This window comes from Staurois parvus, unplaced genomic scaffold (genome assembly GCF_062004578.1).
Source record: "Staurois parvus isolate SC_StPar_1 unplaced genomic scaffold, SC_StPar_1.0 ptg001214l, whole genome shotgun sequence".
Lineage (NCBI taxonomy): Eukaryota > Metazoa > Chordata > Amphibia > Anura > Ranidae > Staurois > Staurois parvus.
The window spans coordinates 262,447-332,500 of record NW_028319010.1 but is presented as its reverse complement, the minus strand read 5'-3'; the positions used below and the strand labels follow the sequence as shown (position 1 = coordinate 332,500).

Genomic DNA, 70,054 nt, shown 5'->3' with positions numbered 1-70,054 from the left:
AAGGGGGGGGGGGGAAAACGACAGACACCACAGATCCTCCAAGGGGGGGGGGGAATGACAGACACCACAGATCCTCCAAGGGGGGGGGAGAACGACAGACACCACAGATCCTCCAAGGGGGGGGGGGGAGAACGACAGACACCCCGGATCCTCCAAGGGGGGGGGGGGAACGACAGACACCCCGGATCCTCCAAGGGGGGGGGGGGGAACGACAGACACCCCAGATCCTCCAAGGGGGGGGGGGGGGGAACGACAGACACCCCAGATCCTCCAAGGGGGGGGGGGGGGGAACGACAGACACCCCAGATCCTCCAAGGGGGGGGGGGGGAACGACAGACACCCCAGATCCTCCAAGGGGGGGGGGGAACGACAGACACCCCAGATCCTCCAAGGGTAGGGGAACGACACCCCAGATCCTCCAAGGGGACGACGACAACGACAGAAACCCCAGATCCTCCAAGGGGGGGGGGGGGGGGGGGGAACGACAGAAACCCCAGATCCTCCAAGGGGCGGATGACGACAGAAACCCCAGATCCTCCAAGGGGGGGGACGGACGACAGAAACCCCAGATCCTCCAAGGGGGGGGACGGACGACAGAAACCCCAGATCCTCCAAGGGGGGGGGGGGACAGAAACCCCAGATCCTCCAAGGGGGGGGGGGGCAGACACCCAAGATCTTTCAAGTCGGGGGGGCAGACACCCCAGATCCTCCAAGGGGGGGACAGAAACCCCAGATCCTCCAAGGGGGGGGGCAGACACCCCAGATCCTCCAAGGGGGGGGGGCAGACACCCCAGATCCTCCAAGGGGGGGGGCAGACACCCCAGATCCTCCAAGGGGGGGGGCAGACACCCCAGATCCTCCAAGGGGGGGGGCAGACACCCCAGATCCTCCAAGGGGGGGGCAGACACCCCAGATCCTCCAAGGGGGGGGCAGACACCCCAGATCCTCCAAGGGGGGGGGGCAGACACCCCAGATCCTCCAAGACAGGGCAACAACATTCCTAATACTCCAGGGAGGGGGAGAACACCCCAGAACTCACCTTAAAAAAGATGTAAAGTCCAAAAAGTGTACAACTGGCGATGATGGGAAAGCGAGCCGCGTCCCGACTGGTGATGGTCTCCGGCATGTCTGAGGAATTCTGGGGGGGAAAAGCAGTGCAGGGTTATAAAGGAGAACTCCAACCAAAACTGACCTTACATTACTATACATGTGATATGGAGACATGTACGGGGAGATCATACATGACATATGCAGAGGGATAACACGTGATACATTGTACAGAGGGGTGATCAGAGCCCCCCTCCCCCTCACCTTCCCCCGGGCACAGCTGACACTCCTCATAGCCCCGAAGAAGATGGGGAGCAGAGCCATCCCCAGCAGGCTGCCATAGGCCAGCGCGGTGCCCTCCGGGGAACTCAGCAGTTTGGCCGTGCCGTTCCCGGGCACCTCAGCGCTGTCATTGTGTAGAGCGGAGGGTTCCAGCTCCGCCATGTCCCGTTCTTCTATGTGCTGATCGCGGTTCGCCGGTTAGGACACGTTACCAATAGATACCGGAACTGACGTCAGATATGCGCGACTGGCTCCGCTCCGCTCTCTTCCCTGGCAACCGGCTCCGGCGTCATTAAAGGGGCGGGTCCGGGTCCCTAGCAACGGGAAGCTGAGCGGGTACCAGAGAGCTGTCAGAGTGCAGAGGGGCTTAACTCCACCCCCATCATCGCTCCGATCTCTTCCCCCATCATCGCTCCGATCTCTCAATCTCTTCCCCCATCATCGCTCCGATCTCTCCGTCTCTTCCCCCCTCATCTGGTACCCGTCTCTTCGTCTCTTCCCCCATCATCTCTCCGATCTCTCCGTCTCTTGCCCCTCATCGCTCTGATGTCTCCATCTCTTCCCTCCTCATCGCTCCGATCTCTCCATCTCTTCCCTCCTCATCGCTCCGATCTCTCCATCTCTTCCTCCCTCATCGCTCCGATCTCTCCATTTCTTCGCTCCGATCTCTCATCTCTTCCCTTCTCATCTCTCCTATCTCTCCATCTCTTCCCCCATCATCGCTCCGATCTCTCCCTCTCTTCCCTCCTCATCTCTCCGATCTCTTCCCTCCTCATCTCTCCGATCTCTCCATCTCTTCCCTCCTCATCTCTCCGATCTCTTCCCTCCTCATCTCTCCGATCTCTCCATCTCTTCCCCCATCATCGCTCCGATCTCTCCCTCTCTTCCCTCCTCATCTCTCCATCTCTTCTTCCTCATTCGCTCCGATCTCTCCATCTCTTCCCTTTTCATCCCTCCTCATCTCTCCGATCTCTTCCCTCCTCATCTCTCCGATCTCTCCATCTCTTCCCCCCTCATCGCTCCGATCTCTCCATCTCTTCCCTCCTCATCTCTCCGATCTCTCCATCTCTTCCCCCCTCATCGCTCCGATCTCTCCATCTCTTCCCTTCTCATCCCTCCGATCTCTCCCCTCCTCATCTTCCGATCTCTCCATCTCTTCCCCCCTCAACGCTCCGATCTCTCCATCTCTTCCCCCCTCATGCTCCGTTCTCTCCATTTCTTCCCTCCTCATCTCTCCGATCTCTTCCCTCCTCATCTCTCCGATCTCTTCCTCCTCATCGCTCCGATCTCTCCATCTCTACCCTTTTCATCCCTCCTCATTTCTCTGATCTCTTCCCCCCTCAACGCTCCGATCTCTCCATCTCTTCCCTTCTCATCCCTCCGATCTCTCCCCTCCTCAACGCTCCGATCTCTCCATCTCTTCCCTCCTCATCGCTCCGTTCTCTCCATATCTTCCTCCTCATGGCTCCAATAATCTCCATCTCTTCCCTCCTCGTCTCTCCATTTCTTCCTCCTCATCGCTCGATCTCTTCATCTCTTCCCTTCTCATCCCTCTGATCCCTCCATCTCTTCTCTCTTCTTCGCTCCAATAATCTCCATCTCTTCCCTCCTCATCGCTCCGATCTCTCCATCTCTTCCCTCCTCATCGCTCCGATCTCTCCATCTCTTCCCTCCTCATCGCTCCAATAATCTCCATCTCTTCCCTTCTCATCGCTCTGATCTCTCCATCTCTACCCTCCTCATCTCTTCGATCTCTCCATCTCTACCCTCCTCATCGCTCTGATCTCTCCATCTCTACCCTCCTCATCTCTTCGATCTTTCCATCTCCTTCCTCCTCATCGCTCCGATCTCTCCATCTCTTCCGTCCTCATCGCTCTGATCTCTACCCTCCTCATCTCTTCGATCTTTCCATCTCTTCCCTCCTCATCACTCCGATCTCTCCATCTCCTTCCTCCTAATCGCTCCGATCTCTCCATCTCTTTCCCCCTCATCGCTCCGATCTCTCCATCTCTTTCCTCCTCATCGCTCTGATGTCTCCATCTCTTCCCTCCTCATCGCTCTGATGTCTCCATCTCTTTCCTCCTCATCGCTCTGATGTCTCCATCTCTTCCCTCCTCATCGCTCTGATGTCTCCATCTCTTCCCTCCTAATTGTTCCAATCTCTCCATCTCTTCCTCCTCATCGCTCCGATGTCTCCATCTCTTCCCTCCTCATCGCTCTGATCTCTCCATCTCTTCCCTCCTCATCGCTCCGATCTCTCCATCTCTTCCCTCCTCATTGCTCTGATCTCTCCATCTCTTCCTCCTCATCACTCCGATCTCTTCTCTCCTCATCATTCCAGTCTCTCCATCTCTTTCCTCCTCATCGCTCTGATCTCTCCATCTCTTTCTCCTCATCACTCCGATCTCTCCATATCTTTGGTGTGTGTCTCCATATCTTTCATGTGGGGTACCATTTGGTATTGTTGTTTATCTTCTTTTGAGGGCTGTGACTTGTGCTAATGATATTTCTTTATTCATTTCTTGGACAGAGGAGGTCCAGGAGGTGGTCTCAGTGATGAAGCAGCATACAGAGACCTTGAAGATCAGCTGAAGAACCTGGAAAAGAGTAACATTTTCTGAATGGGTGAGGGAGGAAATGGGTTTGACCTTCTGGACAGCTTCCCAGAGCCCCAGAAGAAAATTAAAATCTTGGGCATCAAGTTTGGCCCTGATGAATTTGGTCATGCAAATTTAAAGAGCAGGCTACAAGATGCCGGTGCAAAGGTTGCAAGCTGGATGGGTTGGCAATTGTCCTCGAGGGAACAGGCTGGCCTGAATAAAACTTACCTGCTCCGGGTTTTCTTGTATGCCAGTTATGTTTGTATTTTGTGAAGGTTTATAGTTGTTTTTTCCAGCGGTGGATGGGTGGTTTAGGTATGGGTAACTGAGCAGCTATCTTTTCTTTGATGTTCTTGAGACAAAAACTTGGTAACCTGCTTTTGCAGAGGAATCACTTGGCTGGATTGGCATTCAGTCCTGGTTTAAGCTTTTTCTGTGGGGCTGGGAAAGTGGTGGGCCAGAGAAACGTTTGAGGCTACAACATGGTAAGCTCCTGACTTATGCTGCCCATGCCTTAAAATGTTTTAGCAGTGGTGAGTGACGTTGGAGGAAATTAGGTCCTGTCCTAGGAAAGCCCTGGAGAAGAGAATTGTGGATTTTAGTGAGCCAACAGCCTTGAAAGATTGGCCAAGCCCTGTTATGAAGGAGGCCTTATGTTTGACCAATTTGGAGACAATCCTTTTGAATTTTCAAGATTTGGCTTGGCTCTCATTCCATTGCAGACTCCATGTGAGGGTCGACTTGAAGACCTGAAACATTTGTGAAAGAATGGGTTGTTCTCAGGAGCTCAGTGATTCCAAGCGTGGTACTGTGATAGGTGGTCACCTGTGCAATAAGTCCATCCGTGACATTTCCTGGCTATTAAATTTTCCAAGGTTAACTGTTAGTGGTATTATAAAAAAGTTGAAGACACTGAGAACAACAACAACTCAGCCACAAAGTGGTAGGCCACGTAAAATGATAGAGCGGGGTCAGCGCATGCTGAAGCGCACAGTGCGCAGAAGTTGCCAACTGTCTGTAGAGTCAATAGCTAAAGACCTCCAAACTTGTTGTGTCCTTCAGATTAGCACAACAACAGTGTGTAGAGAGCTTCCAGCAGGTCGCCACTGGACTCTAGAGCAGTGGAGACGTGTTCTCTGGAGTGACCAATCACGCTTCTCTGTCTGGCAATTCGATGGACGTGTCTGGGCTTGGCGGTTGCCAGAACAACGGTACTTGCCTGACTGCACTGTGCCAAGTGTAAAGTTTGGTGTAGGGGGGATTATGGTGTGGGGTTGTTTCTCAAGGGTTGGGCTTGGCCCTCTAGTTCCAGTGAAGGGAACTCTTAAGGCGTCAGTATACCAATACGTTTTTGACAATTTCATGCTTCCAACTTTGTGGGAAGAGTTTGGGGATGACCCCTTCCTGTTCCAACATGACTGCGCACCAGTGCACAAAGCAAGGTCCATAAAGACATGGAAAAGCCAGTTTGGGGTGGAGGAACTTGACTGGCGTGGAGTCCTGACCTCAACCCGATAGAACACCTTTGGGATGAATTAGAGCAGAGACTGCGAGCCAGGCCTCCTCCCCCGACATCAGTGCCTGACCTGACAAATGTGCTTCTGGAAGAATGGTCCAACCTTCCCATAGACACCCTCCTAAACCTTGTGGATGGCCTTCCCAGAAGAGTTGAAGCTGTTATAGCTCAAAGGGCGGGGCCAACTCAATATTGAACCCTACGGACTAAGACTGGGATGCACATGGAAAGGCAGGCGCCCCAATACCTTTGGCAATATAGTGTATTTTTCTTTGCATGTATAATAAAGATAATAATATTAAGTTAGGCTTCTGTATAAATCTTCCCCCTTTCTGTACTCCAGGCTGTCCATATCTCCCTCCTTCATTACTATGGGTTATCCATCTCTTCCATCGTTACCACTCCACGCTTTCCATCTCTTCCCCCTCTCATCACTATGGGTTCTTTATCTCTTCCAACCTCAAAACTACAGGCTCTCCATGTATTCCCCCCTCATCACTATGGGTTCTCCATCTCTTTTCCCCTCACCACTCCAGGCTCTCGATGTCTTTCTCCTCTCATCACTTTGGGTTCTCCATCTCTTCCACCCTCATCACTATGAGTTCTCCATGTCTTCCCCCTCTCATCACTATGCGTTCTCCATCTAGATTCTTCTCATCACTGTGGGTTCTCCATTTCTTTCCTCTTCTCCATTCCAAGTTCTCTATCTCTTTTCCCCTCACTACTCCGGACTCTCCATCTCTTCTCCCTCATCACTATAGAATCCCCATCCCTCTCCCTCTTATCACTCTGGGTTCTCCATCTCTACCCTCTCATCACCATGGGTTCTCCATCTCTCCCCCTTTTATCACTGTGGGTTCTCCATCTCTTCCCCCTCTCATCACTATGGGTTCTCCATCTCTCTCCCTCTCATCACTATGGGTTCTCCATCTCTTTCCCCTCTCATCACTCGGGGTTCTCCATCTCTTTCCCTCTACTACTCCGGACTCTCCATCTCGTCCCCCTCATCACTATGGAATCTCTGTCTCTCCCTCTCTCATCTCTATGGCTTCTCCATCTCTCCCCCCTCTCATCACTATGGGTTCTCCATCACTCCCCCTCTCATCATTATGGGTTCTCCATCTCTTTCCCTCTCATCACTATGGGTTCTCCATCTCTCCCCCCCTCATCATTATGGGTTCTCCATCTCTTTCCCTCTCATCACTATGGGTTCTCCATCTCTCCCCTTCTCATCACTATGGGTTCTTCATCTCTCCCCCTCTCATCATCATGTATTCTCCATCTCTCCCCCCCTCATCATTATGGGTTCTCCATCTCTTTCCCTCTCATCACTATGGGTTCTCCATCTCTCCCCCTCTCATCACTATGGGTTCTCCATCTCTCCCCCCCTCATCACTATGGGTTCTTCATCTCTCCCCCTCTCATCATCATGTATTCTCCATCTCTCCCCCCCTCATCATTATGGGTTCTCCATCTCTTTCCCTCTCATCACTATGGGTTCTCCATCTCTCCCCCTCTCATCACTATGGGTTCTCCATCTCTCCTCTTCTCATCACTATGGGTTCTTCATCTCTCCCCCTCTCATCATCATGTATTCTCCATCTCTCCCCCCCTCATCACTATGGGTTCTCCATGTCTGCCCACTTTCATCACTGTGGGTTCTCCATCTCTTACCTCCTCACCACTCTGGACTCTTCATTTCTCTCACCCCTCTTTCATTATCTCTCTTTCTTTTGAATAGAGCAGTAAAGGGTCAGAGCCTCTGTCAGGTCTCTTATGAAGATTTCCCCTCTCAGAACACATTTCTGTTGATGTTTTTAATTGCTGCCTTTTCTATCCACATCTCCAACAGGAGATACAGGGACATCGAATGAGGGGAAAACTGTTTTTTTTTTTATCTCTTCTCCATTCTATCCAATTACTACATAAACAAAATATCTAAAGTTGATGTTGGGTGGTGTTGGATCTCCCACAGGATTGATGACATCATCCTCATCGTCAGATGGTATTTTTCAAGCAATTAGGTGCTCAAGCTGGAACACTACTTCTTGGGTGGAGGCCACATGCTTCTCGATACCAAGAAGCATCTGGTATTTGCTAAGGTCACTTTCAAGGAAGAAGCAAACGGTAAAGTGAACTTTAGTAGGTTGGTGGGGGGGGTTAGGCTACATTCAGATCCCTCAACAAGAAAAATGTCTTGACCCGCTATACTCATCTACTCATCTGATGGTGTCCTCTGAAGACTCACCAGCTGGCCGATCCAGTGTTACTCCTCTTCCCGGTTTAATGATGCCCATCATTATACAATCCACTCCATGGGATCCTGGGGCATCTAAGTTCCTCCTTGCCCCTGATTCACAGGAGGGCATTGCAGATAGTGGCACCACATCCTTACATGCCGCTACCTACTACAGAATTTAGGATCTGCCCACTGCGTCAACTGGAGGTCTATTTATAAAATATTTTTGTATGGACGTCAGAAGCATTCGCGAAAGTTGAACAAAACGTTCCGTATTTTTTTTTTATAAGAGGTGAACGCCTGTATCATCAGTTCCATCCAGCGGCCAATACGCTGTGTAGTTTTCTGCAGCAAGAAAGAAAAATATACTGCATTTTAGCCACTAGATGGAACCGATGATGCAGGAATTCATCTATTATGGGTAGCACAGTGGCTAAATGGTTAGCACTTCCACCTGGCAGTACTTAGGTCGTTGGTTCGAATCCCAACCACAGCATCACCTGCCTGGAGTTTGCATGTTCTCCCTGTGGCTGCGTGGGTTTCCTCCGGGTACTCTGGTTTCCTCCTACACTCCAAAGAGTTGCTGGTAGGTGAATTGGATCCTGTCTAAATTGGCCCCAGTATGTGTATGTAAGTTAGGGACCTTAGATTGTACACCCCCTTGAGGGTTAGGGACCTTAGATTATACACTCCTTGAGGGTTAGGGACCTTAGATTGTACGCCCCTTGAAGGTTAGGGACCTTAGATTGTACGCCCCTTGAGGGTTAGGGACCTTAGATTGTATGCCCCTTGAGGGTTAGGGACCTTGGATTGTACGCCCCTTGAGGGTTAGGGACTGATGTGAATGTACAATATATATGTAAAGCACTGCGTAAATTGATGGCACTATACAAGTACCTGTAATAATAATCTATTAGAAAAAATACAGGACATTTTGTTCAACTTGCACGAATGCTTCTGACATTCGCGCAACAAATGTTTTATAACTAGACCTCTCCGAGTAGGCCTTTCCTAAGAGAAAAGTGAGGAATGTCAAGGCAGGGGCATATTTACCATAAGGCAAACAAGGCACTTGCCTAGGGCAGCATTTTTCAAGGGGGGCGGCACCTTCCACCAGAAGAAGGGATGAAAGAAGGGGATTCATCTGATTCACTAGGTACTACAGCCCCAAATTCGAAACTACTGAACCCGGGTTGTATTTACCACAAGGCATTTGCCTAGGGCAGCATTTTTCAGGGGGGCAGCAGCATTTTTCAGGGGGGAAAGAAAGAAGGGACACAGCACGGGGACCAGGTGGGATCCAAGAGAGGCTGTGGGCTGCTTGATGTGTATGTAGAGGGGGGTGTTGGTCAGTGTCGCCGGGGGGCAAACGATTTTTGTGTTGCCTAGGGCAGCACAAAACCTATATACACCACACTATGTCAAGGGTCAGCACAACAGCCTGGCGGCTAGCATTTTCAGATAGTTTCAAGCAAGCATTAATCTGCCTCTTCTTGCATCCTTGCATGCTACATTGTTGTACAACCCGTCCTATGGGTTTACAGGGAGTGTAGCAGCGAGCAACAACCCCCCCACACAGTACCAACATGGGGAGGTACAGATAGGGGCCTCGGGCTCCGAGTCTCCTTGCTGTGTCCCGAGGAATCAATAACAGGCCGTGTCTGACAGTCCGCGCTGCACGCCGTGTTTATTAGATGTGTGCCAGGTCATTAAACACATTGCAGGATTCCAGGCACACGGCACCCAGACATCGCAGCGCTGCACCGCTTCTTCCCCTCCGCAGTATATTTTCCATAGCCCCCTCCCTGTGTTTGTAACATACGGCAAGTTTTTCTTGGAAAACACAGGACTGGCGGCTTGACATTTCCTAACTCGGCACTTCTCACGCGCTGCAATATTTATACACCGTGTTAACATATCACAAAATACTCTATAAACACCCAGCGACACTGATTTATATAGAAAATGTAGGTTAAAGACGCAGTACACGTACGCCGACTCTTAGCTTGGCAACTTGCAGCAGAACCCCAGCCAAAAATAACAAGATAAAAACAAAAAACCCATTAAAAGATAACGGGCAACGGTCCACGTCAATCCAGTGGTAATGGTTGGTGCCGCTAGATGTCCCCAGACTGATGGCCAGTGCCTGATGCCAGGCGGTCGTGGACCTGCCACCAGCCGGTGAATGGACAGTGAAAGGAGAAGCAGCACACGTACGCAGACTATTAGCTTGGAAATTTGGAGCAGAACCCCAGCCAAAAATAACAAGATAAAAACGAAAAACCCATTAAAAGATAACGGGCAACTGTCAACGTCAATCCAGTGGTAATGGTTGGTGCCGCTAGATGTCCCCAGACTGATGGCCAGTGCCTGATCCCAGGCGGTCGTGGGCCTGCCACCAGCCGGTGAATGGACAGTGAAAGGAGAAGCAGCACATCTTCCTGTCGCTCTGCCCTCTTGTCAGCTCATGAACTGATGGGCTGCTTGTGCTGCTTCTTCCTTTCATACTTCAGCTGTACAGTGAGCTGGTGGTGTCAGGGTAGATTCAGGTTCTTACACACTTTGCATTAAAAAAAATACATTTAATTGTATTTTCAGCAGTTGGTGTCAGAGAGGAGGACAGAACTCCTCTGCTAGATCCTGCATTTTTTCCAAACAGCTATGGGCAGGTTCATCTTTGCTTCCCAGTCTCAGCAGTTGGTGGCAGAGAGGAGGACAGAACTCCTCTGCCAGATCCTACATTTTTTTTTCCAAACAGCTGCCCTCACCTTGTCTCAGCAGTTAGTATCAGAGAGGAGGACAGAACTCCTCTGCCAGATCCTGCATTTTTTCCAAACAGCTATGGACAGGTTCGTCTCTCCTTCCCGGTCTCAGCAGTTGGTGGCAGAGAGGAGGACAGAACTCCTCTGCCAGATCCTACATTTTTTCCAAACAGCTGCCCTCACCTTGTCTCAGCAGTTAGTATCAGAGAGGAGGACAGAACTCCTCTGCCAGATCCTGCATTTTTTTCAAACAGCTATGGACAGGTTTGTCTCTCCTTCCTGGTCTCAGCAGTCGGTGGCAGAGAGGAGGACAGAACTCCTCTGCCAGATCCTACATTTTTTCCAAACAGCTGCCCTCACCTTGTCTCAACAGTTAGTATCAGAGAGGAGGACAGAACTCCTCTGCCAGATCCTGCATTTTTTCCAAATAGCTATGGACAGGTTCGTCTCTCCTTCCCGGTCTCAGCAGTTGGTGGCAGAGAGGAGGACAGAACTCCTCTGCCAGATCCTACATATTTTTTTCCAAACAGCTGCCCTCACCTTGTCTCAGCAGTTAGTATCAGAGAGGAGGACAGAACTCCTCTGCCAGATCCTGCATTTTTTCCAAACAGCTATGGACAGGTTTGTCTCTCCTTCCTGGTCTCAGCAGTTGGTGGCAGAGAGGAGGACAGAACTCCTCTGCTAGATCCTGCATTTTTTCCAAACAGCTGTGGACAGGTTCGTCTCTGCTTCGTGGTCTCAGAAGTTGGTGGCAGAGAGGAGGACAGAACTCCTCCTACAGATCCTGTGCAGCTGCAGCGCCCCCTTGTCTTTTATTTTTTTTAATCAAAAGTATAGTGTCCTTTAGGCACCATTCACACTTGTGCGATTTCCATTGCGACTTTACATTGCAACTTCGCTGCAACTTTGGATGGGTAACACTTAGATGCGACTTTGGCTGTTGACTTTGGCTTTGACTGTTTCACTGCTGTCGCATTGATAACATTGATACTGTATATATATATATATATATATATATATATATATATATATATATATATATATATATGTATTGTATCTTGAAATGTATTTTTATTACAAAATATATGAAAAATATTTTTAAAAATACATTTTCAAATATACTGTATGCCTTAAAAAATGCAAATCTACATTTTTGGAATGCATTTACAGATATATGTTAAAATAACTTTTTTGTATGTTAAAAAAAATCTGAAGAATATATTTTAAAAGATATATTTTAAAAAACAGTTTTCATATTTTTTTTAATATATGAAAAATGCATTTCAACATGCAGTATATATATTAGTATTGTAAATATAAGTCAATATATTTGGGAAGGATATTTCTAAAATATATTTCAAATATATTTTCCTTCCAGATGGGTGGAGCCTAACTTTATGTCATAGTATACCCTGATAATGGTGGTTTATTTTAAAAAAGTAAACAAGAAAAGTGGTGCTGCTGACATCAACGTCAAATGTTTAACTAAGTTCCTCCAGAAACATGGTGGAATTTAGTTGCCATGGAAACCATAACTATTTTTAAACAAGCACTGGCGTGTTAAATTACTTTTTTTTTTTTTTTTTAGTATCCCTTTTCCTTTTTGGCTAATGTTGAGCATCATAGGTGCCCTTAGCAGATTCAAGTATAACTAGAGGCAAAACTTTTTTTTAGTTTTGGATAGAGTGGTGAGGGACTAGAACCCCTGTCAGCTTTTATTCCTGTCTGTCTACCCATTGGGGAGATTCGCCCTCTCTATTTGTCCTGTTTACTGTTACCAACAATTAATGAAAATCCCACATTTTCAGAACATAAATAGAGAGGAATACTTACAATGGGGACTCTACTTCTGGGGATTCCAGGGATTCCCTCACTTTGGAGGAATTTCTTCTCACTCCCTGTTCTGGTTATGAGACGGGAAGTAAAGTCTTCCCAATGGGACACAGGTGGCAAAAAAAATAATTTTTCTAATTATATCCAAAGTAAAATTACATATACACCCAGTGAAGTGACTGGCCTCAGGTGATACACAGAGATTAAACAGATTTTATACAGGATCTCAAAGCTCTGAAAAGCAGGGGGTGGGGAGCTGAAGTTACACTCAGTGAGGAGAGCTCTGAGCCACGGTGCTGAGGAAGAGGCAAGACCTCGAAATGTGTCAGCCAGTTGAACCTTCTTAGGTTCTCCACCAGATGACATCCCCCGTGAGTTCGAACTTGCGGTTATATCTCATAAGAGGCAAGACCTCGAAACGCGTCAGCCACTTGGACCTTCTTAGGTTCACCCTCAGGTGACATCCCACGTGAGTTGGAACTTGCGGTTATATCTCATAAGAGGCAAGACCTCGAAACGCGTCAGCCACTTGGACCTTCTTAGGTTCACCATCAGGTGACATCCCACGTGAGTTGGAACTTGCGGTTATATCTCATAAGAGTCAAGATCTCAAAAAGCATCAGCCAGCTGGACCTTCTTAGGTTCACCACCAAGTGACATCCCCCATAAGTTGGAACTTGCGGTTATATCTCATAAGAGGCAAGACCTCGAAACGCATCAGCCACTTGGACCTTCTTAGGTTCACCATCAGGTGACATCCCACGTGAGTTGGAACTTGCGGTTATATCTCATAAGAGGCAAGATCTCAAAAAGCGTCAGCCAGTTGGACCTTCTTAGGTTCACCACCAGGTGACATTCCCTGTGAGTTGGAACTTGTGGTTATATATCATAGGTTGTGGCTCCTTTCTGTGTTTCTGTGAATAAAGGGAATCAGTCGCTTTGCCCATTATGGCAAGTTGAAAGGTTCTCATGAAAGTGTACTCACTGATACTTACCTATGCAGTGTTTCCCTGACTCTCTCGCTGGCGGAGCTCTGGGTCTAATAGTGCCCTTTTCCCCACATACCACTGTTTGTGCCTGGTGATTGGTTGCACAGGCCTGAGCACTGCATTCTGGAAAGAAGAGGAGAAGGTCACAGGTCCCCCAACAATTGAGGGCACCTGGTATTTCCAAGGCCTCGACGGATGGAGTGGTGGGATAGTGCTAAAAATGTGAGTATCAGCTGGGAAAGGTAGGATTTTAAGAGAACCTATCATATTGCCATGACCGCCATTGTGCCAAATTACCTTCAAATCGGCCATGGTAATTAATACAGCATTAGCGTATATGTTTAGAATCACATGATGCACCATAAATGCTGGCGTAAAACTGGCCAGACCATGGTGTCCTGAGGTCCTAGTGAGCACGCTGTAGCTCCATTCAACAAACCTTGCCTGCTCTGGTGTGCAATAAGTGGAGTGAGGGGTCCAAACTCCAATATATTTTCTAGTCCTCAATTTACTTGAAACTTGACACCCTTTAAAAGTTGGCCACAAAACTTCCAGAAGAGTAAGAATTTTAGAAAGTGATTATTTTTGTAAGCTGAAATCTAATTTTACATTTTCCGCTGCTCACGCAGGAAGTCTTTTTTTTTTACCTTTCTGTTTTTTTCTGTATGCAATGGTCTAAAAATAAGTGTCTGTTTCTGGACTGGCTACACCCAGTTTGGAAGCAATATCCTCTACTCAGTGCTTATAAAAGTAAATGAAAGGAAAACTTTAATTTACAAAATGATCAGCAAGTTCATATACCATCAAGTTAAAGGGTTCAAAAATGTTTTGGGCTAAATCTAGGTTTGTAATGTTGGCATACCTGGTAAAAGAGTTATAAATTACCCACATACTCTTGTGACCTCCCACCTCTTTGGTGCGGTATGGAGAGTATAGGATGGGTAATAAAACTTTAGAGCTGCCTTTCTCAACCTTTTTACCGCAGAGGAACATCTAAACATTGTTAGGTCTTGAGGAACTCTTACGAAAACCAATTCATCAGGAGTCAATGTAAAAAAAAGACCCCTTACATTGATGATACGTAGAAAGAATGCAACCTTTAGTGGTGGTCAGAGTGCCATCCTTACAGACACATAAAAGATAATTGGGTCAATCTGCTGGTTTTGCCAAGTAGTGTAGATCCTAGATCTATGCAGGCATCATCAGATGGGAGGTCAATCAGCCACAGCTTGAGATACCTCTTGAGGAACCCTAGGGTTCCACAGAGCCTTGGTTGGGAATGGCTGCTTTAGAGCATGTGGTTTTAAAGATTAAGTGCCACTGTCCCTTCTCCTGCCTGTTCCTTGGACTAGGAACACCTAAAAATTGTTAGGTCTTGAGGAACTCTTACTAAAACCAATTCATCAGGAGTTAATGAAAAACAAAGGCCCCTTACATTGGTGATAAGTAGAAAGAATGCAACCTTTAGTGGTGGTCAGAGTGCCAGCCTTGCAGACAGATAAAAGATAATTGGGTCAATCTGCTGGTTTTGCCAAGTAGTGTAGACCCTGGATCTATGCAGGCACCATCAGATGCGAGGCCAATCAGCCACAGCTTGAGATACCTCTTGAGGAACCCTAGGGTTCCACGGAGCCTTGGTTGGGAATGGCTGCTTTAGAGCATGTGGTTTTAAAGATTAAGTGCCACTGTCCCTTCTCCTGCCTGTTCCTTGGACTTGGAACACCTAAAAATTGTTAGGTCTTGAGGAACTCTTACTAAAACCAATTCATCAGGAGTCAGTGTGGAAAATGCCCCTTACATTGGTGATAAGCAGAAAGAATGCAGCCTTTAGTGGTGGTCGGAGTGCCATCCTTACAGACAGATAAAAGATAATTGGGTCAATCTGCTGGTTTTGCCAAGTAGTGTAGACCCTGGATCTATGCAGGCATCATCATATGGGAGGTCAATCAGCCACAGCTTGAGATACCTCTTGAGGAACCCTAGGGTTCCACGGAGCCTTGGTTGGGAATGGCTGCTTTAGAGCATGTGGTTTTAAAGATTAAGTGCCACTGCCCTTTCTCCTGCCTGTTCCTTGGACTTGGAACACCTAAAAATTGTTAGGTCTTGAGGAACTCTTACTAAAACCAATTCATCAGGAGTCAGTGTGGAAAATGCCCCTTACATTGGTGATAAGTAGAAAGAATGCAACCTTTAGTGGTGGTCAGAGTGCCATCCTTACAGACAGATAAAAGATAATTGGGTCATTCTGCTGGTTTTGCCAAGTAGTGTAGACCCTGGATCTATGTAGGCATCATCAGATGGGAGGTCAATCAGCCACAGCTTGAGATACCTTTTGAGGAACCCTAGGGTTCCACAGAGCCTTGGTTGGGAATGGCTGCTTTAGAGCATGTGGTTTTAAAGATTAAGTGCCACTGCCCTTTCTCCTGCCTGTTCCTTGGACTGCCACCATCAACAGAAGTACAATGCCCACCCTGAGAGCATTCCACACTAGATCGAGCCAAATTAAGTTGCTCTCCCTCCAACCCACTAGCTTACAGAACGGACACTACCACTGTAAGACCAATTTGAGATTGAAGCTAATGTATGGCAACCCAGCCTGAACCGAAAAATATTTTTATGATCTTTGAGGAAGGATGCACTGCTTTATTTGTGGTATTAGAAGAGAGTGAGGTGTTGATTGAAGAATCTAAAGTCAAATAATAAACTACAAGGGGAGTTCAAGTCAAACTGGGACTTTTGAGTTTGTATAATAAAAGAATAAAATTTCAAGGAGTGGAAACTGCATTTATTTTTCAACATACTCCCTTGCTACATTTATTCACTTATCCCAGCATTTAACCAATGCCAGGAAAGCTTCAGCATAGAAAGATTTGTCAGTATGCCTCAACCATCGTAGGACAGCCGGCTTCACATCGTCATGAGGGTGTTCACCGTTCCCACAGAAAGATTTGTCTCTTGTGCAATTTTACTACAGGTTATGTGTCGATTATCCAGGTTCAGTTCCATGTGCTGAATGTTCCCAGGAATGACTGTTGTGGGCTGGGAACCACCACGGCCGGGATGGTCACTGAGGGATGTACTGCCATCTTTGAAACGTTTACACCATACAAATGTCTTACTGCGGCTGAGCTTCTCATCAACATACCGTGCTTGAAGTCTTCTGTAGATATCCATGAGTTTTACGCCTTCGTTCACAAGAAACCTCATCACCACACGCTGTCCCATACACGCACTAACATTGTTGTCTGCCATTTTTATTAATGGTCTCTGGACAGACCCGCGACAAGTGTGTCAGTCGCGGGTCTGTAATGATCACATTTGCCACTATTGCATGTAGTAACGCCACGCTAGCATCCCCTTTAGTACCTGTATAATTAAAAGTCCCAGTTTGATTGGAAATCTCCTTGTAGTTTAGTAGGAGTGATTTCTCCTTGAAGAGGGGGTCCATCACCTTTGGACACTAGCAACTCACTTATTCAGGGATGCCTACCCCACCTTCACCTAAGAACTATACTTGAATCACCTCCACCAGATCATCCCCCGCAGCTATCACCTTTTGTATCCCCTCCTCCTTCCTTTAGATTGTAAGCTCCACGAGCCGGGCCCTCCTATTCCTTCTGTACTGACATGTATTGTAATTGTACTATCTCCTTTTATATTGTAAAGCGCTGCGCAAATTATTGGCGCCATATAAATCCTGTACAATGAGGGTTTTACACTGCTTTGATCCTTCTCAGGTTAGAACCCCAATCTCGAGGTTTCCTCCCTTCCACCTCCATTGAGAAGGTTAAACGGAGCACCAGAACAAGCAGCCTGAAATTTTCCACCCCGGCTCGTCCAACAAGAAAATATAGCAAACGCAGGAAAGGAATTGCCGCCTTTTCGGCACAGAAAACGCACGTTCTTGACAGTCGTTTAAAAACGACATTCTAAATGAGTCTGGTGAAGCCCTGTGTGTGAGTCCAGCTCTTGCGAATGGATCTAATGTATACAACGTACCACCATGCGGATGGAAAATGTAATCGTTTTTATAAAAACAATGAGCGGCACGGCCGGGGGGAGCAGAGACCACACTGCCTGAAAAGATAAGCATGAAAAAAAAACAAGAACAAAACCATTTTTTTTTTTTAGGACCGCTTTAGTGCTCCTCCCATCACACAAACACCTGATTCACTGGGTACTACAGCCCCATTTGGAAACTTGGGCACTACCCGAGAGCCCGGAGTCAGTAGGGGGCCCCATAAGATGCCCCTGGTACCTTTTTCATAGGTTTTTTTGAGTTTGGGCAAGGACACAGGGGCCCCATGATCCCCTATTGCCCGGAGGCCCCATGAGTTGTCAGTCCGCCCCTGTACAGCCCCAAATTCGAAACTACTGACCCAGGGGTGTATTTACCACAAGGCATTTGCATAGGGCGGCATTTTTCAGGGGGGACAGCAGCATTTTTCAGAGGGGCAGCACCGTCCCCCCGAAAGAAGATAAAAAAGAAGAGACACACGCAACACGGGGACCAGGTGGGATCTGAGAGAGGCTGAGGGCTGCTTGATGATGTATGCAGACCCTTGTTCCTGGGGATGTCCAGAGCTGTGAAGATGAGTGTCTTATGTCTTGCTGGGGTGCGGGGTTGCCAGTGTATGGGGGGCGTTGGTAGTGGAAGGCTCTCTCCGGTGGGGAGGGGGATGTTGGTCGGTGTCAGGGTCTCTTCGTGGGGGAGGGGGATGTTGGTCAGTGTCAGGGTCTCTACGTGGGGAGGGGAGCCAATTTTTGTGTTGCCTAGGGCAGCACGAAACCTAGATACACCACTGTACTGACCCCCAATATTTTCCAAAAATGAAACCAGATCATTAAAATCTGGTACAAGTTTAACCCCTTGGCGCCGGCGCCTCCCGGCCCTTTAAGAGTTTCAGAAGCTGGGATGCGGGGTTTACGGTCATGTGACTGCCGTGACACGCCGTCACATGATCAGGAAAGGTCCCAATCGAAAGAGGAGATCGGGACCTTTCCGTGAGTAGCGGACATGTGTGCTGGGAGTGCGCACGACACCTGCTCTCAGCACATATGTTTTTAGTAATTGCACGCAAATATGCGGCCGCTCGGCATTGAGCCCCAGATGCATATTTGCGTTCGGCCGGCGCCAAGAGGTTAAGGTTGCCTAACCCTGCTCTACAGTGCGTTCTTGCCTCAGTGTCATTTCTGTCTGCTTTCTTATTCCTCTGCTATCAGCATGAGTGATTTCTACAGAGTTTTCCTGACACCAAAAGAAAAAAGGTGACAAGGGAGGGCATAGCCTGTGATTGACAGCCTCAGCTCCGTTATCTGCGTACAGCCGGCGCCAAGAGGTTAAAAATGTTCATGTCATTTCGAAAACAGTTTTAAAGCACAGCTCCACTTTTTGCTGAGAAAAAAAAAAGAAACATTCCCCTCTGGGTGACCTGTATACATTGCAAGAGTGTTAACGACCTTTGTTGCAGATTCTTACCGTTTGTTATTGTGAAGAAAGAGATGTTTGTTTGTCTGTGTCCATGCGCAAAATGAATGTGATGGGAGTGATTTTTATGATCAATCAGCTGCTGCACTTTCAGGGCTCTCATGAGGAAAGTAGCAGGGTCTGCATCCCTTTAGACATGATTATCTTTACGGTGTATCTCACCAAATATGACATTTTTGTTGCAGGGGATGCTCAAAATCTGTCTTAGTGCAGATTTCTGGGAAAATCAGTAAGCCAATCACACAATGAGATTTCTAGGGGGGGGGACACTCTGTACACCATCTGTGTACAGAACCCCTCCAGGTGGCCATATTGCATTGCATTTTACAGAGAATTACAGAGCTGCAGATTGAAACGGAACGGTCATTTTTAATAACATTCATTTACAATTTGACTCCTGTAACAATTGTACACTCTATATTATTATTTTTTTTTATTTTCTATATTTTTCCCACAAAAGTGGAGTTACCCTTTAGAGCAGAAAATAATAAAAAAATGAAAAGCCTATTAAACCATAAAATAACAAAATTAGCTTTTGCTGCAGTATTTAGCTTCACTCCACAGATTTCCCCAACAATGCTCTTTTTCTGCCACTAGATGTCCTCCGTCTAATGGCCAGCATTATTTAGCACACTTCCTCGGAGCCCAGGTCATTCTGGACCCATCCTCAACCTAGGACTGGACAGTGAAAGGAGAAGCAGCAAAGTGGGGAGATCGAAGGAGAAGCAGCAAAGTGGGGAGATCGTCTCTCTGTCACTTTGCTCTCTTCCTATCAGGGTGCTTCTTGTCAGCATATAAACTGATTGGCTCCTTGTGCTGCTTCTTCCCACACTCCAGCCCTGCTGTACTACAAGAAGCTGATACCAGCTTAGATTCAGGTACCTACACAATAAATGGAAGGATGTAGTTTTGATTACAGAGCTGGTTTGAGGACAAGCGGATGTCCAAGCACCCATCCCTCGAGGCAAGACTTCTGCTTGCTGAGGCTTATGCAGGCCATAGACCGGTCAAAAATCGGCTGAAAAAAAAATCGACCGATTTTCACACCGTTAGTGGGTTAATTGGTCGGCTGTTTTTCAGGATTTTGGCACATTTTTTTATCGGTGAAGTTGGAAAAAAATCGGCCGATTTTCACGGCAATGATGGGCAAATCGGCCGATCTTTTTACTGATAAAAAATCTGCGCATGAGCTGTGACCTGCAAGAAGAAGAAAAAGAAAAAGAAGAAAAAAAAGAAGAATTCCAGTCCGCTATTATAGTTGACATGAAAAAGTCTTGCGGTTGCAACAATGTATCTATTTGTATCTGAATAAAAACATCTGTATCCAAAATGGATACAAATTGATACATTGTTGCAACCGCAAGACTTTTTCATGTCAAATATAATAGTGGAGTTCTTTGCAAGGGACAGAAGTAATTAAATGCCGGCCGTAGATGGGACGAAAATCATCCGGTTTTTTTTATTGTTGGTGGTAAAGTCGGCCTATTGAACGACCGATTTTTCGTTTTGTTTTTTAAAAAAATGGCTGGTCTTCGACCCGTCTATGGCCTGCATTAGAGGTTGTCTCCTAGCTCACTCAGTCCAGTCGACGCCAGGGGCGGACTGACCATTTGGAAACTCGGGAACTGCCCGAGGGCCTGGGGTCAGTAGGGGGCCCCATGAGATGCCCCTGGTACCTTTTTCATAGGCTTTTTTGAGTTTGGACAAGGACACAGGGGCCCCATGATCCCCTATTGCCTGGGGGCCCCATGAGTTGTCAGTCCGCCCCTGGTCGATGCTCACAAATACGGCACCGCAGCAAGAGCAACCCTCCTCCACCAGAACATTCACTGTCCATCCCGTCTCCACAACCCTCTGCTTTACATAATTATATATATATATACTGTGTGTGTACTTAGTTCAGCTCCCTCCTCCCCTCTCTTCACCGTCTAACCCCCCAACTGTTTCTCCCAGCCTCTCTCCATAAACACTGAGCTCAATTTTTCCACTGTTTGGTCAGCCCTGGATTAGACGAAGCTGGGCAAAATTCCATGAGGTCCCACAGAGAGAGAGGGGAGGGAGACAGAGGGAGAAGAGGACAGGATTTTTCTGCGCTTCTGAAAGGAAAACACCAGTCTTGTTATAAAGAAGGAGGCAGCACAGTGGCTTAGGCACTGAGGTGGTTTAGCCCTTTCTGCCTTGTAGCACTGGGGTCTTTAAATTATGTCCCGGCCAGGACATTACCTGCATGGAGTTTGCATGTTCTACCTGTGTGCTTGCATGGGTTTCCTACCACACTCCATGTTGGTAGGTTGATTGGCTTCTGTCTAAACTGGCCCTAGTATATTGGATTAGGACCTTAGAGAAGGGATTCTCAACTAGGGTTCCTCCAGAGGTTGCCAGGGGTCCCTTGGGTAATGAGCAATTTTTGCCTCTCAGATAAGTTCCCACTGACACCATTGGTCTTTTTTAGCTGTCCGTAAGGGGGTACTTGTTCCCACTGACCACAAATGTAAGGAGCATTCTTCCCACTGACCATCACACTAATGTATCATGAATTGTAGATAAGGTCATTTTAGTGGGCAGCACAGTGGCTAAGTGGTTAGCACTTCCGCCTGGCAGTACTTGGGTTGTTGGTTCGAATCCCAACCATGGCACCACCTGCCTGGAGATTGCATGTTCTCCCTGTGCCTGTGTAGGTTTCCTCCGGGTACTCCGGTTTCCTCCCACACTCCAAAAACATGCTGGTAGGTGAATTCTCTTCTGTCTAAATTGTCCCTACTATGTGTATGTATGAATGTGAATTAGGGACCTTAGATTGTACGCCCCTTGAGGGTTAGGGACCTTAGATCGTACGCCCCTTGAGGGTTAGGGACCTTAGATTGTACCCCCCTTGAGGGTTAGGGACCTTAGATCGTACACCCCTTGAGGGTTAGGGACCTTAGATCGTACGCCCCTTGAGGGTTAGGGACCTTAGATCGTCCACCCCTTGAGGGTTAGGGACCTTAGATTGTACACCCCCTTGAGGGTTAGGGACCTTAGATCGTACGCCCCTTGAGGGTTAGGGACCTTAGATTGTACGCCCCTCGAGGGTTAGGGACCTTAGATTGTACGCCCCTCGAGGGTTAGGGACCTTAGATTGTACGCCCCTCGAGGGTTAGGGACCTTAGATTGTACGCCCCTCGAGGGTTAGGGACCTTAGATTGTACGCCCCTCGAGGGTTAGGGACCTTAGATTGTACGCCCCTCGAGGGTTAGGGACCTTAGATTGTACGCCCCTCGAGGGTTAGGGACCTTAGATTGTACGCCCCTCGAGGGTTAGGGACCTTAGATTGTACGCCCCTCGAGGGTTAGGGACCTTAGATCGTACGCCCCTCGAGGGTTAGGGACCTTAGATCGTACGCCCCTCGAGGGTTAGGGACCTTAGATCGTACGCCCCTCGAGGGTTAGGAACCTTAGATTGTACGCCCCTCGAGGGTTAGGGACCTTAGATTGTACGCCCCTCGAGGGTTAGGTTGTATGCTGCTTGAGGGTTAGGGACTGATGTGAATGAATGTATATGTAAAGCGCTGCGTAAATTGACAGCGCTATATAAGTACCTGAAATAATAATAATAGCAGGGATTCCCTGAGACTGGAAAGTCATGTCAAGGGTTCCTCTGCACTGAAAAGGTTGAGAAAGGCTGCCTTAGAGTGTAAGCTCCTCAGGGCAGGGACTGACGTGAATGAACATTAGGTAAAAGCGCTGTGTAAATTTGCGGCGCTATATAAATGCCGGTAATAAATAAAAAAAAAAACAAGGTGCAGTTCAAATGAAACAAAATCAGTTAACGTTTGTTCTTTTCAGTTGGCGCATGGTCAGCTAAGATGCAAAGGATCACTTGCTGGTACCAGCCACCCTCACAGGCCATGCGCCTAAACCCTCTAACTACATGATGCTAATGAACATCAACTTCACATTGGGCAGAAAAGAAAACTATCCATCACGCCATGGCAGATTCAATTTTTCTTTGCTTCCGCCCATATCTACCCGGCTACAACATCCTGAGCACACAGAGGAACAAAAATGTAAGAATCTGGGAGTTGGAGGCACAAAGAACATTTTTTCCTTCATATATAGAAAGGTTATAGAAATTCTAAAAAAGGTAAAAAAAAAAATGTAGCCAGTTGAAATACATTTGGTGCTCAGTGGAATTAAAGTCACGAAAGATCCTCCGAGGCGACTGATGTACAATTCTGAAGAGTACAAAATATGGTTTGCAGTCTACGGTGAGTGTTCCTACTTAGAACAGTGCAAAAAAAGAAAGTGAAATGCGTCGCCAAAAAAAGAGTCGGAGAAATAACTTCCCATCCTTTTACCTGTTCATCTGTATTATATTTGCCCCATTCGGTGATGGCCAATCAAATTCTTCCTTCTGGCCATCCACTTCTTCTCTAGGTGCCTTAACTGTAACTAGACGTGCGCTGAAGTGTTCAGTTTTGTGTGGTCCTTGGCCATGGGGCATCATCAATGCTCATGCGCAAAGTGTAAAGACTTCCCAGTGTAAGCCGGCAAACCAATCAGAGCACAGACAGGTCATGGCACGAGCGCGAATGTACCTTGAGGACAGTCTTGCTGTTGCGGGTGACAAGCCGGTCTAGAAACCTTCGCGCACGCTTGCTGAGGCTCTGTTTGCGTTGGCTTCGGAGTCGGCAGCTCTCAGCCGCGTCGGGCCCGTCTCTCCGTAAACGGATTTGGCGGACCATACCCTCGAATAGCTCCTGGACGTTGTGCTGCAGGACGGCGGAGGTCTCGATGAACTTGCAGTCGAATACCACGGCGCACGCGCGACCCTCTGCAAAGGGAGGAAGATTTAGTGGTGGAATGTGGGATGACATTCAGGCTTAGTTATTATTTATTTACAGGATTTATATGGCGCCAACAGTTTGCTTTTACGATATACGGCTAGGTTCACATCTGTGCAGGTGGTGCCGCTGCGGATCCGCACGAAAATCACCCGCACAGAGAATTGCGGACCCGAGGGCGGGTGACATTAGTTCTAATGGCACGCCGCCCGCACTGGAAAACGCAACCGTACTGGGAACCTCAGCTGCGTTTTCAGAAGAAGTGCAGCGACTTCTTCACTGAGTGTCACGGGGCATGGGAGTCCATTCAAATGAATGGGCTCTCATGCCCACGCAAAACGCAGCCCGCATATATGTGAACCGGGGTAAAGGGGGACAACAGATCAATACAAGAGGGTAAGGAGGGTTTGTTAAAGGACAACTATACCTTCAGATTTTTATCCTTTAAAAACACATGAATTTCTAACGCCAAAACTTTTCAGGCTCCATGCACACGGGGCATTTTAGTCACATTAAAAAAGTAATTTTTTTTTTAGCATTTTTTGGTGTTTTTGCATCAGCGTCTAGCAGCAGATGTACATATTTTTCCGTGTTTGCGTTTTTTAGTTTTTTTTAGCGTTTTTTCACACAAACAAAATTTTTCTCAAAAAACATCCAAAAACGCCAGGTTGCCGCATTTTACTGCATTTTTCAGTGTAAGTCCTCACGCGCACGGGACATTTTTGGCTTTTGACATTTTTTTCTACAGCCAGTAAACTCCCCAGCATGTTATCCTATCTCAGAGACCTTTAGTGGGTTTCTAGAGGAGTTTTTTAGCTGTAAAAGCTGAAAAATGCGGCAAAACACTGCACACCGACGTTTTTGGACTATTTTTGGTAACAAAAACCGCTAAAAAACACAAATGTGGAAAAACGCAGTTAAATGCTAAATGCAAAAATGCTAAAAAAAACCCTGAAAAACTCATGATTTTAACGTGACTTTACACAGCTAATGTTATCAAAACATCCCGTGTGCATGAGGGACATTTTTACAGCGGCTGTTTTTGGCTTCTGGCATTTTTTTCTACAGCCAGTAAAACCCCCACCAACAAAAAGTAAACAAAAATGTTGCCAGTTTAACAGTTTCCTGCTCTATCCAAACGACTAAGTCCTCAAGCACACGGGGCGATTTTACAGCTGTTTTTGGCTTTTGGTGTTTTTTTCTACAGCCAGAAACCCCCCCAGCATGTTATCCTATGTGTCCATGCACACGTAGGCTGTAATCAGCATTTTTTGGCTGGGCACGTTTTCTGGATAGAAAAACCCCCCCAGAACTAGTGGGTTTCAAGAGGATTTTTTTTTTTTTTGCTGTAAAAATGCTCTAACGCTGATAAAAGCAGAAAAAAAGGTGAAAAAAAGTTGAAAAACGACAATAAAAGCTGAAAAACACTAAAAAACGTGGCTATCCGGCATTTATGGGCGTTTTTGAGCCTAAAGATTTTATGGGAGTATAATGAAGGCCATAGATAGGTCGAAAACTGGCCGTTTTTTAAAAAAAAAATGAAAAATCGATCGTTCAATCAGCCGACGTTACCACCGTTGGTAAAAAAAAATCGGCTGTTTTTCGTCACATCTACGGCCGGCAAATTTCCATTTAGGGTACAGATGTTTCTATTCGGATACAAATAGATACAATGTTGCAACCGCAATACTTTTAAATGTCAAATATAATAGTGGAGTGTCCCTGCAGAGAGCTCCACTATTATATTTGACATTTAAAAGTATAGCAAAGTTGCAACATTGTATCTATTTGTATCCATTTCAGATACAGATGTTTCTATTCGGATACAAATAGATACAATGTTGCAACCGCTATACTTTTAAATGTCAAATATAATAGTGGAGCTCTCTGCAGGGACACTCTGCTATTCTATTTGACATTTAAAAGTCTTGAGGTTGCAACATTGTATCTATTTGTATCCGAATAGAAACATCTGTATCCGAAATGGATACAAATAGATACAGATGTTCTTCTTTTTCTTTGTCTTCTTCTGTTTCTTTTTTTCTTCTTTTTGCAGGTCACGGCTCATGCGCATTTTTTTAATCTGTAAAAAGATCAGCCGATTTGCCCATCATTGCCGTGAAAATCGGCAGATCGACAAAATCGGACGTTTTTTTTCCAACATAACCGATTAAAAAAATCTGTAAAAATCACGAAAAACGAACGACAAATTCATCCACTAATGACCCGAAAATTGGCCGATTATTCTTTCGGACGCATTTTCGACTGATTTTCGACCCATCTATGGCCTGCATAACTCTGCTAAAAAATGCAAACACTAAAAGCACTGAAAAAAGCTAATGCAAAAACACAAAAAAAAAAAAAAGTGAAAAAAACTCACGTTTTTATTGCAGCATTCTACAGCTAACGCTACTCGCATTTTTTATAACGTCCAGTTTGCGTGAGGCTTTTTACAGCTAAAAAAAATTCCTCTAGAAACCCTCTAGTTCTGGGGGTTTTTCTAGACAAAAAGCGCTGATTAAAGCCTACGTGTGTATGGACACATAGGATAACATGCTGGGGGGTTTTCTGGCTGTAGAAAAAAACACCAAAAGCCAAAAACAGCTGTAAAATCGCCCCGTGTGCTTGAGGACTTAGGCGTTTGGATAGAGCAGGAAACTGTTAAACTGGCAACATTTTTGATTACTTTTTGTCCTGTATATACATCATGAAGCAAGAGGAAATCTCTCCTACATTGTCACGGGGCTAGAGTTACCTATTGGAAGATTTCCCCCCTATTTCTGTTCTGGGCAACTAGACAAAAGGACATATAGACAGAATAAGGCTCCATGCACACGGGGCATTTTAATAACTCACATTAAGTAAGTTTTTTAGTGTTTTTTTATTAGCATTTCTTTACAGCCAAACAAGGCATTTGCCTAGGGCAGCATTTTTCAGGGGGGTCAGCACTGCCCCATGGAAAAAGGGACACACGCGGCATGGGGAACTGGTGGGTTCCAGAGAGGCTGCGGGTTTCATGTCGGTGTATGCACAGCCCGACTCTTGTTCCCGGTGATGTCCGAAGCTGTGAAGGTGAGTGTCCTTATCTCTCTCGCCATGGGGGATGGTGGCTGGTGTATGGGGGGCAGTGGTAGTGGAAGGCTCTCTTGGGTGGGAGGCAGGGGTGTTGTTGGTCAATGTCAGGCTCTCTCTGCGGGGGGCGCTGATTTTTGTGTTGCCTAGGGCAGCAAAAAACCTAAATACACCACTGGTGATAGGTGGAGTTTGGCTATGGCTGAATACTGTTGAGCAGCCATCTTTGGTCTGCTGCCATTTCTCCAGCAGGTTTCCCTCCCACGTCATCGCTCACCTTCTACAGACACTTCCCGGCTGCGGACGAGGTCTGTCTTATTCCCCACTAGGATGATTGGAATGTTTTCGTACTGACGCGTCCGTCTAAGCTGGATCCGTAACTCTGAGGCGCTCTCGAAGCTGGAGCGGTCAGTGACCGAATAGACGATGATGTAAGCGTGACCCACGTGCATAGCAGCGCTGTTGCATCCACCATCGGGTTTCTGAAAAGCAGGAGGAAACCAGAAAATGTAACAAAGGCCAATGAGCTGCTTCATGATCTGCAACAACAGACTCAAACCAGCGGCTTGCGGGTCACAAATGACTTTAGGTTACCCGTGAAGTGAAGCCTTGCAATAGGTGCGGAGTACCGGTCTGTGAGAACATTGGCTGAATCATGTAATGCTCATGACCATGAAGATAAACCACAGTTCTCCCCCCAATCAGAGATGCTCGGCAATCACTGGGCGCCGGGCGAAAAAACACTGGCCTGGGACCCGGTGATTGACAGCCGAGGCCGCGAATGGCAGCGCCCCCTATCCGGAAATGCAAAATCACGTATAGATACGTGATTTTGCGCACCCGTGCCACCCTGGTAAGTACTTCTGTTATGCTCTATATAAGGTGCACCTGCTGATCTGTGTTGTGAAGGGGTGATGTGATGCAGGGCTAGCGCCAGCTTAAGGCAACTCCCTTAGGGTGTCGAGACGGGGGATCGGTAAAATCCAAATCCCCAGCCACTTGCTGGGGATTCGGATTTTTAGTCATGCTGGAGAAGTGTGTGTGTTATCACACTCCGGGCTGCTGTACCGGCTGGGAGTGTGTTTACTTTCATGAAGACGACTGTTGGCTTTCAATGTGGAAGTGAAACAAGCGGCTGTGAAGGGGATCATTTCCACAACTGCCATGATATGTCACCCCCCCCCCCTATGTTTACCGGGCTTCACTGTCCCACCTGCGTGCCAACTGCTGAACCCCCCCCAGAAAAAAAAAAGATCTACAGCCCTGCACAGGACACACACATTCCTGCAATAAACCACTGCGCTCAGGGCAGCCGTACCTTCTGCCACCCCCTTGTCCCTGCCCTGCCTGGATGATGCCTGAACAAAAATGGATCCATCCTTCTGGAGAGGAAAGCAAACAAATGCATTGTCAGGGGAAGTACTGTGATCTTTGCCTATATTACTATTATTACAGGTACTTATATAGCGCCGTCAATTTACGCTGAGCTTTACATATATATTGTACATTCACATCAGTCCCTAACCCTCGGGAGTCACCCAGTATTCAGATTGAAAGTAATGAATGTTGGGGATTAGAGGCTCGAGCATAATATGTTTAGAGGTACATTCACATCAGTCCCTAACCCTCAAGGGGCGTACAGTCTAAGGTCCCTAACTTGCATTCATACATATTCTACTAGGGCCAATTTAGACAGGAGCCAAGTCACCTACCAGCATGTCTTTGGAGTGTGGGAGGAAACTGGAGTACCCAGAGGAAATCCACGCAGGCACAGGGAGAACATGCAAACTCCAGGCAGGTGGTGCCGTGGTTGGGATTCAAACCAACTACCTTAATACTGCCAGGCGGAAGTGCTAAAGATTTAGCCACTGTGCTGTCCAATGTTCTACTTTAAACTCTTGGCGCCGGCCACACGCAAATGTGTGGCCTCCCGGCATCTGGGCCTTGACGCCAAGCGGCAGCACATTTGCGTGCAATTAAGAAAAACATATGTGCTGAGACCGCGCGCCCTTCGCACTCCCAGTACACATGTCCAGTACTCACGGAAAGGACCCGATCTCCTCTTTCGATCAGGACCTTTCCCGATCATGTGACCGCCATGACTGCGAATCATGGCGGTCACGTGACCCTAAAACCCCCGCCCCCCGGCTTCTGAAACCCTTAAAGTGCCGGGAGGCGCCAGCGCCAAGGGGTTAAAGAAACAGTGAACCAAACAATGTTTGGTAGATTGGTTAGGAATTTGTTTTATGCTATATGCATGTACCTGCCTTTCAAATAAAATGTTATTGACTGATGCACTGAATGAGACAGTGAGCACCCAGCAAGGAATACAATGGCAGACCAGGGGCGGACTGACAACTCATGGGGCCCCCGGGCAATAGGGGATCATGGGGCCCCTGTGCCCTTGCCCAAACTCAAAAAAGCCTATGAAAAAGGTACCAGGGGCATCTCATGGGGTCCCCTACTGACCCCGGGCCCTCGGGCAGTGCCCGAGTCTCCAAATGGTCAGTCCGCCCCTGTGGCAGACTGATCAAATTAAAGGTTTACGGATGTGATGAAGCTGGTTGGGTGGCAGAAGAGGAGAGGAAGATCTCTACCATTCAAAACTCACTATGTGATTCTGCCCAGAGCCTCCTCTACTGAGCCTTACAGACGTTGTCTAATGTATATCTTGCAAATGTATGAAAGAGACATAAAGCAGTAAGGTACCAAGTGAGTTTGCCAAACCTTGAGATTTACATCAAATCCAGAGCGGCTTACCTGAACTTCACAGATGTCCATCAGGAGAAGGCTGGTGTCCTCGCCATCCACGCCCAGCGTGCACTTGTAGAATTCTGAGTGAAAGAGCTGTATGTTACCGAACAGGCAGCAAGCAACATGGTACTACAGGCCATAAAAGATAAAAACCTTACATACTGTAGTTACATAGTTAGTCTGGCTGAAAAAAGACAAAAGTTCAACCATTAAAAAAAAAGTTATAATCCTACACCCACAGTTGATCCAGAGGAAGACAAAGAAACCCAGCAAAGCATGATGCAATTTGCTCCTGCAAGGAAAAAAAATCCCTCCTTGATCCCCTGAGAGGCAATCCAATATTACCTGGATTAACTTTCCCTATAAATGTTATATCCAGTTATATTCTGTGTATCCAAGAAAGAATCCAGGACTTTACTACAGCAATCCACTGAGCTGGCCACAACCAACTCTTGAGGGAGTCTATTCCTCATTTTCACAGCTCTTACTGTGAAGAAACCTTTCCGTTTTTGAAGATTAAATTTCTTTTCCCCCAGCTGTAATGAGCGCCCCCTTGTCATCTGTGATGACCTCAGGGGGAATAACTCTACACTGAGTTCACTATATGGACCACTTATGTATTATACACGGAGATCATATCCCCCCTTATGTATTATACATGGAGATCATATCCCCCCTTATGTATTATACATGGAGATCATATCCCCCCTTATGTATTATACATGGAGATCATATCCACCCTTATGTATTATACATGGAGCTCATATCCCCCCTATGTATTATACATGTTGATCATATCCCCCCTTATGTATTATACATGGAGATCATATCCCCCCTTATGTATTATACATGGTGATCATATCCCCCCTTATGTATTATACATGGAGATCATATCCCCCCTTATGTATTATACATGGAGATCATATCCCCCCTTATGTATTATACATGGAGATCATATCCCCCTTATGTATTATACATGGAGATCATATCCCCCCTTATGTATTATACATGGAGATCATATCCCCCCTTATGTATTATACATGGAGATCATATCCCCCCTTATGTATTATACATGGTGATCATATCCCCCCTTATGTATTATACATGGTGATCATATCCCCCCTTATGTATTATACATGGAGATCATATCCCCCCTTATGTATTATACATGGTGATAATATCCCCCCTTATGTATTATACATGGAGATCATATCCCCCTTATGTATTATACATGGTGATCATATCCCCCCTTATGTATTATACATGGTGATTATATCCCCACTTATGTATTTATACATGTTGATCATTCTGTGTGCTGCTCCCCCCCAGCCCCCCTAATACTTACCTAGCCCGACCTCGATCCAGCGCTGTGCACTAGAGCAGCGGCCCTCCCAGCTCTCTCCCTCCTCATTGTCTCAGAGACAGCACACACAGAGCGAGGCTCGGGGGCAAGCACACTTGAGTGCCCCCATAGCAAGTGGCTCGCTATAGGGACACTCAGCAGGTGGGAGGAGTCAGGAGCACGAGCGAGGGACCTGAGAAGAGGAGGTTTGGGGCTGCTCTGTGCAAAACCATTGCACAGAGCAGGTAACGTATGACACGGTTATTATTAAAAAAAAATTACTTTAGTATCACTTTAAATTCTCCTTATAGACAACTTCTATTCCGCCTGTGTTATTCTATAGCGATGATGGATCCAGTCACCACTGCATCCCTTCACCGCCTCCATCTCTGCTGCCGATTCTTCTGGGCCCTGTGGCAATCCACTTAAATCGCAGACTGACCATTGATAATATAACCCCTGCGCATGAGCATAGGACTTACATGATCACAGGGCCCTGGCCAAATTAATCGAAAGTAAGTACTGCATGCAGGACCGTGGACAAGGGGGTACCACCAGTCCTCCTGTACGGGGCCCAGGCAGCTAGGTGAATTGGATGTGCACAGGGAGGGTGATCAGCTCATTGTGGGGGGCAATTACTGGAACCGATCCCCCGTATGGCTCTCTCAGCAGCAGCTAAAAGCTGGCTTCTTCTCCTCTCCTTCCCACTGGCTTCTTCTTCTCTCCCTCCTGCTGGCTTTCAGCTGCTATAGAGAGAGCCATACGGGTGATAGGTTCCAGTAATTGCGCCCCCCCCCCCCCCCCCCTGCTGAACCCATAACCATCTCTGTTCACCATATGTTTTCCCCTGCTGTCCAGGCCCCCCCATATACCCCCACCCTGCAGTGCCACTGCCTCCCTCCTCTGCTTCCTACCAGCAGCTGCAAGTACATAATAGGATCCTTCAGGATGGAGAGTGGGAGAAGGATCCAGTAAATATGTCGCATTTACCAGCCCCTTCCTTTGCTGAATGAACACAATGAGTGGTTGGTACCAATCACTCACTATGTTCATTCATAACTGAAGCATAGTAAACTGTGTTTTTTATTTGGGGGGGGGGCCCTGTCAAGGTTGGCTGTATGGGGCCCCATGGTTTCTAACAGCAGCCCTGACTGCATGGCCCATCCGCTGTACAGCGTACACAGGAACAAAAGACTGCAAGGGGAAAGAGGAAGAAGTTTTCTTGGCAGCAGGGACTTAGATCTGCAGATGAATGAAACAGAGTAAATACAAAGCAGCAATGATGCTGCTTTGTATCTCTGAATCCAGAGTCTGAACAATGTTTATAAACGAGGTCTGTTATTGACAGCAATGGTTAGAGCCGACTGCTGTTTTTATATAGCAATTCCTGGCTGTCATTTTGACAGCCAGAAATTGCCAGTTGAAGTGGTAGCAGGAGCGGCAGCAGAGGGCTTGCTACATAAATCCTGTATACTTTAGTGAAGTTTTTTTGGCAGAATATAGCATGTCTAGGCTCCATGTACATGGGATGTTTCTGAACGATGGAAACGGACTGCTGGAAAACGTAGGTTAAAAAATGTCTGTTTAGCTGCGTTTGCATAACACGTTTATGTGCGTTTATGAGTGTTTGAATTTAGAAGCGTTTTTTAAAGATAAGCACAGGAGAACCTCCCAAATGCCCAGAATGCAGTGAAAAGTGGTAAATTATTAACTATTTCAGACGGTTTCAGAGAAATACAGAGAGTAGAAGCAGAGACAGCAGTATGTGTTGAGATTAGCTTAGGTGTGAGTTGCTCATTAACATTTCTTTTGTTTCCAAGGGTGGGAAAGGTGTCTGGTGGAGGGAGTCATTAAGGCCAGATGGCAGGGGGTCTTCATGAGGAATGTGAGGTGGGAATGGTCATTAACATATCTTTTGTTTCCAAGGGTGGGAGAGGTCTGAATGGTCATTAACATATCTTGTGTTTCCAAGGGTGGGAGAGGTCTGAGGTGTGAATGTTCATTAACATATCTTTTGTTTCCAAGGGTGGGAGAGGTCTGTGGTGTGAATGGTCATTAACATATCTTTTGTTTCCAAGGGTGGGAGAGGTCTGAGGTGTGAATGGTCATTAAGATATCTCCTGTTTCCAAGGGTGGGAGAGGTCTGAGGTGTGAATGGTCATTAAGATATCTCCTGTTTCCAAGGGTGGGAGAGGTCTGAGGTGTGAATTGGTCATTAACATATCTTGTGTTTCCAAGGGTGGAAGAGGTCTGAGGTGTGAATGGTCATTAACATATCTTGTGTTTCCAAGGGTGGGACAGGTCTAAGTTGTAAATTGGTCATTACAATGTGCGACCAGCTTGGTAGGAACATCCTGTGTTCAGTGTTTTGTCCATCTGAGTACCTTGAAAACTCTTTCCATGCATTTTCCATGATGACAGCATTGGGAACTGGAAGAGTTAAAAAAAATTTCAAACGCAAACACTTATAAACGTGATTTGCCGCGTTTACAAGCGTTTAGCCGCGTTTAGCGTTTGAAAAGCTGATAAAATCAATGTCTGAATGCAAGTTTGTTACGTTCAAAAAAACGACTGTAAACTCAACTGCCTGTAAACGAAGAAGTGTACATGAACACATAGGAACACATTAGGGTGAGTTCAGGGGCTGCTGAAAAAAAACGCAGAACAGCACCTAAACGTGAGTTTATCAGCTGTGGTGTACATGAGCCCTAAGGCACAAGAGTGGTTAAAGGTATAATAATAAAATGCACAAATACACACCATTCTGTGTATCAGTGTGTTGTGCTCCTCACAACCTTGATGTTTTATGCCCAGAAAATCTTGATATTGTGTAAAGCACGAGTGGTACATTGATGGATGTAGTCTGTGTGCAGCAGAATGTAGCAATTGCATTACACTAGAGCAAACTCTTACTTCATGTAAGTCAATGCACATTCTATTGTTTAAAGTGGACCTATTAGTAACTGGAATAGTTTGCATGAATGCATTCCTGACATGTCCAATATACGGTAACAGTAATGTTTTCCAAAAAAAGCTCCACCTTTTATTATCAAAAAGCCATCGTTAAGGTTCCAGTCCATTGACATAGGCTGAGATGATCAGATCAGTCTGCTGCGGACAGGAGAAAGCATTTCCTCAGTCTCTCCTCCTCCAGTGATAAGACTGCAACATTGTAACAAGTCACAAGGTGAAAGGCTGCAACAGGGTCTGATCTGTTGCAGACATTTGTGAACACACCCAGGGGTGGACTGACCATTCGAGCACTCAGGGACTGCCCGAGGGCCTCAGAGTCAGTAGGTATGAAATGCCCCTGGTACCTTTTTATAGGATTTTTTGGGTGTGCTTTGAGTGTGGGCAAGGACACAGGGGCCCCATGATCCCCTATTGCCCAGGGGCCCGATAAGTTGTCAGTCTGCCCCTGAACACACCTAAGAACTGCACAAGGACCAGAATTTTCATGATTGTGTCATCTCTGATCTGGCATCCCAGTCCGAGAAGTACATGGTGACCTTGGATGATGCCTGAACATAGATGGTGCCATCCTACTTGAGAGAAAAGCAGATGAAGGCATTGTCAGGGGGAGGACTGTGGTCTATGTGAGAGGTGATAACTACCTTGAACTGGAACTGACACATTGCTTAGTATGGATGTACATGACATGAAAAAATATAACACTGGTAAATTTAGACATTTGTTCTTCTCCTTACCTTGTTGCTGATCTGATGTTTCTCTATCCTGCTCTCTTCTGAAAATTCCAACCAAGCTGGTCTTCCCAACCCCAGGGTCTCCCAGAAGAACCACCCTGAAGATGCCATCCGCTGTTCCATTGGTACTTTCGGATCCATCTAATTCACTGCCGCATGCCTCAGTCGTGGGCTGAGATGGTGGCTGCGTGCCTACCTCCATTGCAGGATTACTGTTCTGTGAGCGGATCTGATGGGCACAGGGCAGGGGCGTGCTGGCTCTTCTCCGAAGGGGAGCACGAGCGGCACACATCTGAACCGTTATAAAGGGGAACAGTTAGTCAGATAGATATCCCGCTGTCTGCTACAGTTGCTAGACAACCAACAGATAGATATTAAAGAATTGCCCCATTTTCTAATCTGCTCTGGGGTCCTCAGTCCTGCCCCTACAACCTCGACCAATAAATTGCATCCTTGGAAGCCTGTATGCCAACTGGAGCACTTGGGTGGGCTTCCCTCCGCAACTAGAGAAGGAAAACGTAATGGACAGAGCAAGTCAGTGGCTGGAGGCTGCAGGTCATGAATGGCCACCACATCAGGGATGGACAATCTACTGCAAAATTCAAAAGCAATCCACAGACCTATTTATAAGTGTTCACAGTCAATATATTGATTCCAACACTTGCTCCTATTTATAAAGCTGCTCTGGGCAATTTATCCACACAGCCTCACTAAGTATGTTGTTTAATGGTGCAAAATCATCCAACAAAATCTTTTTGTAGAAAGAATTTGACAATTTAGACAAGCTATCTGCCTATTTTTGCAAAAAAAGTGTTTTTGTGTAATTTAAATTAGCCAATAGCCACTCCTTCCACTGACCTTTACTGAAACCTCAACCGGAACACTAACCCCCATGTAACCCAAACCGCACACTAACCTCCCAATGACACCAAATCATATGGTAACCCCAGTAACCCTCATAGTAAGCTCCCTGTAAACCAAACCAGCACACTAACCCCCATGTAACCCAAACCGCGCACTAACCTCCCAATGACACCAAATCATATGGTAACCCCAGTGACCCCAACCCTCACAGTAAACTCCCTGTAAACCAAACCAGCACACTAATCCCCATGTATCCCAAACCGCACACTAACCTCCCAATGACACCAAATCATATGGTAACCCCAGTAACCCCAACCCTCATAGTAAGCTCCCTGTAAGCCAAACGAGCACACTAACCTTCCAATGACACCAAATCATATCGTAACCCCAGTAACCCGCATAGTAAGCTCCCTGTAAACCAAACCAGCATACTAACCCCCATGTAACCCAGACCGCACACTAACCTCCCAATGACACCAAATCATATGGTAACCCCAGTAACCCCAACCCTCACAGTAAACTCTTTGTAAACCAAACCAGCACACTAACCCCCATGTAACCCAAACCACACACTAACCTCCCAATGACACCAAATCATATGGTAACCCCAGTAACCCCAACCCTCACAGTAAACTCCCTGTAAGCCAAACGAGCACACTAACCTTCATGTAACCCAAACCACACACTAACCTCCCAATGACACCAAATCGTATGGTAACCCCAGTAACCCCAACCCTCATAGTAAACTCCCTGTAAACCATACAAGCACACTAACCCCCATGTAACCCAAACCGCACACTAACCTCCCAATGACACCAAATCGTATGGTAACCCCAGTAACCCCAACCCTCATAGTAAACTCCCTGTAAACCATACAAGCACACTAACCCCCATGTAACCCAAACCGCACACTAACCTCCCAATGACACCAAATCGTATGGTAACCCCAGTAACCCCAACCCTCATTGTAAACTCCCTGTAAACCATACAAGCACACTAACCCCCATGTAACCCAAACCGCGCACTAACCTCCGAGTAATACTAAACTGGACACTAATCTCACTAAACCCAAATCTCAGTAATCTCTTTGTAAACCCAACCAGCACTCTAGCTCACCTTGTAACCCCAACTGTCATACTAACTTCTGTGTAACCCAAACTCGCACACTAACCACCATGTACCCCCAAACTACACAGTAACCTCCCTCTAACCCCCATGTAGCATCAATCCACACACTACCCTCCATGTAACCCCAATTTACACACTAACCTCCATGTAACCCAAACTTGTATACTAACCTCCATGTAACTTCAATCTACGCATTAACCTCCATGTAACCCAGTTTACAATCTAACCTCCATGTAACCAAGTTTACAAACTAACCTCCATGTAACCAAGTTTACAAACTAACCTCCATGTAACCCAGTTTACAAACTAACCTCCATGTAACCAAGTTTACAATCTAACCTCCATGTAACCAAGTTTACAAACTAACCTCCATGTAACCAAGTTTACAAACTAACCTCCATGTAACCAAGTTTACAATCTAACCTCCATGTAACCCAAACTTGTATACTAACCTCCATGTAACCCTATCCTTCACAATAATCTTCCCGTAAACCCAACAATCACACAATCCATCCTTGTAACCCCAACTGGCACACTAGCCCCCATGTAATCCCAATCTAGAAACTAACCTCACTCTAACCCTAATCTGTACATCAGCTTCTATGTAAGGTCAATCCACACACTGACCTCCATGTAACCCCATCCTTCACAGTAATCTCCTTGTAAACCCAACAAACATACCATTCATCCTTGTAACCCCAACCAGCACACTAGCCCCCACGTAACCCCAATCTAGACTCTAACTCTAATCTGTACACTAACCTCTATGTAAGGTCAACCCACACACTAACCTCCATGGAACCCCAGTCAACACACTAGTTTCTATGTAACTCCAATCTACACACTAACCTCCCTGTAACCCTCATGTAATGTCAATCCACACGCTAACCTTCATGTAACCCCAATTTACACTTTAACCTCCCAAACCTGTATACTAATCCATGTAAAGTAATTTAAAAAATCTAATCTCCATGTAACCCTGACCCTCACAGTAATGTCGCTGTACATTCAACCAGTACACGAACCTTCATTGTAACCCCAACCAGCACATCAGCCCCATGTAACCCCAACCTGTACACTAACCACCATGTAACCCCAACCTGTACACGAACTTCCATATAACCCCAGCCCACACAAGAACCTCCATGTACCATCAAACTACACACTAACCTTCCTCTAACCCTTATGTTATGTCGGGCCACACGTTAACCCCCATGTAACCCCAATTTATACACTAACATCTGTGTAAACTCAATCCCCACAGTAATCTTCCTGTAAACCCAACCAGCACACTATCTCTCCATGTAACTCCAGCCGGCACACTAGCCCTCCTTGTAACCCAACTGGCACACTAGTCCTCCTTGTAACTCCAGGAGACATACGACCCTCCTTGTAACTCCAGCACACACACTAGCCCTCCTTGTAACCCCAGCAGGCACACTAGCCCTCCTTGCAACCCCAGCAGGCACACTAGCCCTCCTTGTAACCCCAACTGGCACACTAGTCCTCCTTGTAACTCCAGCACGCACACTAGCCCTCCTTGTAACTCCAGCACGCACACTAGCCCTCCTTGTAACTCCAGCACACACACTAGCCCTCCTTGTAACCCCAGCCAGCACACTAGCCCTCCTTGTAACCCCAACCGGCACACTATCCCTCCTTGTAGCCCCAAATGGCACACTAGCCCTCCTTGTGACCCCAACTGGCACACTATCCCTCCTTGTAGCCCCAAATGGCACACTAGCCCTCCTTGTGACCCCAACTGGCACACTATCCCTCCTTGTAACCCCAAATGGCATACTAGCCGTCCTTGTAACCCCAACTTGCACACCAGCCCTCCGTGTAACCCCAAATGGCACACTAGCCCTCCTTGTAACCCCAAATGGCACACTAGCCCTCCTTGTAACCCCAAATGGCACACTAGCCCTCCTTGTAACCTGAACTTGCATTCTAGCCCTCCTTGTAACCCCAACTTGCACACTAGCCCTCCTTGTAACCCCAACTTGCACACTAGCCCTCCTTGTAACCCCAGCCAGCACAGTAGTCTTCCTTGTAACCCCAACTTGCACACTAGATCTCCTTGTAACCCCAGCCAGCACAGTAGTCCTCCTTGTAACCCCAACTTGCACACTAGCCCTCCTTGTAACCCCAACTTGCACACTAGCCCTCCTTGTGACCCCAACTTGCACACTAGCTCTCCTTGTAACCCCAGCGAGCACACTAGTCCTCCTTGTAACCCCAGCGAGCACACTAGCCCTCCTTGTAACCCCAGCAAGCACAGTAGTCCTTGTAACCCCAACGAGCACAGTAGTCCTCCTTGTAACCCCAGCAAGCACAGTAGTCCTCCTTGTAACCCCAACTGGCACACTAACCACCATGTAACCCCAGTCTATACACTAACCTTCCTCTAACCCTACTCTATACACTAACCTCCATGTAATCCTAACCAGCAAACAAAGCCCCCAACCCCTAAACCCCACCCCGTGCACTTACCTCTGCCCCACCGCTGACTCAAAATCAATCCCCTCTGCGTTTTTCAATCAGTCTCCTTTCACCGAACTGCTCCTAGGTCTGTATTGATGAAATTAGTTTCTGGATAACTTTAATAATTTTCTATTCTGTTGGAACAAAATATCTTGCAAGACTGCAAAATCCAAGACTGGTCCTTGTGTTCAACCCGACAGTCCCTGCAGTCCAGTAGTCACTGTATACATTACAAAATAAATCTATTGTCTTCAAAATCCTCTTTCTGATGAGTTCAGGTGTGTTTACAGAAACTGCAGTAATATCTCAGTGTATGTCTTCTCAGAAACAGTCCTTGAGTACACAGAGATGGTTCTGTTTTCCTTTTTTTTGTTTTTTTTATAACTCCATGGTCCTTTTGCTCTTAAATTCCCTGGAGAGTCCTTGTGCTTTGAAGCTCTTGTTCTCACAGCCCTGTTCTCATGGACTGTACTTGTGTTCCGTCCGGCAGTCCGTGCAGTGCTGCGGTTTTCACAGACAAGTCCTAAAATACTACAGTCTTTGGCTGAGTCCCTAAATTCTCACTTAATCCTGAACTTCAGGCTTCTGTTTTTCTAAGTTTGGCAGCTTTGTAATATCACAGTCTTTTTGGGACTATTTGTGTTTTCCCATGCAAGGTTCTTCTAGTAATATGGTCCTTTTGTTTTCCTGGACAGTCCCTGTTTTCTCACAATGAGTCCTACACTTAAAGCTGTCCTACATCTAGTAAGTTCCTTCATTACTCCTGACAGTCCCTGTCCTTGTATTGGTCCATGAGTTGTCTCTGCATTTCAGATGTTCTACTTACACAGCATCTGGCTCTGGAGCTGACAAATGAACCCTGAGCAACCATCCAGTGTTTTATAAGACAGACCCTCGGTGGTGCGGTCCCTCCCCCTGAACAGTAACATTGGCCACCCTACAGAACTTGGCTGTGCAACCAAAACTACTACAGTCATTGCTTCGCAAGGACAAAACAGAAAATTGTGTTGATATTATGATAAATTGCCCTTTTTTTCCATACCCCTCCTCATCCTCTGAAGGAAATGGTTACTGAAACTTGTATAATGCCAACCTATCAGAAGCTCCACGCTCCCGTCAGCACCCAGTCAGGGCAGAGGGACATATGTTGTTGGCAGACGGCCCACATGGAAGAAAAATATATTTGAAATATATTTTTAAAATATTCTTCCCAAATATATTGACATTTAAAATACTACAATTTTGTCCGTATTCAATATTTTGTGATAAATAAATATATATATATATATATATATATATATATATATATATATATACATACATACATACATATATACACACTGTATGTTGAAATGCGTTTTTTTACAAAATATATGAAAAATATTTTTAAAAATAAACTTTTAAATATACTGTATGTCTTTATATTACAAATCTACATTTTTGGAATGCATTTACAAATATATGTAAAAAATATATGTTTAAATGACTTATTTATATGTAAAAAAAAAATCTGAAAAATATATTAAATTTTATATATATATATATATATATAAAACACAATTCAACATGCAGTATATATATATATATATATATATATATATATACATACATACATACATACATACATACACAGACACTGCATATTGAAATGCGTTTTATATATATATATATATATATATTTATATATATACACACACACACAGCAATAAGTATTTTCTCCCCGGCTGATTTTGAATGTTCGCCCCTCACAAAGAAATGATCAGTCTAAAAATCGAATGTTCGGTGTATTGTAACACTGAGAGACAGAATAGCAACAACAAATTCAGCAGAAATGCGTCTAACAAATGATGACTGATCTGCATGTTCATGAGGGAAAGAAGGATTTGATCCCCTATCATTCAGCAGGATTTCTGGCTCCCAGGTGTCTTTCATACAGGTAACAAGCTGAGATTAGAAGCAGTCTCTTAAACGGAGTGCTGCTAATCTCATTGTGTTACCTGTATAAAAGACTCCTGTCCACAGGAGCAATCAGACCATCAGATTCCAAACTCTCCACCATGGCAAAGACCAAAGAGCTGTCCAAGGATGTCAGGGACAAGATTGTAGACCTACACAAGGCTGGACTGGGCTACCAAACTATGGCCAAGCAGCTTGGTGAGAAGGTGACAACAGTTGGTGCAATCATTCACAAATGGAAGAAACACAAAACAACTGTCAGTCTCCCTAGGTCTGGTGCACCATGCAAGATCTCATGAGAACAGTGAGGAATCATCCCAGAACTACACGGGAGGATCTTGTCAATGATCTCCAGGCAGCTGGGACTACAGTCACCAAGAAAACAATTGGTAGCACACTACGCCGACAAGAACTGAGATCCTGCAGTGCCCGCAAGGTCCCTCTGCTCAAGAAAGCACATGTCCAGGCCCATCTGAAGTCTCCCACTGAACATCTGAATGATGCAGAGGAGGACTGGATGAAAGTGTTGTGGTCAGATGAGATCAAAATCCAGCTCTTTGGCATCAACTCAACTCGCAGTGTTTGGAGGAGGAAGAATGCTGCCTATGACCCCAAGAACAGCATCCCAACTGTCAAACATGGTGGTGGAAACATTCTGCTTTGGGGGTGTTTTTCTGCTAAGGGGACAGGACAACTGCACTGCATCAAAGGGACGATGGACGGGGCAATGTACCGTCAAATCTTGGGTGAGAACCTTCTTCCCTCAGCCAGGGCATTGAAAATGGGTGGTGGATGGGTGTTCCAGCATGACAATGACCCAAAACACACGGCCAAGGCAACAAAGGAGCGGCTCAAGAAGAAGTGCATTAAGGTCATGCAGCGGCCTAGCCAGTCTCCAGACCTTAATCTGATTGAAAATCTGTGGAGGGAGCTGAAAGTTCGAGTTGCCAAATGTCAGCCACCAAACCTTAATGACTTGGAGAGGATCTGCCAAGAGGAGTGGGCCAAAATCCCTCCTGAGATGTGTGCAAACCTGGTGGACAACTACAGGAAATGTCTGACCTCTGTGTTTGCCAACAAGGGATTTGTCACCAAGTACTAAGTCATGTTTTGTGAAGGGGATCAAATACTTATTTTCCTCATGAACATGCAAATTAGAGCATCATTTGTTAGACATGCATTTCTTTTGAATTTTTTGTTGCTATTCTGTCTCTCAGTGTTACAATACACCAAACATTCGATTTATAGACTGAACTCTTTGTGAGTGGGCAAACATTCAAAATCAGCAGAGGAGCAAATACTTATTTCCTTCACTGTATATATATATATAAAAAATATTTTTGAAAATATATTTTTTAAATATATTTTTCAGATTTGTTTTAAAATATAAATAAGTAATGTTAACATATATTTTACATATATTTGTAAATGCATTCAAAAAATGTAGATTTGTATTTTTAAAGACATACAGTATATTTGAAATGTATTTTTTTTTATATTTTTCATATATTTTGTAATAAAAACGCATTTCAACATATAGTATACATATATATATTTAATGAAATATATTTTGAAATCTCGATGTTTATTCCACAACACAGTTCATCTCCATTGATGGTTTTGCTTGGCCTCTGTTGCAGCTATATAGGCAGTTTCTGGCTACGGGGGATATTGAGCACCACGTCTTCATCCGGAGAGCAACTGAAAAGAGGAAAAAGACTATGAATTAGATATGTATTCACTTGCCCTTGGACCTGCCGACACCCAGCAAATCTTTCATAAGTAAGCATGCACAGTCACGGTAATTCAACACTGACTATTTACATTCCTTTATAATGCCGGCCATAGACGGGTTGAAAATAGGCCGATTTTCCACACCGTTGGTGGGTTAATTGGTTGGACATTTTTTTTGGGGGGGAGGGGAGGAGGAAGAGGAAGAGGAGGAGGAGAAGGAAGAAGAGGAGGAAGAGGAAGAAGAGGAGGAAGAACAGGAGGAGGAGGAAGAAGAAGAGGAAGAGGAAGAAGAAGAGGAAGAAGTAAAAGAAGAAGAAGAAGAAGGAGGAGGAGGGAGGGAGGAGGAGGGGGAGGAGGGAGGAGGAGGGGGAGGAGGGAAGAGGGAGGAGGAGGGAGGAGGAGGAGGAGGAGGAGGAATTCCAGTTCACTATTATATTTTATATGAAAAGTATTGCGGAAGAAGAAGAATAATTCAAGTCCACTATTATATTTTATATGAAAAGTATTGCGGTTGCAACAATGTATCCATTTGTATCCGAATAAAAACATCTGTATCCGAAATGGATACAAATGGATACAAATAGATACATTGTTGCAACCGCAATACTTTTCATATAAAATATAATAGTGGACTGGAATTCTTTGTCTTCTTATGTATTGCTCCCCTGTGTGCTCCCCTGTTTCTGCAAGGGACAGAAGTTATGGGGTTAATGCCGGCCATAATGCCGGCCATAGACAGGACAAAAATTGGCCAATTTTTTACAGTTGGTGGTAACGTCAGCCGATCAAACGGACGATTTTTCTTTTTTTTTAAAAAAATTAAAAATCGGCCGATTTTCGACCCGTCTATGGCCTGCTTTAACAACAATATCTCTTCAATAGAGATATTTGTAACAATAAATAAAATAACAGATAAAAACTCACCTAGGTTTATCGAGAAGGAGGTCCCTGCAAAAACTTTCTTTCTCCTCCTTCCAAGAAGTAAACAGAGAGTCTCCTGATTCCTGCAGATTTAACACCTCATCTTGCAGCTCCACCACCATCTGCAGTAAAAAGAGGTCAAAAATTAAAATGACTAATATACATTTCTAAAGCTATTTATTACAATGTTTATGTTTACTGCGTGAAAATAATTATTCATCTTGACAGCAAAGTCCGTAGATAACTACTTCCTGTAGAGAGTGGCTACTCTCTACCAGCTTGTCTGAATATTTGACCAGTGTAGCCACCTCTACCAATACTAGTCCTGCTGGCAGCATCTTACATTCCCACTTTCTGCCCCACTCTCCTTCCACAACATCCCATATGACTCTGTTCCCAGCAGCGGTCATATGAGGGTGTGTAGTTTCATAACCCCATGCGATGATGTCGAATGAAATGACGCAGCAGTAATGCGGGCTCCTTTAAGAAAGAGGAAAGCAGCGGACAAAGCCGGAGAACTGTAACAAATGCAGAAAGGATTTCTTCTAAAAACAAACTAAGGCCCCTAACCTTCAAGGGGTGTACAATCTAAGGTCCCTAACCCTCAAGGGGCGTACAATCTAAGGTCCCTAACCCTCAAGGGGGGTACAATCTAAGGTCCCTAACCCTCAAGGGGCGTACAATCTAAGGTCCCTAACCCTCAAGGGGTGTACAATCTAAGGTCCCTAACCCTCAAGGGGCGTACAATCTAAGGTCCCTGACCCTCAAGGAGCGTACAATCTAAGTTCCCTAACCCTCAAGGGGTGTTAAATCTAAAGTCCCTAACCTTCAAGGGGTGTACAATCTAAGGTCCCTAACCCTCAAGGGGCGTACAATCTAAGGTCCCTAACCCTCAAGGGGCGTACAATCTAAGGTTCCTAACCCTCAAGGGGCGTACAGTCTAAGGTCCCTAACTCACATCCATACATACACATACTAGGGACAATCTAGACAGGAGAAAAGTCACCCACCAGCATATCTTTGGAGTGTGAGAGGAAACCGGAGTACCCGGAGGAAAGACACACAGGCACAGGGAGAACATGAAAACTCCAGGCAGGTGGTGTCATGGTTGGGATTTGAACCAACGACCTAAGTACTGCCAGGCGTAAGTGCTACCCATTTAGCCACTGTGCTGCCTCATGTCTCATACAATTTGCTGTGTCCCAAACAGGGTCTGTCTCCTTCCCAAAACACTCAAACAGTACAAGTACAGGCTGCACAGCAAACATTATTTTCCAAGTACGCCACATCTTCTGCCACATGACAGCCAAACGACAAAGCATGGATTAGCTATTGGTCAATGTGGAGATTTTAATAATAAATATGATCCAGTTTGACAAGTACTGACCTGCTGATAGGCCTGAATGTCCTGCTTCATCTCCTGGCTCTGCAGACACATCCGTCTCAGTGACAAAGGCAGGCACTCTATGTGTTTCTATTGGAAAAAAGGTAAAAGTTAAACTCCACACAAAAGCAAAATACACGAATCACTGCAGCGCTGTATTCTTTAAAACTGGGGTCTCCAACCTTTCAAAACAAAGGGCCAGATTACTGTCCCTCAGATTTAGGGGGGCTGGACTGTACCCGTTGGAAGCAGAAAAGGTCCTATCAGTGGGAAAAAAAACAATGCCCCATATTTGTGGTCAGTGGGAGGAATTGTGCCCCATCATTGGTGTCATTGAAAGGAATTGTGCCCCATCTTTGTTGTCATTGAGAGGAATTGTGCCCTATCATTGGTGCCATTGAGAGGAATTGTGACCCATCATTGGTTTTAGTGGGCTCTATTGTTGGTGTCATTGGGAGGAATTGTGCCCCATCATTGGTGTGATTGAAAGGCATTCTGCCCCATCATTGATGTCAGTGGGAGGAATTCTGCCCCATCATTGGTGTCATTGAGAGGAATTGTGCCCCATCATTGTTGTCATTGAGAGGAATTGTGCCCCATCATTGGTTTTAGTGGGCTCTATTGTTGGTTTCATTGGGAGGAATTGTGCCCCATCATTTGTGTGATTGGGAGGTATTCTGCCCCATCATTGATGTCAGTGGGAGGAATTATGCCCCATTGTTGGTATCTATGGATGGCCCCCAACAGCCAGATGAAGATAAGCAAAGGGCCGCGTATGGCCCCTGGCCGCAGTTTGGAGACCGCTGCTTTAAAACATCACTAAATGTATTTTAAAATGAGTAAGCTGTGTATGTACCTAACAAACTGACCTGGTATTAGGCTGCTGAAGTCACCTGTATATGTAAGCTCAGACTTAGGCTGGATTCACACTTGTGCGTAGTGTCTTTGAGTGTTTTTCGCACGTTTTCATGCAGCGTTTTTTAAGCATTTTCAGGCTTTTTTTTATTAGCCAACAGAGAAAAATATCATCTGTTGCTTCATTTGTTGCTAGGTTTTTCAGCTTTTTCATCAGCTTTTATTTGTTGTTTTTTTAATTGATATTCATGTATAATTATTTTTTTCCTTATGGTTAGGGATTAGATGTTGGTGTTAGGGTTTGGGTTAGTATTTTATTTATTGTCTTCCTATTATTTTTTTGGTTAGGGTGTTAATAATAATAACAACAATAAATAAATGTAAAATAAATCAAATAAATACACAAATAAATAAAAATAATCATACATAAATAAAAAAAAAAAAATAATATGTAATAATAAACAAATAAATAATAGTTAACTCCTAATCTAAACCCCCTAACTTTAAAAAAAATAAAAAATGATATACCGACAGAAAGAATCAATGAACTACCATGGTGCTCCACAGGGCCGTGGTAGTTTGCTGAGAACTACAAGCTGATAGCCGCTAAGGCCGTTGGGACTTGTAGTTCATTAATTCACAGAACTTTCAATAAATTGAATGCATGGCGAGGCCGTGCGGGCGGAGGCCATGCTGTTTTTGAAAATTGACAGCTTGTAAGGGGAACTTCTCCCTGTACTGCTGTCATGGGGAGGGGGGGGGGGGGTAATCGGGCAGAAGCTACAGCATTGGAAATATGTAAACATGTTCCCAAAGGTGAACTTATCCTTTAACAAGGGTTCCCCAAGATGTGAAAATCATTTCAAAGGGATCCTTTGGGGTAAAAGGTTGAAAAAAACATGCATAAAACGAGTAAAAAACATGCATAAAACAAGTCAAATGCACATATAATAAGACCAGGGGCATCCCTAGGGTTGGTGTCACCCGATGCGGTAACACTTGGTGACACCCCCTCCGACGATCCCCGCAGAATGGATCGGATCTGCGGATTGAGCATAATGGATCGGAGTCCGATCTATTATGCTCCCCAATCCGCAGATCTGATCCATCCTGTGGGGATCGTTGGTATGCAACCTATACAGGGTGCGGGTCTGGTGTCACCCCGTGCAGTTGGTGTCAGCCAATGCGGGCCGCACATGCCTCGGGACGCCTTTTAATAAGACGATTTGGGTTTGAAATTAAAGGTCTGGTGACAGGGTCTCTTTAACCGGCAACAAAAGCAGAGCTGTGGCCTGCAGCAGCTAGAGCCTATGCCCCATTTTCTCAATGCAGGTAAGAGATTGCAGCCTATCTGGCTCCTACAGCCATCAGCACCACCTCCTCTATCACCCATGGGCCTTTTCTCACTATCATTTAGCACTTTCTTCTATGAAGATCTCTGTAAACCTAAACAGGGAAGGTGACCTGGAACCATCCACCTGACTGTGTCTACAAAGAACTGTTTGTATTGGCTCTCACAGCAAATCAGATTTCGGATCGGATTAAATACCAAGTGCTGGACAGAGCCGGTTCTATTGTCATCTTCTGTCAAACACCTTGAAAAACGTGACTTGGAATTAGGATAGGCGCTTCCGAAAAAATGGTCAGTGGATTCGAGTCCTTTTTTGGAGTGCTGCTGGAAGATTTACAGCAGGGAAGAATGCAGCTTATAGAAGAGGCTCAGCAAGGATGCTGTATGGAACATGCCAGACATAACTTCATGAAGAAAGGAGATCCCCTGATAACACAGCCTTCCCAGCACAGATATGGGAGACAATGGAGCTTGCCTGCATAGATATGGAAGCTTTCTGATTATGTCTGATGTTAGCTCCAGAACTGCACATGTACTGAAAGGCAGAAGATTATTCCACGAATGCCCATAGCTCCTAGAAACGTCTGGAAGAACCCTAGGACTCCACCGAACCCTGGTTGAGAAAGGCTGGTCAACGTGTACTGAAAGGCAGAAGATTATTCCACGAATGCCCATAGCTCCTAGAAACGTCTGGAAGAACCCTAGGACTCCACCGAACCTTGGTTGAGAAAGGCTGGTCAACGTGTACTGAAAGGCAGAAGATTGATCCACTAATGTACACAGCTCCTAGAAACGTCTGGAAGAACCCTAGGACTCCACCGAACCCTGGTTGAGAAAGGCTGGTCAACATGTACTGTAAAGGCAGAAGATTAATCCACGAATGCCCACAGCTCCTAGAAACGTCTGGAAGAACCCTAGGACTCCACCGAACCTTGGTTGAGAAAGGCTGGTCAACGTGTACTGAAAGGCAGAAGATTGATCCACTAATGCCCACAGCTCCTAGAAACGTCTGGAAGAACCCTAGGACTCCACTGAACCTTGGTTGAGAAAGGCTGGTCAACGTGTACTGAAAGGCAGAGGATTAATCTACGAATGCCCACGCTCCTAGAAACGTCTGGAAGAACCCTAGGACTCCACCGAACCCTGGTTGAGAAAGGCTGGTCAACATGTACTGTTGAGCCTGGTAGTGCTACCACAACCAGTCTTTACTGCACTATCATATGAACAGTATGAAAGCCCAAAAGGGAACAAAAAAAGTTCTGTGACAATTTCCAAAATACAGTGTCTACCTCTCCTAACATTGAATAGGAAACCGTACTGAGAGGAATATGAAGACTTCCACTGCTGATCACCTGAAAATGCTGCGGCTTCAAGAATTTCTCATGAAAAGATCTGAAACAAGCCTGGAACCAGAACTCCTGTTCTGTATACTGCTTCTGGGTCAGCCCCGAAGTCATGGGAAAATCATGAAGGCCAAGATGCTATCATTATCAGAAAAGCTCACACCCCATTTCTCTCACCTCAACTACAGCCTGTAGAGCAGCCTCCTTCACTTTTTGTTGATTGTCCAACAATTTCTGAAGTTCTTTTTGGGCTAAAGCTTCCACATCAACTGCCTGGTCCTATGTCAAGGCAAAACACACAGTTATCAATCTATTCATGCACAGTGCAATGGCTGATCAATACAGTTTCAATTCTGTGTGCAAAGACCAGCTCAGATCCTCAGATGAATATTTTTTCTATTGTACTGTCTAACCCAGGGGTCATGCCTGGTTATTTTCATTCCTTCTATATCTATCCCCACCTCCTCTCACCTGATGTGTCTCGCTGAGTATACGCAGCTGTCTCTCCAGATCTGCAGCCTGCAAGACTGCCATAGAATGCCCGCGGTCCTTATACTCCCGCAGCTGCTGCAGGTGCTTCTGGGCTTCTTGTACCTTCTCCTCACAGGCCTGTAGCTGCACATTGAGAACTGTAAATGGGAGGCAGACAGTATGGGTCAAACACAGCCAGTATAAAGAGAACCAGGTAGGCAGGCCATACATGAGTCAGCTTCGTTCCTTCAACTAGCTGGTTGAGCAAAAAACAACTGACCCGATTCTTCCATCCACACATGCCCTTAAAACAGTGGTCTCCAAACTGTGGCCCATGGGCTGGATGCGGCCCTTTGCTAGCCTTTATCCGGCCCTTGGGGCACTATTCCTCTCACTGATATGAGGCACTATTCCTTCCACTCAACAGTGGGGCATAATTCCTGCCACTGACACCAACAATGGGACACTATTCTTCCCATTAATATCAATGATGTGGGCACTATTCCACCTACTAATATCAACGATGGGGCACTATTCCACTCACTAATATCAGTGATGGGGCACTATTCCACCCACTAATATCAACGATGGGGCACTATTCCACCCACTAATATCAACGATGGGGCACTATTCCTCCAACTGATACCAATGATGGGACACTATTCCTCCAACTGATACCAATGATGGGGCACTATTCCACCCACTAATATCAATGATGGGACACTATTCCTCCCACTGACACCAATGATTGGGCACTATTCCTCCACTGATACCAATGATGGGGCACTATTCCTCCACTGATACCAATGATGGGGCACTATTCCTCCCACTGATAGCAATGATGGGGCACTATTCCTCCACTGACACCAATGATTGGGCACTATTCCTCCCACTGACACCAATGATGGGGCACTATTCCTCCACTGATACCAATGATGGGGCACTATTCCTTCCACTGATACCAATGATGGGACACTATTCCACCCACTAATATCAGTGATGGGGCACTATTCCTCCCACTAATATCAGTGATGGGGCACTATTCAACCCACTAATATCAGCGATGGGGCACTATTCCTCCCACTAATATCAACGATGGGGCACTATTCCTCCCACTAATATCAATGATGGGGCACTATTCCACCCACTAATATCAACGATGGGGCACTATTCTACCCACTAATATCAGTGATGGGGCACTATTCCACCCACTGATACCAATGATGGGACACTAGTCCACCCACTAATATCAACGATGGGGCACTATTCCTCCCACTAATATCAATGATGGGGCACTATTCCACCCACTAATATCAACGATGGGGCACTATTCTACCCACTAATATCAGTGATGGGGCACTATTCCACCCACTGATACCAATGATGGGACACTAGTCCACCCACTAATATCAACGATGGGGCACTATTCCACCCACTAATATCAACGATGGGGCACTATTCCACCCACTAATATCAACGATGGGGCACTATTCTACCCACTAATATCAGTGATGGGGCACTATTCCACCCACTGATACCAATGATGGGACACTAGTCCACCCACTAATATCAACGATGGGGCACTATTCCTCCCACTAATATCAATGATGGGGCACTATTCCACCCACTGACACCAACAATACGGCACTGTTTCATCCATTGATGCCAATGTTGGAGTACTATATACTGTATGTAGCTGAAGCTACGGTACATACGGTATTACTGCAAATCCAGAGGGCTGACAGGTTACTGAGTGTATTTTTAATCAAATCTGTTTTTAAATGGTGTTGCCTCAGAAGGGGGGTAGTCATATACGGCGAGTATAGCCCAAAACCTATGTTTTAACTGGAGAATTAGGGGATTGTCTTATACACCTGGTCGCCTTATACGCCGGCAAATATGGTACTTTTTAGGAAAAAATCAGAAGGGATTAATAGCAGAAAGCAAATAATCAAAGCACATCACTGGAACCAGAAATTGGAGCAATAAGGAATTAAGCAGCTCAAATAACCTTTCATTTAAAAAGTAATAATTCTGTCTGCTGACCTCTTAAACCCGTATTTGTCTGAGCTACTGTGTCTCCTCTTAACAGCTGCAGAACTAGTTCAGTGAAATAAATATGATGAATATGAACAAGAAAAAAACACAAGTCTCTGGCCAGGATCATATCTCCTGATGGCAAACAGAAGAGGAGAATAAGCAGCTGTGAGGGTTGGCATTAAAGGATTACTAAATCTACAACAATCAGTCTGTAGATGCAGTAAAGCGTGCTTGTTATACTCACTGTGCAAACTAAGGGGTTTGTGTAAAAAGGATGTTTGATCCTGACTTCTCTGATCCTCCCCTTCTTCCAGTGTCTCCCTCTTATCTCCTGATAAGACATATCGTGTGGAGTCACTCTGCACATGCTCAGTATGGTGTGTATTGCTAGTGAGTATTTATTTTTCTTTGGGAGAGTGCATGTGATCAACGCAGGGCCAATCAGCACTGTCCAAACAGAGGTTAGTGGTTCTGCATCCTCTTAGAGCAAAATGAGAACTTCTCCTGTGAGCTTTAATCAGTGCTCTGCTGCACACTGATAGAAGTAACAAGACTGCTGCTATATACTGCTGATGAGAAAAGGTATTTAGCAGTTTATACTTACTAAAATAACTGCATTTTCATGTTCTGTGTACTGTGGGAGACAAGATATGGTGAATGCAGGGTCTAGGGAGACTATACATCATGAATGCAGGGTCCGGGGAGAGCGGATATAGTGAATGCAGGGTCCGGGGAGACTATATATGGTGAATGCAGGGTCCGGGGAGACCAGATATAGTGAATGCAGGGTCCGGGGAGACCAGATATAGTGAATGCAGGGTCCGGGGAGACCAGATATAATGAATGCAGGGTCCAGGGAGACCAGATATAGTGAATGCGGGGTCCGGGGAGACCAGATATAGTGAATGCAGGGTCCGTGGAGACCTGATATAGTGAATGCAGGGTTCGGGGAGAGTGGATATAGTGAATGCAGGGTCCGGAGAGACCATATATGGTGAATGCAGGGTTCGGGGAGACCAGATATAGTGAATGCAGAGTCCGGGGAGACCAGATATAGTGAATGCAGGGTCCGGGGAGACCAGATATAGTGAATGCAGGGTCCGGGGAGACCAGATATAGTGAATGCAGGGTCCGGGGAGACCAGATATAGTGAATGCAGGGTCCGGGGAGAGCGGATATAGTGACTGTAGGGTCCCGGGAGACCAGATATAGTGAATGCAGGGTCCGGGGAGAGCAGATATAGTGAATGCAGGGTCCGGGGAGAGCAGATATAGTGAATGCAGGGTCCGGGGAAGCGGATATAGGGAATGTGTGGTCCGGGGAGACCAGATATAGCGACTGCAGGGTCCAGGGAGACCAGATATAGTGAATGCAGGGTCCGGGAAGACCAGATATAGTGAATGTATGGTCCGGGGAGAGCGGATATAGTGAATACAGGGTCCGGGGAGACCAGATATAGTGAATGTATGGTCCGGGGAGAGCGGATATAGTGACTGCAGGGTCCGGGGAAACTAGATATGGTGAATGCAGGGTCCTGGGCTTAGTAACACTAAATAAAACCTGTTGCTTTGCCCATTGCTTTGCATGTTTATTTTAAGGGCCCATTTACAACAGTGTGGGATACCTGCGTTGTGTGCGAGTTTCCCACATCATGTTCAAAATTCACTGCCCTTGCGATCTGCGTGTCAGTGCAATGCTAACGACATCCCAAACGCAGGTCGCAATTGCAATACACTTGGTAGTACCATGTGATGTGACTGCAGTGCGATTTCAGCCTATTCAAATGTATAGGCTGAAAATGCACTGCACTCAAATTGCACAGGAACGCGCTTGCGTCCCTCAAGGACAACTAATTTGAAACCCTTATCATCATCATCTGGCCAAGACATTTTCATTTTGGAAAGAAAAAGGACTGAAAGGGTTTATTGTTGTATGCCCCCCCCCCCCGTTAAAGCAGACCTCCGACTAAATTTTGGTGTTTTCCATACAGCGGGGCTGTGCATGCGCTGCATAGGTTAACTTCTTGCTTGTAGGGGATTGGAGAGTGGAGCTATACTTACCTGATCCTCCAGGTGCAAGAACGGTGTGGCTCCTACACCCCCCCCCCCCCCCAGGTCTAGTGGTTGACTGTTTTTGACATCATCATGCTCATAAGAATTTCCTTTCCAGTTCCAGGGAAACTTCATGAATTAGGGTGTGACATATATCTATAGATATCTGGACAAAGAAAGCATGTCCACCTCGTCTGAAAAAGATAGGCAGCAGAACTGCCTGGCCTGTCTCCTGCACATGGTTACCCCCGGCTCACATATATGCGGCCGTGTTTTGCGAGAGCACGAGAGCCTTTTCATTTGAATGGACTCCCATGCCCCGTGACATGCAGAGAAGTCCCTGCACTTCTAAAAACGCAGACCACACGGGAACCTTAGTTCCCAGTACGGTTGGCGTGCCATTAGAACTAATGGCACTCGCCCGCAGGTCTGCATTTCTCTTTGCGGGTGGTGCGGCTGCACGGATTATCGTGCAGATCCGCAGCGGCACCACCCGCACAGATGTCAACCTAGCCTTACTGGAAGTCTTGCTACTGCTGGGGAACTCTGGGAATTACCATTATGCAGTCATAGATCTTCTTAATAAATGGTATAGTTATGTGTACAATAATAATAATATCTCACTCAAGCACTTTTTCTCCAGAACTTCTCACCAGTTAAACGTTCCTGTCTTTCTGCTCTGGTCTTCTCCAGATCTTGTTGAGCATCCTGAATCTGACGGTCAGCCCAAAGTTGAACCGCTAGGACATTGCTCTGAAGGAAGGGAGACAGATAGAAACTGCTAGGACATCTGAGGAACGGCAGACAGATCAAGCCACTAGGACTAGGCTATAGATAGGCAGGACTCACCCCAGCTCTGTCATACTGCAGCAAGTGCTGGGTGGCGCTCGTCATGCTCTCATCTTCCATTTCAGTAATGAGTTTCAGCAACGTGGCATTATCCTGCGATAGGCGCTGGCAGCGGGCATGCAGCTTGGACACTGGTGTTTCATTATAGGGCTAGATGAAGGAGAGAGGAATAAGAAAAACCAAATATAGGAGAACTCACGTGTAATAGTAAAACAGGCTTGTATTAAGTACGATTTCCAAGGAGTTGAGGAACGGCTGTGTCCCGGCTTTGGACAGCCGCGTCTGCGCCCAGGAATAACGTGGTACCAGAAGGGAGAAGCCGGACAGCATGAGTAACCTCACGAAGATGGCGTCTGGAACGCACATTGAGGCGCAACGACGGCGTCTGTGTGATGATGTCAAGGACCAGCATGCATAGCGACGTGTTTTAGAGCATGTGCTAACCTCTAAGGGCGGAAGCGTGCTCCTTTGTAAAGCTGAAGGGAACCCTTCCGCCCTTAGAGGTTAGCGCGTGCTCTGAAACGCGTCGCTATGCATGCTGGTCCCTGACGTCATCACGCTGGCGCCGACGTACCGCCTCAACGTGCAGAAGAACCACTTTAATAAATACCAAACATAGGAGAACTGACGTTTAATAGTAGTAAAACAGGCTTGTATTAAGTACAATTTCCAAGAAGTTGAGGAATGGCTGTGCCCTGGAATAACGTGGTACCAGAAGGGAGAAGCCGGCCGGCAAGAGTAACCTCACGAAGATGGCGTCTGGAACGCACATTGAGGCGCGACGTCGGCATTGACGTGATGACGTCAGGGACCAGCATGCATAGCGACGCGTTTCAGAGCATGCGCTAACCTCTAAGGGTGGAAGCGCGCTCCTTTGTAAAGCGGAAGGGAACCCTTCCGCTTTACAAAGGACCAGGACGGAGGTGACCTAAAGACAATGCTTCAGGGGTAAAGCCCTCCTCAGACGGGGAAATCAACCACTAGAAAAAGAGTAGACAGGTGGCGCACACACCTAGTGCATTATCCAAGATATATTCAAAGATAAAAAAGACAAAAACATACTCACTTGAGCAGCTCTGAGGAAAGGGACTCGTCCCCGAAACGCGTCAGCCTCCTGACCGCACTGACAGTTGGAACCCCTTGCCCGCTGTTGTGGCCATCTCCATTATGCAAAAGCTTTTTATACATGCTTCGTCTGTGAGTATGTTTTTGTCTTTTATATCTTTGAATATATCTTGGATAATGCACTAGGTGTGTGCGCCAGCTGTCTGCTCTTTTTCAAGTTATATTTTGTACCAAATGTTACAACGCTGCCAGGGGCGGACTGACAACTCGTGGGGCCCCCGGGCAATAGGGGATCATGGGGCCCCTGTGTCCTTGCCCAAACTCAAAAAAGCCTATGAAAAAGGTACCAGGGGCATCTCATGGGGCCCCCGGGTTTCCAAATGGTCAGTCCACCCCTGAACGCTGCTAATAATGCGTGTACCCTATTTACACTCATTATATAGCAATGCTTCTAAGTAGCAAGGATGGCAGACAAGTCATTGTTATAATAGATAATAGGTTTCTTGCATGTTGCTGACATCTAGCGTTCGCTGCAAGAACTCCATTCAGAGTAAAATATGGTCTAATTCTCTGATATTCTCTTGATATTTTAGAAAAACCACAAGGTTTATTAACCTCCCTAGCGGTCTGATTATGTCCATATTTCTGTGCTCAAAGCGTTACATTTTTTTGCATGGAAATATGTCGTTTTTTTATTGTAGGCCTGTAATTAGGAATAACTCACTGGAATCTGTCCGAACAAGAGTCTAGTAAACATCCTGGGTAGGATAAAATTTGAAACACGAAATCATAAATTATAATAAAATAATCATAAAAAATTATAATATAATAATAATTTTAATTCAATAATATAATCAAACCAAAAACACTGAAATTTGAAATAGAGCGCCAAGTTCGCACATCACTGAGCTTAGTAGGAAAATCATTTTCAGTGTCTGATGAGGAATTTCCCCCACGAATCATTATCACTCAATTCTGCAAGTGGTTCTGATTTACTATCGCTGTTCTCTAGCCGGTCTAAAACTGCTTTTGACCTAAAGAGGTGCTTTTTGGACGCCATGGACGTTTCTCAGTTTCCAGGCAGAAAGAACAGTAAAAATGCAGGCAGGGCGCCGGACAAAGCACTCGGGACAAAATGTATGTGAAATGGTTTGATACAGGAATGTTATACTATGAGAATTTAGTGTATTGAGTGAATGTCACTTTTAAAATTTTTGAATTTCCTGCCAGTTCCGTCCCCCGTACGTCCTGATGCTCGCAGGGAATGGAACCCGGAAGACAGATGCCGGCATCGGCCAGAGATGGCTGGGGACGCTGCAGGGGGGACATCACGGGAGTGCAGGACAAGGTAAGTACTGGAGGGAATCCCTGGCAACGCTGCAGGGTATTTCCGAGTGTAGCTCGGGGTTACCGCTTTTGGTACTGAAAGTCAACCCCGAGCTACACTCGGGAATACCGCCAGGGGGGTTAAAAAAACAAGTGTACATGTACTATGTCCCCATGCTTCTAAGTGCAATACATACCTGCAGTGATATCCTGTACATTTTGCCCAATGTTAGCTCCTTCGCCTTTCACAGCAAAGCAGGTTTGAATCAGGAAAAAGGAACTCTGCTGCTGATATGATGCAAAGGGAGCTTTCTAAAACATTGTTCTGTGTAGGCTCTGTTTTGAATCATAATAGTATAATACACGTGACAAGGCCAGCTAGGCCATTTTATGTAGCCCTCAAACCTCTCCTGTAGCTGCAAGTGTACAATCCAAACGCACATGTTCCTTCATTACAAATGGCTGAGTGTATAAGTAGGCGCTGCAGTGACCGTTGGCTGGAACCGAACAGAATCAGCGAGGGAGATTGTCACCAGCACACCGAGGATCACCAATATGGCTCCAAAAGGTTTAATAAACGATCACATAGTTACAGCAAGGCAACGTTTCGGAGTCTTGTAGGACCCCTTCATCAGGTCGAATGCCTGATGAAGGGGTCCTGCGAGACTCCGAAACGTTGCCTTGCTGTAACTATGTGATCGTTTATTAAACCTTTTGGATCCATATTGGTGATCCTCGGTATGCTGGTGACATTCTCCCTTGCTCTCCTGCAGCTGTGGCACCCCCCTTGTCTCCGCTCCCACCTTGTCTCAGCAGTCAGCAGCTGAGAGGAAGACAGAACTCCTCCACCAGTTCCTGCAGTTCTCCATGCAGCCGTGGAGAGGCTCATCTCTGACCCTGGAGAGGCTGATCTCTGAACACCGCCTACAGATCCTGCGTCTGTTTGCAACCACAGCGCCCCCTCATTTGCACCTCCCCTGGTCTCAGTATTGAGCAGATTCTGGCAGTGGACTCCAGCCCTCCACCAGACCCTGCTTCCCAGTTGCACCCCCAGCTTCTTTCCGGAGGCAGCACAAGGAAAGGGGGGTGCACTGTGATGTAAGTGAAGGGGGGGTCTCTTGACATCTGATGTAAGGGGGAGTGGGGTGCTTTGGACATCTAGTCTTACAGGTACAACCGGCCCCTTGAGGGCAACCATAATGCTGATGTGGCCTGCAATGAAATTGAGTTTGACACTCGCTATAATACATACAGAAATGTTAGAAGCTTTCCATAACCTAATATCTAATATCTTCTTATTAACAGTACTAACATGTATGAATGAGTTGGATCTTAATAGAATAATTGAGTTATTATATTTATATTTGTTCTAGATTGGGAAAAGTGAGTAATTAGACTTCAGAGTCTGTGAATATACATATGAACATATATCTTGGGTTTTTCCTTTACATTCAAGCCACATATGAGAGCAATTAGCTATACCTTCCCCCATCCTCCCCCATCTATGTAAGAGATAAAGTTACACTCAGACTTTGAGAGAAGTAGATTGGAGGTTTTGTTTTAATACCTCCTGTTGGTGTCAATTATCTTAGTGGGACTACAAGAGAATACCAACCCACTTTTAGGAGATGGTGGGGGCTGGATTGCTCTTTTAAGAGCAGAACAAAGACTTTTTAAGGACACACTTTGCTAGAAGCCTTACACACTACACACACATATATATATATATACAATCTTATTATCAAGAACATAACTATATTTTTTGGACATTATTTAAACATTCTGTATGCCAATATTTTATTTCTAATTTTATGCAACATTATTATTAAATCATCTTTTTGAGTTTATGCAAGAAGTGGAAGGACTTTCTATCTGAACATTTCTCATCAATACAAGTTAATAAAATATCGAGACAATACGATATTTTACAAGAAATAAAGACTATACTAAAAGTAAAGCTGCCATAGAAATAAACCCGAGGTTGCCATTTCCAATATTCTTCTGAAAATGCTAGTTTCAGGTAGCCATGCAGATTCTTTTGCTTCAACTTTTACTTACCTTTGTTTCCAAGGGACTTCTGGCTGGTCCAGTGCCGGCATGGTTCACTTCCCTGCTCGTTTGGCAGTGGCATGGGGTGGTCTTTACAGCTGCACAGCCCAAGCTGTATGATGACATTTCCCCAAAAGATGAACCCATGACAGCCTAAGCTTAGAGGAAGTGGGGTGAAACCATGACAGCCTAAGATCAGAGGAAGTGGGGTGACCCCATGATGGCCTGAGCTCAGAGGAAGTGGGGTGAGCCCATGATGGCCTGAGCTCAGAGGAAGTGGGGTGAAACAAAGACAGCCTGAGCTCAAAAGAAGTAGGGTGAGCCCATGACGGCTTGAGCTCAGAGGAAGTGGGGTGAGAACATGACAGCCTGCGCTTAGAGGAAGTGGGGTGAGCCCATGATGGACATGACGGCCTAAACTCAGAGGAAGTGGGGTAAGCGCATGATGGCCTGAATTCAGAGGAAGTGGGGTGAGACCATAACAGTCTGAGCTCAGAGGAAGTGGGGTGAAACCATGACAGCCTAAGCTCAGAGGAAGTGGGTTGAGCCCATGATGGCCTGAGCTCAGAGGAAGTGGGGTGAAACCATCATGGCCTAGGCTTAGAGGAAGTGGGGTGAGCCCAAGACAGCCTGAGCTCAGAGGAAGTGGGGTGAGCCCATGATGGCCTGCGCTCAGAGGAAGAGGGGTGAGACCATGATGGCCTGAGCTCAGAGGAAGTGGGGTAAGACCATGACGGCTTGAACTCAGAGGAAGTGGGGTGAGACCATGCCAGCCTGAGGCTCAGAGGAAGTGGGGTAGCCTGAGGCTCAGAGGAAGTGGGGTAAGCCCATGATGGCCTGAGCTCAGAGAAAGTTGGGTGAAACCAAGAAAGCCTGAGCTCAAAGGAAGTGGGGTGAGCCCATGCCAGCCTGAGCTCAGAGGAAGAGGGGTGAACCCATGAGGGCCTGAGCTCAGAGGAAGTGGGATGAGACCATGCCAGCCTGAGCTCAAAGGAAGAGGGGTGAACCCATGATGGCCTGAGGAAGAGGGCTGAATAATGCTAGCTGTCATTCAATCTGGAAGACTAAGGAAGTAATGTACGAGACAGCTCTTGACTTAACAGCACAAAGAGGGTCCTCAGCACATTTTCTGCTCTGGACAAAAACTTTCTATTGCAGCAAATTAGCTTCATTATTTTAAATTCTATTGGACTATTTTTCTTTTGGGCCCTGCCCATTTATGGGTGTTCTGTTTGAGTGGTCAGCAAGAAAGTTGGGCAACTTTTTCAGAAGTCAGCAATGGCAGTCCAACTATTTATCAGATTACAGGTTAACTTTAAAGGAATACAAGTAATACATACCAGCAGAACGTGACTGCTACACGTGTCTCTTGTCCTATGATGTCTCTTGTCTAATCGCCGGTCTGTTGTTGAGCCTGGAGGTTTGCCCCTTGTCACTTTTGGGCTGGCATTTCCGATACGTAGAAAACCTAATAAATACATAAAGAAGTGAATAAACAAAGCAATAGCTACATGAGCTAAACTCCAGGTATGGATTTTATTGCATAGTTACATCGGTACTCCCACAGGTATGGAATATGTACAGTGAAGGAAATAAGTATTTGCTCCCCGGCTGATATTGAATGTTTGCCCCTCACAAAGAAATGATTGGTCTAAAAATCGAATGTTCGGTGTATTGTAACACTGGGGGACAGAACAGCAACTAAAAATTCAAAAGCCAATTAATGTCTAACAAATGATGCACTGATTTGCATGTTCATGAGGGAAATAAGTATTTGATCCCCTTCACAAAACATGACTTAGTACTTGGTGGCAAATCCCTTGTTGTCAATCACAGAGGTCAGACGTTTCCTGGAGTTGGCCACCAGGTTTGCACACATCTCAGGAGGGATTTTGGCCCACTCTTGGCAGATCCTCTTCAAATCATTAAGGTTTGGTGGCTGACGTTTGGCAACTCGAACTTTCAGCTCCCTCCACATATTTTCAATCAGATTAAGGTCTGGAGACTGGCTAGGCCACTCCAGGACCTTAATGTGCTTCTTCTTGAGCAGCTCCTTTGTTGCCTTGGCCGTGTGTTTTGGGTCATTGCCATGCTGGAACACCCATCCACCACCCATTTTCTATGCCCTGAGGGAAGAAGGTTCTCACCCAAGATTTGATGGCACATTGCCTCGTCCATCGTCCCTTTGATGCAGTGCAGTTGTCCTGTCCCCTTAACAGAAAAACACCCCCAAAGCAGAATGTTTCCACCACCATGTTTGACAGTTGGGATGGTGTTCTTGAGGTCATAGGCAGCATTCCTCCTCCTCCAAACACGGCAAGTTGAGTTGATGCCAAAGAGCTTGATTCATCTGAACAAAATAATTTCAACCAGTCCTCTTCTGCATCATTCAGATGTTCAGTGGCAAACTTGACGGGCCTGGACATGTACTTTCTTGAGCAGAGGGACCTTGCAAGCACTGCAGGATTTCAATCCTTGCCAGCACAGCGAATAACCAATTGTTTTCTTGGTGACTGTGGTCCCAGCTGTCTGGAGATCATTGTCAAGCCCGCTCACCTGTAGATCTGGGATGATTTCTCACTGTTCTCATGATCATTGCCACGCCACGAGGTGAGATCTTGCATGGTGCACCGGATCTAGGGAGACTGACAGTTGTTTTGTGTTTTTTCCATCTGCGAATGATTGCACCAACTGTTGTCACCTTCTCATCAAGCTGCTTGGCGATAGTTTGGTAGCCCAGTCCAGCCTACCAGGTACCTAAGGTGTCACTTTTTATTTTTCATCACATCACAATTACATCACAGATCTCCCCCCCCCCCCATCAGTGGAGAGGGAGAGATCAAATATGCTAATTAGATACAATTCTCTCCCTAAGTTAAAATAGCATGGTCCAAAATCATCATTATTGGTGGAAGCGGAAGATGGTGGGAGGGGTGATCCGTTGGATCAGTACGTGTCCAATCCAGCAAACCGAGCGGGCATCTGAGCAAATTCAAAAATATGCAAATTTATATGCACATTTCCCACCCTGATTTTCAGGGTGGGAAATGTGCATACAAATTTGCAGATTTTTGAATTTGAGGGCTGAGCCAAGGAAAATTATGCAAATTCAGTTTACCATGATCCTTTGAAATTGGTTTAGAACACTCTCCCTAAAATGAACAAGGAAAGGATTATGCAAATTAGGTTTACCATGATCCTTTGCAATTTGATCAGAACATACTTCCTAATGTGCAGCAACAACAAAAGGAGTATGGGGGGGAGGGAAAAAAAAAAAAGAAGACATAAAACAATATGGGTTTTAATATGCAAATTGGGGTGACCATGGTCCTTTGCATCAGAATATTGTCCCTAATGTGCAACAACAAAAGGAGTATAGCATATGGGGGAAAAAAAACAAGAAAATGCTGCTTTCGGGGGTGGTGCTCCTTGAGGCCGTGAGACCCAATCGCCTTACCAAACCTTCCCCGTTGGGGGTTGGGTTGGGTCGGGTCGGTGGCAGTGGCAGTTAAGGTAATTTGAAGGAGATATGGCAGCGGTGCCACCAGAAGCTCCTAACACCATAAGGGTGGGGAAAAAAAAATGCATGCATCTATTAGCCAATGAAAATGCTTCATCCTTTTCTAGCTTAGAAAATGACAGCTGTAGTCTGATTTGTTGCCATATATACCATATACAGTTTCACTTTCTGCCATAGGTTACCTATAGGAGGCAGGCTCTTTGCATTGGTCTCTATCACACCCCTGCGGTGCTGGACACATGAGCCCTTTGAGGTCTTGTAGGCTGTGCAGCTGTGTCCGGTCATCCTCTGCCACTTGCTGTAATCCTGGAGGACAGTAAAAAGTGAACAATATTATCATTATCGTTTTTTATCTGAGGCCAGTTGCTCACACAATTTAGCTGAGGGTTCTCTAAAGCAAAGTAGAAAAAAGACCAGTGCCTCTGGACACAGATAGAATGAAAAAACAATTACCCACACTATGAATCTCCCAAAGTGGTTGTGAACCCTCACCTATACCAGTGAAGTGACTGGGACACAGAGATGAAATAAATCCTCCTACAAACCTGTATACCCGCAGCCCTCTCTTCTCCACAGCCATTCATTTACAAAGCATTTCTGAGTTCCAGAGGCAGGATCTGATATCAAACACTTCACAACACAGAGGTGAGTGTAATATGAGACCTGAGTGGAGGGAATGGGCATGCTCCCCCTCTACATAGTTTCATATAGATACATGCACATTTGAGACTGTCAATCACCTGCTGTGTGATGGAAGGAAGGGGGGGAGGAAAGTGCTGTCTGCAGGATTCCCTGGTGTCAGAAGTGACTCATGCTGATAGCAGAGAATGCAGACAGCAGCCATAAATCCCACTTTGCAAGCACGAGGCGGTATCAAAACGTTTTGGGACTAGTTTTGTAACACACCAACAGCTGACGGCTGCACACACAGTCACAGGGAGCACCAACCTTCCTAAGTCAGTGTGCCAAAAGACATCAACCTCTGTACATCGGGGGCTGTGCAACTGGTGCTATTATGACCGCATGCGTTACCACGTTTGCTATTTCATCAAGGAAAGCAAGTTAGAACAAAATGTGAAATTCTGAGTCAAACTGGTCAAATCTGCCACAGAGACGTTTTGGCAAGTTTACGGCGATGCTGCAACGAGTCTTTCGAGGTGTTTTGAATGGCACGCATGCTTCAAGAGCTTCGAGAACATCACTGGAAGAATGAGGACAGATCGAGAAGACCTTCAATGAGCTCAACCCCTGAAAATGCTCTCTTCCCAAAGATGAAGATCCAGCTCAAAAGGTCGCCGTTTTGACAACATTGGGGATCCAGCGATTTGCTTGATTTCAGAATTTTACATTTGCTCTTTGTTCTAACTTGCTGTTGCTAGCAGACGTGGTAATGCATGTGGTCAGAATAGCAGCGGGTACACAGGATGATGTCTTTTGGCACACTGACTTATGAATGTCGGTGCACCCTGTGACTGTGCGTGCAGCCTTCTGTCGGCGTGTTACAAAACTAGTCTCAAATCTTTTTGATACCACCTTGCAGACACTATAGAAGGATATACTTTGTTAGTTTTTCATTTCAGAGGTTTATACCCACCTTAACTGGTGCTCATCTATACTCATGACCCTTTTTCCCCAAAGTGCCAAAAATTTTCTCTTTCCATTAAAGTGGAACTCTAGGCAACCCCCCTCCCCCCCCAAAAAAATGACACATGTAAGGCAGGTTGTCACTAGCAGTTTTCATTCTGTGCCCCCTATAATGTAATGTAGCCCTGGTTCACACTTGGTTTGACATTTCCAAATCTCATGACAAGTCGCACTCTATGTATGCCTACGGAACCATTCAAAACGGCGCAAATCCAACTTTGCGGTGCCGCAGTGATTTGGAAAGAAAAAAGTTTCCTGCACTGTTTTTTGTGATTTCATGTGCAACTTAGACATCTGTGCATGAAGTTGCACAGATGTCCGGCAAGTCACACGTGAAATCGCACTGACCTGTGTTTGAAATTGCGGTACTTCAAGTGAATGAGCATTCAGTGTGAACCAGGGCTTACTCTAACATCTGAGAGCAGGAATGTGTCCTGTAATCTATGCAGGAGGAAGCTCAGCCAATCCCCCTGTCTACTGAGGGTCATGTGCCTAGGCTATCTGACACACAACTGGCACTGAAGCGAGTCTGAAGCAGCACTTTCTCCAGGAAAAAGAAGAAACTCCCACCATTTGATTGCCCTGTATATATACCTATCAGCTAGACCAGGGGTCTCCAAACTTTCTAAACATAGAGCCAGTTGACTGTCCATCAGACTTTCAGGGGGCTGGACTGCGGCCACTGGGAGTAGAAATTGTTGCGGCATCAGTGGGAGTAAACAACACATCTTTACTATTAGGGGGAGGAATAGTGCCCCATCATTGGTGTCAGTGGGAGGAATAGTGCCCCATCATTGGTGTCAGTGGGAGGAATAGTGCCCCATCATTGGTATCAGTGGGAGGAATAGTGCCCCATCATTGGTATCAGTGGGAGGAATAGTGCCCCATCATTGGTATCAGTGGGAGGAATAGTGCCCCATCATTGGTATCAGTGGGAGGAATAGTGCCCCATCATTGGTATCAGTGGGAGGAATAGTGTCCCATCATTGGTGTCAGTGGGAGGAATAGTGCCCCATCATTGGTGTCAGTGGGAGGAATAGTGCCCCATCATTGGTGTCAGTGGGAGGAATAGTGCCCCATCATTGGTGTCAGTGGGAGGAATAGTGCCCCATCATTGGTGTCAGTGGGAGGAATAGTGCCCCATCATTGGTGTCAGTGGGAGGAATAGTGCCCCATCATTGGTATCAGTGGGAGGAATAGTGCTCCATCATTGGTATCAGTGGGAGGAATAGTGCCCCATCATTGGTGTCAGTGGGAGGAATAGTGCCCAGTGGTTGGTGTCAGCTGGAGGAATAGTGCCCCATCATTGGTGGCAGTTTGAGGAATAGTTTCCTATTGTTGGTGTCAGTGAGGGGGAAATAGTGCCCCATCGTTGGTGCTAGTGGTAGGAATGGTGTCCCGTCATTGGTGTCAGTGGGAGGAATAGTGCCCCATCGTTGGTGCTAATGGTAGGAATGGTGCCCCATCATTGGTGTTAGTGGGAAGGATTATTGTTTGTGTCAGTGTGTGTGTGTGTGGGGGGGGGATAGTGCTCCATCATTGGTGGCAGTTTGAGGAACAGTTTCCCATTGTTGGGGTCAGTGGGGGGGAAATAGTGCCCCATCATTGGTATCAGTGGGAGGAATAGTGCCCCATCATTGGTATCAGTGGGAGGAATAGTGCCCCATCATTGGTGTCAGTGGGAGGAATAGTGCCCCATCATTGGTGTCAGTGGGAGGAATAGTGCCCCATCATTGGTGTCAGTGGGAGGAATAGTGCCCCATCATTGGTGTCAGTGGGAGGAATAGTGCCCCATCATTGGTGTCAGTGGGAGGAATAGTGCCCCATCATTGGTGTCAGTGGGAGGAATAGTGCCCCATCATTGGTGTCAGTGGGAGGAATAGTGCCCCATCATTGGTGTCAGTGGGAGGAATAGTGCCCCATCATTGGTGTCAGTGGGAGGAATAGTGCCCCATCATTGGTGTCAGTGGGAGGAATAGTGCCCCATCATTGGTGTCAGTGGGAGGAATAGTGCCCCATCATTGGTATCAGTGGGAGGAATAGTGCCCCATCATTGGTGTCAGTGGGAGGAATAGTGCCCCATCATTGGTGTCAGTGGGAGGAATAGTGCCCCATCATTGGTATCAGTGGGAGGAATACTGGCTTCATTGTTGACATCAGTAGTAATAATTATGCCCCATTGTTGGTGGGAGGAAAGGAGTAGTGTCCTGTATCAGTGGGAGGATACAGGCAATGCAGGCAAACAAAGGGCCACATCTGGCCCCCGTGCTGCAGTTTGGAAACCACTGAGCTAGACTGAACATTTGAAGTGGTTGAGTTTCAACGACCATTAAAACTGTATGCTTCCTGCAAATGTGCTGAGCAACGGCAGATTTATGAAACCGAATACATAAATAACATAATTCCAGGATCCCGCCAAGTGCGGGGCGCAGTGAAGGCGCACAGAGACGTGAATGGATAATAGATGGAGGGCTGCAGATCTTCGGGTGAGGTAATTATTTCCCTGCTGACATGTGCATGGCTGGCAGCTAACACAATCTACAGATCTGCAGTGTTACATAATTTAGTTATGTTTCAGACTGTCTGTACAAAATGTTCTAATGTATTCCTCCAATCGCCAACACCATCTTGTGGAGACGGATGGTACTGAGAATTCCCGACTCCTCCACTAAATCGCTGGAGGGAAGAGCTGATCCGCTCCCATGTGATGAGACTTTATCATCAAATAAAAAGCGATATAAAGAGAGAACTCTGCAACAAGGATGAGATCACAGGAGACGTCCTTGTATCTTACCATGAACAAGGCTGACAGCCTCGCAGCCGCTCTTTGTGTCTGTGGGATGACTTTGCACACCGTTTAGACTGCGGAACACAATCAGGAGGGTAGCGCTCGCTGGGATCGCCTGTCAATAGAGATACAGAATGTTATATCTATAGATCCAACAGTGTGTCCCCGGAGTCACAGTCCTCTACACCTCCAGATCCGATGGTGTGTCCCTGGAGTCACAGTCCTCTACACCTCCAGATCTGACAGTGTGTCCCCGGAGTCACAGTCCTCTACACCTCCAGATCTGATGGTGTCACAGTCCTCTACACCTCCAGATCCGACGGTGTGTCCCCGGAGTCACAGTCCTCTACACCTCCAGATCTGACGGTGTGTCCCCGGAGTCACAGTCCTCTACACCTCCAGATCCGACGGTGTGTCCCCAGAGTCACAGTCCTCTACACCTCCAGATCCAACAGTGTGTCCCCGGAGTCACAGTCCTTTACACCTCCAGATCCGACGGTGTCACAATCCTCTACACCTCCAGATCTGACGGTGTCACAGTCCTCTACACCTCCAGATCTGATGGTGTGTTCCCGGAGTCACAGTCCTCTACACCTCCAGATCTGATGGTGTGTTCCCGGAGTCACAGTCCTCTACACCTCCAGATCTGACGGTGTGTTCCCGGAGTCACAGTCCTCTACACCTCCAGATCTGATGGTGTGTCCCCGGAGTCACAGTCCTCTACATCTCCAGATCTGACGGTGTGTCCCCGGCGTCACAGTCCTCTACACCTCCAGATCCAACAGTGTGTCCCCGGAGTCACAGTGCTCTACACCTCCAGATCTGACGGTGTCTCCCCGGAGTCACAATCCTGTACACCTCCAGATCTTACAGTGTGTCCCTGGAGTCACAGTCCTCTACACCTCCAGATCTGACGGTGTGTCCCCGGAGTCACAGTCCTCTACACCTCCAGATCCGACGGTGTCACAGGTCTCTACACCTCAAGATCTGACGGTGTGTCCCCAGAGTCACAGTCCTCTACACCTCCAGATCCGACGGTGTCACAGTCCTCTACACCTCCAGATCTGACGGTGTGTCCCTGGAGTCACAGTCCTCTACACCTCCAGATCTGATGGTGTGTTCCCGGAGTCACAGTCCTCTACACCTCCAGATCTGACGGTGTGTCCCTGGAGTCACAGTCCTCTACACCTCCAGATCTGACGGTGTGTCCCCGGAGTCACAGTCCTCTACACCTCCAGATCTGACGGTGTGTCCCCGGAGTCACAGTCCTCTACACCTCCAGATCTGACGGTGTGTCCCCGGAGTCACAGTCCTCTACACCTCCAGATCTGACGGTGTGTCCCCGGAGTCACAGTCCTCTACATCTTCAGATCTGACGGTGAGTCCCCGGAGTCACAGTCCTCTACACCTCCAGATCTGACGGTGTGTCCCCGGAGTCACAGTCCTCTACACCTCAAGTCTGTCTGTCTCTGGGATGCTGTCTGTCTGTCTCTGGGAGGCTGTGTGTCCGTCTGTCTCTGGGAGGCTGTCTGTCTGTCTCTGGGAGGCTGTGTGTCTGTCTGTCTCTGGGAGGCTGTGTGTCTGTCTGTCTCTGGGAGGCTGTGTGTCTGTCTGTCTCTGGGAGGCTGTGTGTCTGTCTGTCTCTGGGAGGCTGTGTGTCTGTCTGTCTCTGGGAGGCTGTGTGTCTGTCTGTCTCTGGGAGGCTGTATGTCTGTCTGTCTCTGGGAGGCTGTGTGTCTGTCTCTGGGAGGCTGTCTGTCTGTCTCTGGGAGGCTGTATGTCTGTCTCTGGGAGGCTGTATGTCTGTCTGTCTCTGGGAGGCTGTATGTCCGTCTGTCTGTCTCTGGGAGGCTGTATGTCCGTCTGTCTGTCTCTGGGAGGCTGTATGTCTGTCTGTCTGTCTCTGGGAGGCTGTATGTCTCTGGGAGGCTGTATGTCTGTCTGTCTCTGGGAGGCTGTGTGTCTGTCTGTCTCTGGGAGGCTGTATGTCTGTCTCTGGGAGGCTGTGTGTCTGTCTCTGGGAGGCTGTGTGTCTGTCTCTGGGAGGCTGTGTGTCTGTCTCTGGGAGGCTGTGTGTCTGTCTCTGGGAGGCTGTGTGTCTGTCTCTGGGAGGCTGTGTGTCTGTCTGTCTCTGGGAGGCTGTGTGTCTGTCTCTGGGAGGCTGTCTGTCTCTGGGAGGCTGTATGTCTGTCTGTCTCTGGGAGGCTGTCTGTCTGTCTCTCCCCCCAGCTCCTCTCTATGAAGTATCTCTCTCTCAGTCTCTGTGTATAGTGACCTCTCATTCATCCATTGCTCTCCTCTCCTCTGGTCTCTCTCAATTAGTTGTCTCACACATGTTGTTATCCCGTTCCCCTGGCAACAAGGTCACAAGACGCCTCCAGGCGCCATCTTACCACACCCAGCCGTGCCAATATGGCGGCGCCTCCTAACATTGGTGAGTTCCTTCCCATGGTCGGCAGGGGGAGCCCGCATGCAGCGCCGAGTTGCGGTCACGTGGTGCTGAGCGCGGGGCTCGTGTGAGGTGAGGCGTGAAGGCGCGCGGCTGGGTGTGTTCAGGCGGAGATGTCTGGGAAGCCGAGGGGGGTCCCGCCTGCACATCTCCATGGCAACAGGAGACCCGAGAGCGGGAAACTCATCCCAACAAATGCAGCTCTGTGTATGTAGAGGAGTGTGAGAGGGAAGGCAGGGGCTGGTGTTGAAGTGCCTTGTGGTGATTACACCTCTTTAAGGTAACTATTATGGCTGATTGCAGGGAAAGGGAACGTTTTCTGAGGTGATGATCCGATGTAAGATGCGAAACACGCCAAGTTCTGGTCAAAACTTCCACAAAGGGGATATTTGCATCATGCTGTCTGTCAGACCCCACAGAGAGAACCTGAGGTGAAGTCTATGTACCCAGTGATGGAGACCAACTCCACCCAAATGGATTCATTTTAGTTCTATAATGGAGAAGAGTGACATCACTTCCTGTCAGGATAGGGGAGATTAACCCTCACTTCCTGTCATGATGGGAGATTCACCCTCACTGCCTGTCATGAGGGGAGATTCACCCTCACTGCCTGTCATGAGGGGAGATTCACCCTCACTGCCTGTCATGAGGGGAGATTCACCCTCACTGCCTGTCATGAGGGGAGATTCACCCTCACTGCCTGTCATGGCGGGAGATTCACCCTCACTGCCTGTCATGACGGGAGATTCACCCTCACTTCCTGTCAGGACGGGAGATTCACCCTCACTTCCTATCATGACAGGGAAGATTCACCCTCACTGCCTGTCATGACGGGAGGTTCACCCTCACTGCCTGTCATGACGGGAGGTTCACCCTCACTGCCTGTCATGACGGGAGGTTCACCCTCACTGCCTGTCATGACGGGAGGTTCACCCTCACTGCCTGTCATGACGGGAGGTTCACCCTCACTGCCTGTCTTGACGGAATGTTCACCCTCACTTCCTGTCATGACGGGAGATTCACCCTCACTGCCTATCATGACATGGAAGATTCACCCTCACTGCCTGTCATGACGGGAGGTTCACCCTCACTGCCTGTCATGACGGGAGGTTCACCCTCACTGCCTGTCATGACGGGCGATTCACCCTCACTGCCTGTCATGACGGGAGGTTCACCCTCACTGCCTGTCATGACGGGAGGTTCACCCTCACTGCCTGTCAGGACGGGAGATTCACCCTCCCTGCCTGTCATGAAGGGAGATTCACCCTCACTGCCTGTCATGAAGGGAGATTCACCCTCACTGCCTGTCATGACGGGAGATTTACCCTCACT

General features: G+C 46.5%; 3 protein-coding genes across 4 annotated transcripts in view; all 3 read right to left on the bottom strand.

Annotated features, from left to right (window-relative positions):
* The window catches only part of HM13 (histocompatibility minor 13), a 39,518-nt gene extending 37,936 nt beyond the window's left edge, over positions 1-1,582 (bottom strand). Inside the window, exons 1-2 of one of the 2 annotated variants that reach the window (XM_089660215.1) lie at positions 1,312-1,582; positions 1,040-1,138 (exon numbers count right to left, since the gene is read on the bottom strand). In XM_089660215.1, the coding sequence (XP_089516341.1) occupies positions 1,040-1,138; positions 1,312-1,491 (279 nt within the window). In that variant the 5' untranslated portion in view covers positions 1,492-1,582. The remainder of the gene's footprint in view (positions 1-1,039; positions 1,139-1,311) is intronic. The other variant, XM_089660216.1, reaches the window with a different exon arrangement.
* A 17,523-nt stretch (positions 1,583-19,105) lies between these two features.
* REM1 (RRAD and GEM like GTPase 1) lies at positions 19,106-39,936 on the bottom strand. Its single transcript, XM_089660213.1, has 5 exons — positions 38,936-39,936; positions 34,454-34,742; positions 29,411-29,484; positions 26,928-27,132; positions 19,106-23,568 (listed from the first exon to the last, which is right to left on the bottom strand). The coding sequence occupies exons 2-5, from the start codon at positions 34,740-34,742 to the stop codon at positions 23,294-23,296; spliced, it is 843 nt and encodes a 280-aa protein (XP_089516339.1). The 5' UTR covers positions 38,936-39,936; the 3' UTR covers positions 19,106-23,293.
* Positions 39,937-42,424: 2,488 nt separating this feature from the next.
* CUNH20orf96 (chromosome unknown C20orf96 homolog) lies at positions 42,425-68,672 on the bottom strand. The gene is made up of 11 exons (XM_089660219.1): positions 68,549-68,672; positions 66,280-66,388; positions 62,024-62,147; positions 59,662-59,789; positions 53,882-54,031; positions 53,686-53,785; positions 48,942-49,099; positions 48,648-48,749; positions 44,925-45,011; positions 43,541-43,659; positions 42,425-42,583 (listed from the first exon to the last, which is right to left on the bottom strand). Exons 2-11 carry the CDS (start codon positions 66,280-66,282, stop codon positions 42,523-42,525), a joined length of 1,032 nt encoding a protein of 343 aa, XP_089516345.1. The 5' UTR covers positions 66,283-66,388; positions 68,549-68,672; the 3' UTR covers positions 42,425-42,522.
* Between the last annotated feature and the right edge of the window lie 1,382 nt (positions 68,673-70,054).

What these genes read in the sequence shown, in the direction of transcription:
- REM1 (XM_089660213.1), bottom strand. Translation starts at nt 34,742, where the DNA reads ATGTGTGCCGCTCGTGCTCCCCTTCGGAGAAGAGCCAGCACGCCCCTG. An exon ending in AACATCAGATCAGCAACAAG is followed by an intron (nt 29,485 to 34,453) that starts GTAAGGAGAAGA and finishes TCTTTCACTCAG; the next exon opens with AATTCTACAAGTGCACGCTG. An exon ending in CCGGGAAGTGTCTGTAGAAG is followed by an intron (nt 23,569 to 26,927) that starts GTGAGCGATGAC and finishes CTCCCTTTGCAG; the next exon opens with AGGGTCGCGCGTGCGCCGTG.
- CUNH20orf96 (XM_089660219.1), bottom strand. An exon ending in CTCTACAGGCTGTAGTTGAG is followed by an intron (nt 45,012 to 48,647) that starts GTGAGAGAAATG and finishes TTTTTCCAATAG; the next exon opens with AAACACATAGAGTGCCTGCC. An exon ending in CTCCTTCTCGATAAACCTAG is followed by an intron (nt 42,584 to 43,540) that starts GTGAGTTTTTAT and finishes TCCTCTTTTCAG; the next exon opens with TTGCTCTCCGGATGAAGACG.